We start from the raw sequence: 72,089 nt of genomic DNA, 5'->3' as shown, positions 1-72,089 counted from the left end.
ATAGTGATGTATGTTTGATGTTTGTCTGCTGTGAAAGAATTGGGTATTAAAAATGAAAGGTAAGAATCTGCGTAATGAGCAAGTAAAGTGCTTGCTCCTTGGCCCGCTTTTCAGCAGAATTTTGTAGGAAATTTAGAGGTAGACTTTTTTTTGAAAAAAATCTCATAATTCAACTCAAGTGGTGATGTAAGCACCACCCATTTCACTAACCAATTGACAAGAACATTTGAAGGATGAGCCTCAAAGAAACACATGAAAAACATCTTCTATTATGGTAAGAAATGGCTCACATTGCAAGTTTTGAATTCCCTATCAAAGATCTAGGAGGAGTGACACAAATGCACATAATTCCTCCATCTTCTCTACCAAATTTTCATGCTTTGACAAATGAAGATCCATATACATTCTTATTTGAGTTTGAAATACTTTGTAGAGGATATGATTATTGTACTAATGACCAAAGGCTGAAAGTGTTTCCTCTTACTCTAAAAGGAGTAGCTATTTGATGGTTCATGAGCCTAGGTGGGAACTGCATCCAAACATGGGAGGACATGAAGAACATATTCTTGAAGAAGTACCAATACAAAGCTTGGAGGACTATGTAGAGCAATTTCAATATAACCTTCAAAAATCAAAGCATAAGTATTTGGAAAAAGAGATCTTAAAAACACTCCTTCTAAAAGGAATCAAAGATGAATTTTTAGAACTCTTAAATCAGATAGGAAAAGGTGATGTTTTTCAGCTGTCATATGATGATGTTTGTGAATTGTGCATAAGATATTCAATAGGAATCTTCAAGGCTGGTAAGAATTCTAGAGAATTTTCTTCTTTCTTTTCCAAATCTGCTACAAGAACATGAGACATAAGAGCTGAAATCAATTTTTTATTTGAAAATTTTAAAGTTAATTTTATTAGATCTCTAAATTCAAAATTGGATGTTTTGCAGGTTCAGAAAAATCAAGAATTTGATGAAGTGTTTTTCCCTTATTACCGAAAGGAACATCCCATAGATAGTTGTCCTTCCTTATCTAGGATGGAAGTAGCATTTCAAAGAGATGAGGAAGCTGCAACAAGGTCAAAACCATGGAAATCATGGCCTACAGGTATGATTCAAAACACTTCCTCTCCATTATCTTACTTGCATAATCCATTATGGAATACTCATGTGTTAGGGAAACGATGTCCATCTCAATATAACCCCCACCAATCTTGTCTACAAGTTTGACATGGTTCATCTTATGATTGCATGAATACTCTCCCTCATCTCGTAGCACAAACACATCCTCAATATTCTTCACCAGCTCTTCCACAACATCTTGCTTGCCTATCAAAATCATCCACTCAACCCAATCAACTACATCATCAAAATGCTCCATTCCGTACACAATTTCCTGCTCAACTCATTCCATACCCTCACCATAATAAACCAGTACAACATGCTTACAATGTTGAATTGCAAAATTTAGCCATCCTTCCCACCCATTCTATCTCACATGCACCAATTGAGAAAACTTACATTGCGATTCAGAATGTTTCAAATTCAAAAATTGTAGAAGTTATAGAAGAAAATGAGGTTTCTTTTAGTTTGCATCAACAAGTCGTTTTAAAAGATCAAGAACTTCATGATATGATGGCTATGGAAATACAAGAAAGTAAAGGATATATTGAATATTGGTTTCACTCCATTATTTACTTGCAACATCACTCCATACTTCAACAATTTTTGACACCAACTTTTCAAGGGAAGTTGGCTTCTCATACCCTAATATTCATTAACATGCATTTTTCAAACTTGGCTATGTGCATACTTGAAGCCTTATTTCGAAAATGGCTCCACTGAAAGTATTCTTATACGTAATCATATTCATTTTTTAAATCAGAATAGGTTAGTGTAGAAAATAAAATAAATAAGGAAATAAAATAAACACATTTTTTTAACATAAAAATAAATGTTTTTGTTGCAACACGTTGTGGAAATCAAGATCGGTGATAAATGTTTTAATTAATTTGTCTATGTAGATGAATTATAATGGAAATAAAAGTTCTAAAAACATCTCATATTCATTTTTTTCATTGATTTGAAAAATTCTTGAATATCATATTTTTTTTTGGCTTGTGGGCTTGATGAAATTTCTGAAAACACAGTCGGGACAGTCATGTTTTGAGGGACCAAAAGGGAATATTTTTAAAACCTATTTTTATCCTAAGTATCCATTGATGTCTACTTTCCAACCCAATTTGAATCACTCAATTTGGATTTGAAACGAAAACGTCATAACCAAAATATTAACAAAGTGTCTAGTAGGCAGCTTAGGAACAGAGTTGGGACAGTCAATTTTTGGAGGCCTAAATAACTATATTTTTAAAACTTGTTTATATCCTAAGTATCCCTTGATGTTTCATTTCCAACCCAATTTGAATCACTCAATTTGGATTTGAAACGAAAAAGTTATAACCAAAACATTGACAGAGTGTCTAGCGCGTAGCTCAGGAACATAGTTGAGACAACCAGTTTTGAAGGCCTAAATGACTATATTTTAAAAACCTGTTTCTAAAATATATTCCCCTATGAATCTAATTTACAAGGAAATTTGAGTCACTCAATTTCGATATCGTATGAGAAAGTTATGACCAAAATACTGACTGTTTATTATAAATCAACATTCTTAAAACTATGTTTTTCCGGCTGTTCACTTGTATATTTTACTTATCAATTATTCTTGTTTTCAAAACCTGTTTCTACTAGAGATAAATAAATGAATCTAATTTCATTTCCAATTTGAATCATTCGAATCCGTCATCAAACGAAAAATATATGCTTAAAATATCCACTGTTGTTCTAAGAGGGGTAATCGAAAATGACTATGTTATGCAGGTTGTTCTAAGTAAAATTGACATATCATATCATTGAATTTTTAAAAATTATTTCTATTTGAGATATACCTTTGAATTATCTCTCATATGGCTTTGGAATCACTCAATTTGGACGAAAAACAAAGAAGTTGTGATTAAAACACTACAGGTTAGCATGATTGGCCACTGCTCTCTCGCAAGTGACAAATAAATTTTACTTTGTTATTTTCTCCATGGATTTGTTATACGGAGTAACTAATTGTTGTTTTTCTTCATAATTCTTGGATTATGGGAGCCCGATCACCTCTCTTTCTCCATGATTTAATGTTTTATTGCAGGTAGACACTCGTTTTTTGTAGGTCTTAGGAGAATAAAGAAGGTCAATTTATGGACAAGCGATTCTTGAAAGAAATTTTAATGAAACAAGGGAATTTCATCCAATTCATTACCCAACGGATTCATAACAGAAGAAATGAAGAATTGATTTCCATTTGAAAATTCATGTCATGTCACTGCTGCCAAAACATTTTTCAAAGAGATCATTTTTTTCCTTGCCTTAGGAAATAACATCATAGTTGTTGTAACTTAATTTATTCACATACTATTTGTAAATAAAGTGTTTGTGTTTTTGTTGTTCCATTTAAGGAACAACTACTGTTCCTCTTAAGGAACAACAACCATTCCAATTAAGGAACAACAGTTCCGCGTGTTTGTGTTTTTGCTGTTCCATTTAAGGAATATCAGTTTCGCGTGTTTGTGTTTTTGTTGTTCCATCTAAGGAACAACTGTTGTTCCTCTTAAGGAAAAATAGTCGTTCCATTTAAGGAACAATATTTTCATGTGTTTTTGTCTTTGTTGTTCCATCTAAGGAACAACTGTTGTTCCTCTTAAGGAACAGTAGTCGTTCCATTTAGGGAACAACAGTTTCGCATGTTTGTGTTTTTGCTGTTCCATTTAAGGAACAACTGTTGTTCCTCTTAAGGAACAGTTGTTGTTCCTATTAAGGAACATCAACCATTCCATTTAAGGAACAACAGTTTCACATGTTTGTGTTTTTTCTATTCCATTTAAGGAACAACTATTGTTCCTCTTAAGGAACAGCAGTCGTTCCATTTAAGGAACAATAGTTTCGCGTGTTTGTGTTTTTGTTGTTTCATTTAAGGAACAACTATTGTTCCTCTTAAGGAATAATAGTTGTTCCATTTAAGGAACAATAGTTTCATGTGTTTGTGTTTTTTCTGTTCCATTTAAGGAACATCTGCTATTCTTCTTAAGGAACAACAACCTTTCCTTTTAAGGAACAACAATTTTTGGGCAAACTGGTCAAAAGCACAGCGCCGCTTTCCACTTACTTTTGGAGGCCTTACCCTTAGCCAAATTGAACATGCAATAGTGCGTTGGAAAGCTTGTCGAGTCTACCTTCCATAACATCTTGAATGTTTCAATTTGGACTTCATTTTCCCTACCAAAACTTCAATCTCCCAAGACTAGTCAAAATGTGCAGAATGAGGCTGCCGAAATGCATAGTGATGTTGCAGTCAACGTTTGAAGGCCTTCCTCAACTCCAAATTGAGCTAATGATAGTTCATTGGAAATATATTTATGTCTACTTATCCGTTGACTCATCAAGAAAGTCATTTGTTCATTTCATTTAGAAGAAAAAATTATTTTACCAAGGTCACTCTCGAGGTGCACTAACCCTCCTGAGGCAAATGATGTTTTCGACATTTATCCCAAACCATGAAACTTGTGTAAAACCTGAAATAGGTTTTTCTTCTTAAGTCAATGATGGACAAAAACCTCTCTCACTTTTCTCAAATTCATCTTTTCTTGCCCAGAAACATAGTTGGAAGAAAAATCGTCCCTTATGTGTGGTGAATGGCTTGTTCCTTGGAATGACTTCTTGACAAATGATGGAGACCTGATGTTTGATGATATGAAATGACATCATACCTTCTAATATCCCTTATTCCTCCTCTATTCAGATATCTCTGAACAACACTTTTGCGTGTATTTTCCTTTGCTGTTCCCCACAAGGAACAACACTTTTTCGAGTGTTTTTGTTGTTCCTTCAAGGGAACAACACTTTGGGAGTATTTTCGAGAGCAACCCTTCCTTCCTCTTGTGGGACTATTCCTAGTTCATCTCAACCACATTTCACTGATTCCCTTTCATGGCATGAAGTACACTACTTTTATGAGGACACGAATTATGGATTCTATTGAAGCGAATTAATATCATTCACGTTATGATATTTAATAGGACAACTCCTTGATGATAGATTCTTTTCAAAAGGGACACAATTATTTATATACTACTTTACTGCATTGTTTTCTATTGTACATGATATTGATTGATCATCTTAATACTATGCTGGTTCCATCCTTCCTAGTTATAATCTTCTTTGTCTGTAATAAATGAGATTATGGCTATATTTTTTCTATTGACATGATTCAACTTCTTCCACCATCCCTACTCTTAAGGAGTACCGAGCCTCCCTCTATTTATCATGAAAATGTGTAATAACAACAAAATTTTGCCTACAGATGGACGATAGAGGGTTTCATTAAGAGCCAACCTACCATGTTCATAAGGATGTAGTGAAGTGACATTCCCACTATGGCCACCACACCAGTGTTATGAACCATTGGATAGCCAAAACATCCTTGGAACATGAGGTCTCATCACGAGCCAGCCTGATCACTTTTGCTACATCCCAGTGAATGGCAGTGTGGTTATCTAGTTACCACGCCAGCACACTGATCTCTTATGTAGAACAGCACTGGAACTCTCCATTTATAAATTGAGTATCCTGGCTCATATGGGTAAAAGAAACCCTACCAAGGCTATAGACACCTGCTGGTAGCAGAGGCTCTGCTTATGGTATTGAAGTTATATCTTATCATCAATTATTATTATAATACCTTTTTCTTATTCTCTCTTTTTATCGGAGAAGTTATTTCCTTATTTTTTCCCTGTTTTGAACCTTTACGCATGAGAAATTGTTTTTGGATCAATCACATCATTTTCAGCTAGAAGACCATTAGCAAAGCATCTTTTTGGCATATTTATGTCTTTTTTTTTCTCATAACTTATCATCAATCCATAGCATCCTATCTCTTATTCATAACTATGTTTACACACTTTGTTCTCATTATAACCATACCTCTCGCCGTCCTATCATTGATATGTGTACTCTGCTTCATTTACTACCGTATTGTTCATTCCCTTGCCTTGCCGTCAACACAACACCTTTCATATGCTTTATGATGATGGAATCCCTTTTCCAATTGGAGGGGGGAACGTATGCATTATGGGATAGAATGAAATATAATTACTCAACTTTGCCATAACTTGATGCTTTGACAAAATATTAGTATTGCATTTATACAAAAGTTTTTCTGATTGAAATTTTTGCATGCATCTTATCTGTTGCTATTCAAAACTAACACTGTGGATTCAAGAAAATTGTATGCAAAATAGTGATTTGTGTACAGGAGAACAACAAGTATGGAGGGGAAACTCTATTCACAACATGGCCACATTATTGCAACTAACAGAAGAGACTCAAGCAACTCGCGAACGCGAACAATTGTTCAGACATGATGTGCTTGCCTGGATTCCACCTTTTGCATCACTTTCAGCATCAACTTTGCCTACATCAGCTTCAACAAATGCTAGTCCATACATGTCATTCCACATTTTTCTTTTCGGAAGTAAAACTTAAGGTAAAATAGCATAAGTTTTTGATTTATTATGAATTTAGGAGAATTTTATGAAAATCCATTGAGCATTATTTACCTTCATTCATTCCACATCTTTACCACTTCCCATTTTTCAAAGACATAGACTCTTTCAGCTTGGGGAGTCTTCTTTTCATTTATTTATTTATTATGACCATGCCATTCATATTCTTTATCATCCATTGATCTTCTTATTCATTCTCAACACCTCCCTTATTCCATGTTGTTTTACTCCAAGCAAATATTTCAACAGATGATAGCGACCACCTCAATTTGTTTTCTAGCATTGCATGAGGGCATGTTAATTCTCCAGTTCAAGGGAGGAATTGCTACACATGATGAATGTTTTCTACTTTCTTTCTCATTTAAGGCATACAATTTCATTTTTATATAGTGCAGAAATTGATTGGTGTATATCTTTAAAAATATGAACTGAATTCTTGTGATTTCTGGATAACAAAGATGTATCATTAAAATACACAAATCTAGAAAATTTCAAGTTAAATTAGTTTGTCAAATTTCAAAAATCGTGAACTGTCACCTACATCCATTTTTTTTTATATCTCATGATCTGTTCATCAAAACGATCTGATTTTTGGATCATAGAAGCATTAATATAGTATACATCTACTTGCAAAATTTCAGCAAAATCTAGTTTGTAGTTTTTGAGAAAATGGTTAATGGATTTTGCTACTACCTATATCATATTTTGTTGCAACTTTATATATATATAGTTGAACGTCAATGTAAAAATTGTTATGCCTTCATCAACATTGCTAAAATTGAATATTCATTATTTGAGGAAGAATTCATTTGTTCCATCTATTTCATGAATTGGGATGAATAATTTTTTTATTGCTTGGTTAACACAGAGTCTTTGGGTTGCATGAGGACATGCAATATATTCAGTTTGAGGGTATGTTGGGCCGTTAATATGTCATTATTATTATTATTACTCTTTAACGCCTATTTCATCTATTTCTACCATTCTTTATCACGTCATTTATCATACTTTATCATATAATTCTATTTTATAATTATTTATGCTCTTATGGATAAATATGATTTCTTCTCCTTTATTTTTAATAAATTGATTATTATGCATGTTTTTACCAATGATGGTTTATTAATAAATTTGTTGTAACTTCACTCACCATTTTAGCCTCCAAGATATTTTCCAGATTGCAGATTTGATCTCCAGCTCATCATTAAATGTGCCAACTCAGAAATTCGCTGGAATAAGAAGTGACAGTTTTGCATTGGATGTTTTGGGCAAATGGAGAAGAATCTGGAAAATTCGAAACATGGGTTTTGTTCAAAACGGACCAACTTAGTTTTGTAGAAGCGGTTTTCCCAAATTCGGTCTGTATTAAGAGAAATGAAAGGTTCTCTGAAGACGTTTTTCTCAAATTCACTGTTGCGGCAGGTTTCCAAATTATCTCAACTGTAACACCAAATTCGACTTGTTTCTGTTAAATGCTGATGGAAAGAAATTTCAGATATGATCTAGTTGATCAATTTGTTGTGAACAATCCAATTTTGTAATGGGAATCACATTGTAATCATCTTTGTTGTAATTGCTCTCTACTCTCTATGTATTTAAATGAAAACAAAGATCAAAGCTAGGGGAGGGGAATTAGATGGATTATTAGATTAGAGATAGATAGGATAGGATAGGAGGAGAGGGAGAGAGTATTATTATTCCGAATTGTAATTTTATTTGTAGACTCTCGCTACTAAGAAGACACAAATTACTGTAATGCTGCCCAATTTGATGATTAATATATAAGTAGAGTTGTTGTTCCTTCGCATTTCCTGAAGTAATCTGGCGGTATTCACTGGCGATTAAGGGCCCGGCACCTAGTGGATTCACTTGCTCTTCCTGTATCATGCGTTTATGATTCTCACAGTGTGATGGTTTTATTGAATTCTTACTTTCTGAAATTGTATCACTTTGATGTTTCTTATTTTCTTATCTTAACAGAATCGTTCTGCTTTGCATAATTCGTAGTAGTGTTGTTGATTCAGTTTACTGCTATTTCAGATTCAGTTATTTAATTACATATTTTTTTTGAGATCATCGACTGTAAAGAGTATTGACTATCGTTGTCGAAGCTCTTAGATTGGGATCGTTTGCTGCTTGTATTGGTTATTGAGGATTGTGTTTGATTTAGATTAAATCAGTTAAAAGAGGAATGAGTTATCACTACTGTATCCTCGACTGATGATTGTTGTTACTTTGATGAATGTATGATTTGATTTCATTAGAGGATTAAGTTTTCTTTAATTTCAATTGGGATTTATTAAAAGCATCCATTTACTCTTGTATTTGAAAGATCTATACTACATTTTAAAAAACATTACTCTATGGGATTATAGCGTGCACATATTGTGTACACTCTTGAAATAAGAGGACTTGCCCGGGTTGATAATTAATGTGGGGTAAATAGGAGTTTTAAAAGACACCTTTTATCAGCCAACACCAGATATAGGACATACAATTAGATGATTCAGCCAATACATGCAAACTATAGAACTTTACTGGAATATTAAATTTAACTAGGATAGACTATCTTGGACTGGCACGAGAACTGTATGGGCATCCTGGACATAGAATGGAGGGGATTGAACGGCACCTCGACATTCCTCCAGTGGTGGGTGGTATCATATGCATATACGAAAGATATGCAGTACAAAATATGTGGATATATAGAAGTTGTGTGACTTCCATAAATGAAAATCTTTCGTATATGCACATGTTTTTTGTATATGCACAACTTCTTTATATGCACTTCTTCCGCATATGCACAACTTTCATATATGTGCTTCTTCCGTATATGTGCGTATCAAAAAGTTGTGCATATACAGTAGATGCACATATACAAAAGCTATGTGCATATATGGGAGTTGTGCATATAGGGACGATAAGCACATATATGGAATTTGTGCATATATGGAAGATACACATATGCTCATATATACACAACTTCCATATATATGCATATATTTCGTATATACACACATCTTCTGTATATGTGTATCTTTCATATATGCACATACCTTCCATATATGCACAACTTTTTTTTTTTTTCCTGGGGAAAAAGCGTAATTTTCATTAAGAAAGTTAAGAAAATTACATGTTGTGTGCTAGCATTGTATTATGCTTTCTATACTATCTGATGATGGTTCTGTGGTACATTAAATATTACAAAATCCTTCAATGAAATGAAGGTCCAAAAAATATATACAGACTATTTGTGGACTGTGCATATAACAAACTCGAAAACTAAATAAAACTATGAGACCCCAAAAAATGGATTGATGCAAGCTCAATCCTTGATATTTGCTCCCCCCTCTATATACGACCTGTGATAGACCTGGAAGAATTCACCATTCCTGTATTCCTATATAATCCATTATCCTCTGGTCAGCTGCATGGCCTCTTTGGAAAGAAAGTCAGCAACTTCATTCCTTTCCCTGTAAATGTGATAGCAGACAAAAGATTCAAATTGTGATTTAAGTCCAATAGTTTCACCCAACAGATCTTTGAGTGTGTGCACGTGACAGTGATAAGATCCATTAATCCAGTTTATTATGAGCTGAGAGTCCCCAAAAATTTGTATTGAGGGGTAGTGTTTTTCCAGGGCGAAAAGTAGAAGGTCTCTGAGACTGTTGAGCTCAGCATATTTGTTTGTGCCCCTCCCTAGCCCCACTTTCAATTTGTACTGAGCTGCCTCTGACAGGTGAAGAATGCCCCCCCCCCCGCCTCCCCACAACCATTGGCATTTTCATAACCATCAAAGTAAGCCCAAGGCTGATTCTTATCAATAGTTTTAGGGATAATAATTCGAGGGGGGGGGGGTGCGGGTCTTTGTCTTTAGGAAGAGAGTTGTAGATGGCTAGGATATATTGCATAGAGCAGCACTGAAGATGTTTTTGTCCTAAAAATTTTTGGAGTTCCTGGTTATCTAGATACCCCAGCAGATGATAAGCAGAAAATTCTTTTGTCTCAAGTTTGTTGTTTTGGTCCACCAAGTCTCCCAGGCTTCTGATATATTACTGCCAGTCCATTGGCAGGGGAGATTTTCCTCGGTGTAGTAGAGTTCTAGATTTCAATTGAAACAAGATAGTGAAGGAAGAGATGGTCTATGTCTTAAGAGGTAGAGTTGCAGAGGCTGCATCTAGATGGCCCATAGATGTTGCGTTTTTCCAGATTGCAGTAAGTGGGGATCTTGTTGGAGAGTATAGCCCAAAATAGGAGCCTCGATTTGTGAGGGGCTTTCAGCTTCCAAAGAGAATTCCACCACCATCTTTGAGGGCCAGTGGCAAGAGTTTCCATAATGGAGTCAAACCCTGCTTTGGGGGAGTAATTTCCTATGGCTGCCTTAGCCCAAATAAGCCTGTCCTCTCTTTCTATGATCTTAACATTTGCTTCCTCCAGGCCACCTATAAAACCAGCCCAGTCCACCCTCCATCTGTCACTGATCCCCAAGGTGTCGAAATCCTTCCAATGGCTGTGAGGGGCTTCCTCCCTAGCCACCACATGAATGTGAGACAGAAGGGTATGGCCAGTTTCCCTGAGTTCCGTTCTCATGTCTTGTGGGAGGATGTGAACATTCCTACTGCCAGCCCAGGGATCAGCCCCAATTCTGATTTGAGTACCGTTGCCCACCCGCCAAGCCAATCCAGATTTTATGATGTTCATTGAGCGAATGACTATTTTCCAGATGATTGAGGCCCCCGAGTGGTGGTGCTGTGTGTTGCGGATCCAGTCAGTAGGGGAGAGAGGAAAGATATATTTGTTGTAGATAACTTCGGTCCATAGGTTGTTTGATGAGATAATTTGCCAGACCAATTTGGCACCCAGAGATTTTGCGAAGTCTTGAGGCTCCTTTAGACCCCAACCACCCCACTTCTTAGGCTTTGCTATCTGATCCCAATTAACCCAAGCAAAGATTTTGCCATCGTCTTTGCCCCGCCAAAGAAACCTTCGACAAATCTGTTTGATTCTGTTGAGAATGCCTTTGGGAATCCAGGCGAGAGACATCCAGTAGACCGAAATAGCCTCAAGAACTGATTTGATGAGGGTGAGTCTCCCAGCCCTGGAGAGCCATCTCTGTTGCCAAATATTTATCGTCCTTCAATCTTTGCAATCAACCAGGCCCAGTCTGCTATGCGGTATCCATTAGGTTTGAGATGAAAACCCAGATATCTTAGTCCAACATCCAAGTCATTTTGCACAAAGGCAAAGTGTTGGGAGGCAAAATGTTGCTCGTTAGGAAGGCAGGAGCAGAAGGTAATCGTTGATTTTGTAGAGTTTGGCTCCATTCCTGTAGCTTTGCAAAATAAAGTTAAAATTGCCTTGAAAGTAGTGGAGTCATTTAGGGACCCATTTAGAAAAATAAGAATATCATCAACAAAGAGAAGGTGAGAAATAGTAGTCCTGTCACTGATCCTGACACCCCTTAGCGAGCCATTGTTCCTTGCTGTCGAGATGAGTCTACTGAGGCCTTCCATTACCAGGAGGAACAAGAGAGGGGAGAGTGGGCAACCTTGACGGAGCCCTCTTTCAGCATGAAAGAAATTTGAGGTAGCACCGTTTATCAGAACACTGAAAGAGACTCTAGAGAAACAATAACCCACCCACTTGATGAACTGATGGGGAAAGCCAATATGACTTAGAATAAGCTAAAGGTAGGTCCAGCTAACTTTGTCAAAGGCTTTTGATAGGTCAATTTTTAGTATGGTAGATTCTAATGAGTCGGATTTGATTGAGTGAAGTAGTTCCTATGCAGTGCCAATAGCTTCCTGGATGTGTCGACAGCTTAGGAAGGAAAATAGTTCTTTGGAAATCATTCTTGAGAGGATGGGTTTAATGTGGAGGGCAATGATTTTGGAAAAAATATTATAGATTCTATTACAGAGAGAGATGGGTTTGAAATCATCAAAGGATAGGGGGATGTCCACCTTGGGGATGAGGGTTAGGAAGGTAGAGTTAAAAGCCTTTCGCATAACCCTTAAAGTTTGGCAATCTTCTGCAGCAAGTAGAAGGTCTTGACCAATGAGTTCAAAAAAAGCAGTGAAAAATTCAATTGGCCATCCATCCGGCCTTGGACTTTTGTCTTTGCCCATGCTTTTAAGGGTCGCCTCCAGTTCAGCAAGTGTGATAGGAGCATTAAGAATCTCCTTGTCCTCTTCCTCGACGAAAAGAGGGATAGCCTCAGAGACTCTTAGAATCTCCGCTATGTTAGCTTCCCTAGGCCTCTTGTAGATGTCTGAGAAATGACGAATGCCCAAGTTCGCTAACTGAGCAAAAGAGTTGGCTTCCCTTCCATTTTTGTCTCTTAGACTCCAAATGGTGTTGATGTTCTTTTTGCCTCTGGCAAATTGTTGAAAGAACTTGGTGTTTTCGTCTCCCCCTTTTAGCCAGGTAGCCCTACTCTTTAGTCTCCAAGTCTCTTCAATTCTTTGGAGAATTTTAACTTTTTCCTTTTCTAGCTTGACCAGGTATTCCTTGGAGTCGAAGGAAGAGTAGCTAGACAAGCCCTAGGACTCTAGGTTGCCTAATTCGGCCTCTATTTTGGCCAGATCCTCTTCCTCCTCCAGTTTTTTATTCTTAATCTAGGCTATTGTTGCTTGTTTAAGTTGATTCAAATTTTGGGTAATGACAAAACTTGGAGAGAGCCCCTCTTCCCTATTGTCGTGTGTCCAATTCTTTGACACCAGGTCTTGGAAACTAGTGTCCCCAATCCATAAAACATTGAATTTGAAAGGAGAACCCGGCTTCTTAGCCTCATCTTCGAGATCCATAAAAATGGGGGAGTGGTTAGAGCAACCTCCCGAAACAACCCAGTGTCTAATGCGCCCCATTCTGTTAAGGAGATTGGGTCTAATGAGGAATCGTTCAAGTTGACGTGCCAGTGCATGGACCCGGATATGACAATTCCTCCAGGTGGGAATCTTGCAGGCCGACTCAAGGCTGAGAAGCTCATTATCATCCAGAAGTTTTTCAAAATATTCAGTAAGGGCATTCAATTGAGCTCCGTGACCCCAGGATTCAGCCAACCCCAAAGAAAAGTTTAGGTCTCCCCCAATAATAATGTCATTCGACTGCATGAAATCCTGTTGGAGGAGACTGTCCCAGAAAGCCTCTCGATGACGGCAAGACCCATAGATGTTTAAGAGTCTCAGAGAGATGAGGAGTGAATTTGAGATGATATTTGCACCCAGAAACCCATGCCCGCCCTAAGCATTGCAGATTTTGATAGTGCGATTGTTAAACCCCAGGGTGAGTCCGTCCGAACAACCTTTGGCATCTAGGTAGAAAAAGCTCCAGTCGGGTAGAAGAGAATTTAGGATAATGTGGATCGACATGCCATCCCCCAGAGTTTCTTGGAGCATTATGAAATCCAGATTATGAGAGTTACAGAGTCTTTTGAAGGCTAGTTTTTTGTCAGGGTTGGCCAGCCCCCTACAGTTAAAAGAGAAGCCTTTCATGGGAAACCTAGGATAGGTTCCCTTTTGCTCTAAGGCCCTGGTCGATGAGGGCTTGTATGCCGGAGGCCACCTCAAAAATGGCTCTCTTGATGGCTTTAGAAATGTGGGATTTCCTACCTCGAGGGGCTTTAGGGAGAGGGGGGGGGGGGAAGGGGGTCATCCTCCAATCCGTAGGCATGGAGGGAAGGGGAATGGAGTGCAGATTGTATTGATGGGAAGAGCCAGAGGTCGAGGCCTCGTGGGTATCATTTGAAGGGAGGAGGTTGTGTGTGCATGGGGAGGGAAGGGAAGGGAGAGGGGTAGGATTCACCGAGAAAATTAATTGACTCAGCTTGGGGATGGGGGTAAATACATTTGAGGTAACTAGACTAGGATCAGAGACATCAATTAAATTAATAGATGGAGAAACAGAGAGTGGAGAGGAGGAGGTACCCGTGAGTCCTACTATTTCTTTGGAGTGAGCCCTGGTGCTCGATGCTGCAGAGTGCACGGAGTTGGGCCCTGGGAGGCTGGAAGGAGTAGGAGGCCGTTTGCTGGTAGCCCTGGACAGTCTGGACTACATGTCCAAGAGTTCTGCCATTCCCAAGTCTGTTTGAGTGGAAGTCGCTGCTACCCTGATTGGAGGGGATGGTCTGAGCCCTATAACTAAGGGGCATTCCTTGTATAGATGGCCAACCTCATGGCATTTCTGGCACCTGAAGGGGATACCCTCATAATCCAACTCCTTCCAGCGCGTTGTGGAACCCAAATGGAACTGATAACTCTCCACCAGGTCGTCCCTAGTGTCCAAGTGAACTAAGATACGGGCCATCGCCAGGATACCAGTATCCATGTAGGACTTGTCATGGTCAAGGTAGGTACCCAGGTCATCACCGATAATCCTGAAAATTTCCTCAGACCAGAACTATAGCGGGAGGCTGGGCAAATGGACCCATATCGGCCCAACACCTAAACTTTCCTTTTCGGGGTCGAAGAGAGTAGACCATCGTTTTAGGAGTACTGGGGTCATTTCTATATGCCAGTACCGGGTGAGTATCCAGTTAACATCCTCGGGCTCGTCGAAAATGAGGGCAAACCATTCACGGGAGAGCGCCAGCACTGCGGGGAGCTGAGGAAGAACATTCCCCCATGCCTCCATGGTCCATTTCTTCAGTCATCCTGGAGTGTAATTTCGGCCATGGACACATCCGACCAGGACCGTATTCTCTGTAAGGGCTACCTTGTCCATGCCGATGCCTTCGCCGAAAACCAGTGATCTCCCTCGTTCCCGGGTTTTGGAGCGCTTGGATGCTTTTACTTTGGGAACCCTAGGATTCTGGAGGTCTGGCTCGGGAGTGACTTCTCTACCCGGGCTGAGCTCAAGGTCTGAATCCCTTGTTGCGTCACCATCTGGCCTATTTTTGATAATGCCTTCGAAGTACCCAGAGGGTTGGAGATTTTCCTTGTATTCGTTGAATTGCGATAAGGCCTGTGAATAATCTGGAAGGTTGTGCTGGATATCAGTGCCGTGGAGTTCTCTGTGAAGCTCAACAGTACCGAGGAGCAGTTCGTCTTGAAACCCTTGGTTAGGGCCTTCGCCACCTTGTATAGCTTCAGTTGCCTAGGGCTGGCTGTTCCAAGCAAGGAGATCAGATGTAGAAGGAATTGAAAGAAAGGGGGTGGAATAGCCTTCAGTGGGGTTTATAAAACCCTCGGTAACCGTAACTCTTGGTTGAGAGATCTCCAAGCCAGAAAAAGTGGTTTCCATATTTGCCAGACCATCACTGACTTGGTCAACCTGGGCTACCAGTGAGTTGTCCGTTTCCAAAGCAACCCCCCCTTGCAGCAATGGACGAGAGGCCACGAATATTCTGGATTCTAGGTAGTTGTCTGATGTATAATCCATGAGTTCCTCCTCGTAACCCTCTTCCATAATGGGGTTTAGTAGCTGGTGGGGCTGGGAAGTGAGGTCATGGAGTAAATTGCTTGTGGAGAGATAGAAACTATTGTAACCGCGCAGCGTAAACCTTACCCTTAACTCGCGACGACACTGATAAGTTTTTGGCCCGCAATGGTTTGTTACACTAAAAAATGTCACCATGACTATTTACAGTTAGTATGGCTCTATCAACAGTCATGCTACCCTCTTAAGCAAGTCTTATGCCTCTGCTCTCCATGTAAAACTCCAAAAAAGAGAGAAAGTCTTTCTAAATGTATTTATCTCTGGGGACGCAGGTTCTCTCAACCTTACCCGTGGGTACGCACCCAATGTTCACAAAAGCTGCGTCTTTGGACGCTCTGTATGTAAAGGGGCAGGTGCGTCCCCCTGTAAAGGTTAAAATGCGCAAGTTTCATCTTTAAAAAGTCACTTGTGGTCATTTCTAGAGCATTCTAGAAGGTTGTTCGACGTGTATTGAGCGCCTCCAGATGGTTCATGCACTCCTACCAAAGAGGAACTTATCCCATCAATAGGGGAGCTATCCCATCCAAAGAGGGGATTATCCCATTGATGGTGGACCTGATTAACTTCCTCTTGAGCACTATAAATACAGGCATTGGGCCAAAAGGAGAGGAGGTTGAAAGCTATACATTTCTAAGGGTAAATGCTGCAGGAATTAGGACTCCCATTTAGAAGCTTGTGAGGAGAGATTGCCATCTTTGCTTGTTCTATTTGGAAGTGGGTGAGCTTTGTCAAAGTAAAGGAGAAATCTTGATGGACCCTGGGAGGGACTTGCACAAAACCAAGGCTCAGGTTGTATTTGTTCCTTTTGTTACCTATTAATGCAAATGAGTCCATTCTTCTCAATAACGTGTTATTTATGAGTTGTTTCATGTACTCCTTGGTCTATGTGTTAAATATGTTTTATTCTATGAGATTATCAAGTGCTATTTAATCGTTTGATTGTTAGTGTATGCAGGTTTCAAAGTGAAGGAGGAGCTCATCCGGATCAGCGGAGCTGGACTGCTACAACAACGTTGGATTACAGGTAGGATCTAAACACTTGATTTCCCGTATAGTAAATGCATGTTTAGAGAAGGATTGCTCTTGTTTGTCTTGTTTGTCACTAGAGAGTCTTAGGCTCCTAGGGAGGTTGGTTGTGTCCTCACAATCGACTCTTTCCGCCTGACAAATTGGCGACTCCACTGGGGACTCCATTGATGTGAAAAGTCTTTTCCTTTGTGTGAACTTTGCTCTGAGAAAATTGGTTTATTTTTCTGGTTTTGGCTCTGTGACTTTGTCTTTTGGTGGGTTAGCTTAGGATTAGATTCATTTTGGTTTTTCTTGAGTTTTTCAATAGGACGCACCCTCTGAGTGTTGCATAGTGCGTCCCTGGACGCACTGTCGCTGTGTGCACAGAGCGGGCCCGCACCTGTTCTAATGGGTCGCCTGCGTCCCCTGCTAAAATTTGAGAAAATTCCATTTTTTGCATTTTTACTCTTAGATTTTGTTTTTTCTTAGTTTTTACTGCCCAGATTCATTAGTCCCTTGTCAAAGATCTTCACCTGAACTTGTTTCGATAGCATTGAGTGTTTTAGTGGATTTCATCGAAGTGTAAGCCCTAGGGTTTGATTTTTGAGTAGGTCTTGTAGTGACTTTGGCGGTAGAAGTTGTCAAGCCTTAGATCTCTCTGGTTTTGTCAGCGTTCTAAGAAGTCAGACATGTCATAAAGTCTACCTGTGAGAGCAACTTACCATTGAGTTGTCTCTTTGGGCAAATTTCGAAGTGCTTGTTGATTGAGTCTTGAATTCCATTTTACAAAAAGAACAAAAAGATTTGAGTTTTGTTTTGACTAGTCTTTTGATTCTGCATTAGCTGGTCCTTGATTTGATTTTGGTCAAGTAAAACAACCTAGAATCATCTTTGTGAGCTTTTGTCTTGTTAGGATTGCTTAGAGTAACTTCCCTTTTGATTTGCTTGTGAGTCAAGTTTTCATGGATTTTATAGCTCTTGAGATTGTTTTTTGTTAAGATAGGTTTATATGCTTTATTAAAAAGAGAAAATGCAAAAACATCTCCTTTGAAAAGTTTTGTTTCAAGTAGCTTTGAAAAGTTTTGAAAGAAAAAGAGTTTTTCGTGCACGTAAGGAGTGGTCATGTTTGTATGCTTGAAAAGATAAAGAGAATTGTTTCTTTGATTGTCTTTTCTAAGGAAGTGGTTTTCTATAAAATTTGCATCTCTCAACTCTCTTAGTCAAGAATTTCATTGAAAAAGGAAAGTAGCGTAAATCATCTTAGGTGCATCTTTGTAGTGGTTTGAGTCGAGTCTACACACCATTGGTTTCACTTCCGCTACCTTTTGTCTTTAAGAAAAACCATAAAATTAACGCTTAAAGTAAAATCGACGTAGTAACTTTTATTTACTAGGGCTCTGAAACACCAATTTAGATCAGGCTAGTGTCTTGGAGTAGGTGAGTAATTAACTCTCCAAGACAACAAAACCAAACAAGTAGCTTATCTTGTGATAGAATAAATCCAATTGTCTCATTTGTACTCTGGGAAAGCTCCTCTTAAAGGAGAAGCACGAGCTCGTGACCGAACCAGTGAGGGGATCAATCCCCCCTCGTTGGGAACGACGCCAGACACGCACGTATTACAATGGTAAACCTCGGATTAACCATTGTCGAGGAGCCAGGGGTCACTTGTCGGTAAACCTTGGATTATTGTCAAGGAGCCGGCAAGGGGATTGAGCTTGCTACTCTGCCCTTGCGTGCTGTCGGAGTTTAGACTGTTCCCCCAGGTGCATTTGTTGCGGTTGGTAACCTTAGTGACCATTATCTTTAGGATTCTACCGAGGTGACGGTGGAGGGAAGGTCCCACTGTACCTGGAGCAGACGTCGGCTAGACTCACTTGGATTTTCTGGGGGGTTCACTTCACTCGAGACGGTTAAAGTGGAGGAACTTGGTCCAGTCTATTCATTAAGCAGGTTGCCGGGGTAACTGTTCCACCCGCCACTTCTGTACTGAATCCAGCGATGTTGGGCTTCATCACCAACTAGCGCTTTCGGTCTGGAAGGCTACTGTTTGTGCTTGGTTTGACGCCCTAGATTCTTTAGGCGTGTGATTCAAATTTGTTTGGTTCTTTAGAGACTTTAGGTGGTTTGATTTGAAATTTTATTTTGTTTTCGTGTGTAGTAGTTAAAAGTTTTTAGCTGTGGCGGAATTACCGAGACAGTCCCGTAGACTTCGGGGCCAGTCTCCTGAAGTTGTTTCTGTGGCCGAATTGTTGAGAAGATCCCGTAGGCTTAGGGGATCACCTCCTCGAGACGACCCAGGTAATCTAGAAGGTTTAAAGGTCCTTGTAACTCCTCCTAGTGGCAGTAGAGTAGGTTCACCTGAAGAAGGAGAATCTTCCTTGGTAGTCCATTCAGATTACCAAGGCTTAGAGACAGGTTATAATCCCGAAGCTGTTACAGTTTCTGAGCTTGTTGGTAGTTTTTCGTCTGCTAGTGATACAGGCGAAGAACTAGAAATATCTGAACCTGTTACTCCGACTTCTAGTGTTCCTGATTCACCGAGAATAGAAAGAATTATCACCGAAAATCTTCCTACTGGTTTGATTGCTATCGAAGAACTTGTTCCAGAGGAAGAAATAGGCGTCTCTAACCTTGAAGATCAACTTACTATTGATCTAAGGGAGCGTGAATCTATCTTTTACAGTCCTCCTAGAAGTACTACTTGGTACCTTTCGTTAACCAATTATTTAGACAACTTTGGGCTAGGTTTTTCTACACCTCGTACTCCTTTTCCACCTGGAGGTATTCATACTCCTGTAAATATGGCTGGTCCGTCGTCCGTGTTTACTCAAAGTCCTGAATCTTTCTTACATGGCGGTCCTTCTGTTCCCACTGGGTATCAATCTCTTTCTGGTACCTTTGCGGGGGCATCTCCTCAACCCGTTGATCATGGGTTATTAGTTGGAAACAGTGGTAATGTACCATTGGGTGTAGGAGACATTTACATGATGTCAGGTTCAGTTCCCGTTTCCCAACCTCAAGGTGGCCAATTACCGCCTGGGGGGCAGCCTCAGTTAATGCCTGGGGGGCAACCTCAAGGTACATCATTTGTGTCTGGGGGGCAACCTCAAGGTCAGTACGCACCTATGGGGCAATACATACCTCAAGGTCAGTACGCGCCTATGGGGCAATACATACCTCAAGGTCAACCCCAACCTCAATATGTACCCCAGGGTCAACCTCAGTATCAATATCAACCTCAAGGATGGCAACCTCAAGGATGGCAACCCCAAGGGTATCAACCCCAAGGGTATCAACCTCAAGGGTACCAACCTCAAGGTCAAGGTCAACCCCAGTATCCGTATTTACCTCAAGGTTATCAACCTCAAGGTCAATACTCAGGTCAAGGTTATCAACCACCTCAAGGTCAATCATATGGTCAAGGTATGGGAACTGCACCTTACAATTATCAATCCTATCCTCAATCCGGCTATGGATCTCAGTATCCTCAACCTGTTATGGGTCAATACCCTGGAATGTTAGTGTGGGATCCGTCACAGGGTCAACAGGTGTTGCAGCCAAGTATACAGTTGGTACCTCAAGCTGGACAACCCGTAGTTTCTGGTCCACCCCAGCAACCGCAACCTGTCCAGTCAAGTGTTCAAACTTCTGTAACTTCGGTAGTTACTCAGCCGCCAATTGCACCTAGTACTCCATCTCAAACGGCTGCTGCAACTACCGCCACATCTACCATACTTACTTCTGGAGTATCGACGGCTCCGGTTTCTACTGTCTCTGTAACCACTCCTCAGACATCTTTACCGTTGTCTGGATCTACGATTCAAACCACGGTCCAGATGCCTGCAGGCCAGCCTGGTATAAGTACGGTTGTCACTACTCAACCTCAATTTGTTCACCAACCGTACCAGGGACAGTACCAACCTGGGCAAGCTGTCCAACAACCAGTTTACCAGTATCAACCGTATCCTGGGTACACTTATCAACAACCTCAACAACCCCAGTACGGTCCGGTTAATCCTGTTTTCCAGGAGGATATAATATCCCAAATGCGACTCCTGTTCCTAGTTATCCTGGATATCCTCCTCCTGGGGCCGGTATTGTGACCCAGAGTTTTAGAGATCCTAACTGGCAGTTACCGTTTATCGCAACTTTGGATTTACCAGACTTGACGCGCCTAACGAACGATCCAATTCAATATCTTCCGTTCTGGCCGCCAATGCCAAATAAGTTGCCCAGCGATATACCCAAGTTCGAAGGTAAGTCTGGAGAGGATCCGTCCAATCACGTGATGACTTACCACCTCTGGTGTGCTTCAAATTCTATCTCGGATGATTCGATCCGCTTACGTCTTTTCCAGCGTACACTCATTGGTCTCGCGGCCAAGTGGTACATTGAGTTACCACGGGCCTCTTTTTACAATTTTAGCCAGTTAGCTACCTCGTTCTTAACTCACTTTCAGTTGCTGGTCAGATACGATAACGGCACGGAGTTATTAACTTCACTAAAACAATCAACGTCCACGTATATTTTTGATCACATTCATGAGTGGAGACGTCGAAGAAGGCTAGTGAAAGTTTTTATCCTAGACCAAATCTTAGCTGAATGGTTTGTTAAATCATTATTACCGAAGATTACTGAAGATGTAGCTAAGGCCGGAGTAGTTACTGAGGAGCAAGTCATTGCTCAGGCGCAATACCTTGACTTAGTTTACACTCAGTCGGGTACGTTACACGAGAAGATTCCGGATCTTCCAAAGTCGAATCAAATCGCTGCTGCTCCTTCGGGATCTCATGCCGCTGATGGTATGATTGGTATCGTGAATACAAAGAGCAAGAAGAAGTCTTCCAAGGCTTCAACTACTCCTATTATCACTTTGCCTGATTCCCCGACAGGAGAGTCTTCTCCTGAACTTACCGCCGATATTCACGCTGTAGAGTCATCTACGGCCAAATCAAAAAACGGCGAAAAGAAGAAAGGAAAGAAGAAGGCTAAAGCAGACAAGGCTCCGAAGGAGAAAACAGAAAAGTCGGAAACCAATGACGAAAAGCGCAAACCTCGATATCCTTGTCTTATTTGTGAAGAGGATCATTTTACGAGAGATTGCCCTCATCGGGCCGAGGTTGTGAAAATAGTCAAAGGTTCTCCCACTCCTGCTGTGTTAAAAAATCCATTTCCGGAGCAGGAGAATAAGATGATAGGTTCTTCCTCGAATGCCAGTGAAGAACCCATTTTGATGATGTCTCATGTGAGGATTGCGACTCGATCGCAAGATTATGGTAGTAAGAATCCTGTTGATGGTAAGGAAGCAGAATCTTCTCACTCTAACCCATCAACCTCAGCTCCTGGTTCCGATCCACTACAGATCGAGAAACCTAACCCGGACTTAGTAATTAAACCGCCCGCCAAGGGTGTACTTCGAAGGTCTGCTTTCAATCCACATGCGAGAGCAGCCCAGAATTACAACATTGTTGAGGACTTAGCTGTTTCACCCTCAGCAATGTCGGCGTTAGAAGTGCTGCAATCATGCCCAGCACAACGAAAATTACTTTTGTCGGCTATAGGAGCTGTTGATGTTCAGGACCCGAATCTAATAATCTTCGATCTAGAAAATAGTACACCGCGTCTCCCCCATCAAATGGCTTTCCAAATTCCAGTGATAGTAAAAAACAGGCCTATTCATAGGACTGTGATTGATGAGGGAGCTTCTACGTGTATTATGTCGATTCAATGTTGGAGATCCCTTGGTTCTCCTTCGTTGAACCAATCCCCCACCATCCTTAAGGCCTTTGATGGCCGTGGGTTCCGTCCGTTTGGTATTCTACAGGAATTGCCTATAGGGGTAGAAGGTAAAACCGTTAGTCTGGATGTGGAAGTGGTTGATGCCCCTCTAGACTACAACCTTCTTTTGGGTCGAAGTTGGTCATATGCTATGACGGCGGTCGTTTCATCGGTCTTCAGAGTAATTAAGTTTCCACATAACGGTAAGATCGTGACTATTGATCAGCTGACATACTTTTCATCCGACCCAGCCTCTTCAGAGAGTATCCAGCATGTCGGTAAGACGACAATCCCTTATAGGGACGTTGGTGTAGGTTTAGTTAAGGATTCCGGTTTACTGGGAACTTTTCCTCTCCCTCCACTCAGCGTAGAACCTTCATTTGCAACAATTCATATGATTACATCAGAAAACATTATTTATGATGATCCTTGGATTGTCCCATCTGACTCTGAGATAGACTCATTCGGTGATGCTATGCCTTTGAGTCCATATGAAATTGCTTATGAAGCTGTCATGTCTTTTACCGACTCTCGTTCAACCGAGATCGACCAAATGAATGTGGTCAGTGAAGAATCACTTTTCACCTCAACCTTAGAACGGATAGCGTTTCCCGAAGTCGTGTCATCTGACGAACAACTTCGCGAAATCCTAAGTGTAGACGATCTACCATGGGAAGATCTCCATCACAGATCTTCGTTTTTACCTAAGGATGATGCATTTGAAAATGATTTTTCATCTATCTTTACCGCTGAATATGTCAAAGACGCTCAGGATCCAACGAAACATTCTGATTCAGAGTTGAATTTAGGGAATATTTCTCGCACTATTCCCATTGATATTTCAGTGAAGCCCGGAATTGAGGAGAACATTCATATAGGTGCCGCATGTACAGAAGATGAAATCCAAACTTACAAGGCCCTATTCCAAGAATTCCGCGATGTGTTTGCCTGGTCTTACGAGGAAATGCCGGGAATCGATCCTGCCATTGTTGTTCATGAAATAAAGACCTACCCGGATGCTAAACCCGTCCGGCAACGGTTGCGTCAGATTCACCCTCGAAAAGCGGCTGCGATTAAAGCAGAAGTCGAAAAGCTGTTGAAAGCAGGTTTCATTTATCCGATCCCGTTAACGGATTGGGTATCGAATATTGTTCCGGTCAACAAGAAACAAGGAACAATAAGAATCTGTATCGACTATAGGGATATCAATCGAGCTTGTCCAAAAGACAACTATCCTACGCCTTATATCGATCAAATTATTGATGATTGTGCCGGAAGTGAAATGTTTTCCTTCATGGATGGTTTTTCGGGCTATAATCAAATCAATATTCTACCTGCCGACCAACCAAAAACGACATTCATTTGTCCATGGGGGACATTTGCTTATTGCAAATTACCTTTTGGGCTTAAGAATGCCGGGGCCACTTTTCAACGGGCGATGTCTTACGCATTTCATGACATCAAGCACATTGTGCAACCGTATCTCGATGATTTGCCTGCTCATTCATTACATCGAGCTGATCACCTTGTCCACTTACGAGCAATCTTTATGAGGTGTAGGCATTATCGAATTCGGTTGAATCCCCACAATGTGTGTTTTCTGTATAGAAACAGGTCGATTGCTGGGATTTGTTGTTTCAAAAGCCGGCATTCGCGTCGATCCCTCGAAAGTCGAAGCTATCATCAAATTGCCTCCTCCTTCGAGTTTGCGCCAACTCCAAAGTTTGCAAGGGAAAGCGAACTTTTTACGCCGATTCATCCCAAACTACGCCGAGGTCACTAAAGGTTTTACACGGTTGTTGAAACAGAACGTTCAATTCTTTTGGGACGAGATTGCCCAACAATCTTTTGATGCACTTAAACACGCGTTGACCCATGCACCGTTGTTGCATCCTCCCAACTACAACCAGGACTACTTCTTATACCTCGCAGCTTCGCATTCCACCATTGGAATGGTGTTAGTTCAAGAAGATGAATTCGGAGCGGAACATGTGATATATTATCTCAGTAGGACCTTAAATCCCACTGAGCTAAAATATTCGCATGTGGAGAAATTGGCCCTGGCAGCCGTTCAAGCTGTCCAGCGTTTTCGTCACTACATTCTTCTCCGTAAAACTACAGTTATTTCGGATTGCAACCCTATGATTTACATTTTGACAAAACAACTGCTAGGGGGCAAGTACTCTAAATGGATCGTTATCCTGCAAGAGTTCGACTTGGAGTTCGAGAAGTCCAAGTCTAAGAAATCCTTAGTTTTTGCGGAATTGATGTGTGATTTCCCGCGTACTGACACAGAGACTGTGGCAGAGGAGTCCATTGCGGACGAATCTTTGTTTCTTATCAGTACTTTAGATCCGTGGTACGGGGATATAATCATCTATCTCCAAACCCAAACCTTTCGGCCTGAAGCTTCAAAGGCGGAACGTCGAAAAATTCGGTTTCAATCCCAGCAATACAAAATTATTGGAGATACACTTTATCGCCGGGGGGCAGACTTAGTTTTTCGACGTTGTTTAACTCACGAAGAGGCTGAGAGGGTTTTGAATGATTGTCACTCTGGAGCATGTGGCGGTCATATGTCTGGGTATGCCACAGCTCAGAAGGTGTTGCGCGCTGGTTACTTCTGGCCATCTATGTTTAAAGATTGTATCATTGCAGTCCGGAAGTGCCACAACTGCCAAGTGTTTGATCGAAAGATGCGCGCACCACCTGCTCCTCTCCACCCTATAATTGCCGTTGGTCCATTCGCCAAATGGGGTATCGACTTTATTACTTGTAACCCTCACTCGGCCGGGGGGCATGCGTATATCATCCTCGCGGTTGATTATTTCACTAAATGGGCCGAGGCGATGCCTACATTCGACGCAAGCGGAAAAACAGCTGCAGTTTTCGTATTCAATCATATTATAACTAGGTTTGGTGTCCCACAAGCAATCATTACTGACCATGGGAGCCATTTTCGAAACATCATGATGACTGAGCTTACAAGCCAGCTTGGTTTGCGCCACGATAGCTCTACTCCTTATTATCCGCAAGCCAACGGTTTGGTTGAGTCTATCAACAAAGTTCTGGTTATCATGATCCGACGAACCATTGGTATTCATCGGTCGAATTGGCACAACATGTTATTTTCGGCGCTATGGGCATACCGAACCTCAGTGAAAACTTCAACAGGGTTCACTCCTTTCCAGCTAGTTTATGGCTTGGAAGCTGTGTTACCCATTGAATGCGAAATCCCATCACTTCAAATGGCTGTCGAATTACTCCCAGCTACTTCCGAAGAGGAGAAACGTTTATTGTACTTAGCTAAATTAGATGAGACTCGACGTGACGCTGCATTGGCAATCGAGACTCACGCAAAGCGAATGAAAGCTCAGTATGATAGAAATGTGACCCCTCGAAGTTTTTCGGAGGGAGACCTAGTGCTATTATATGATCAAGCTAACGATAAGCTAGGTGCTGGAAAATTCGTTCCTATGTGGCATGGACCCTATATTGTAAAGCGAAAGCTAGCAAAAGGGGCTTATGAGCTGGTAGATTTTGATGGGGACTCTTTGGGTAAACCCAGAAATGGACTTTACCTAAAGAGGTATTATGCTTAAATGGTGGGTATGGAGAAGTTTTAGTTAGGTTAGGTTTTCTTTCTAGCTAGTATGTTTGTTAGTTAGTCAGTGTGCTTAGCTTAGCGAGTGTGTTTTTTGTCGTTATTCTGGCTTATCTTGGTTTTACTCTTGATATTGCAGATGTCGACGCCTCTCCAAACATACATTGGATTTGCTGATGGTGCTTGTCGTAGTACACGGAATATCTCTTCCGCAGCTTGGGTTATCTATTCACCCTCTGACGAGTTAGTTTCTATGCATGGGGTAAGCCTCGGTCAAACAACAAACAACATTGCAGAATACAGTGCAGTGGTTGAATTATTATCCGAATCTATTTCATTTGGAATTCGACGTTTGATAGTGAGGTTAGATTCTGAACTTGTTGTATTACAGCTTAATAGAGTTTATGCCATTAGAAATCCTGTGTTATTAAGGTTGTTTTTGAGAGTGCGTCTCTTGGAACGTGAATTTGATTACATTGAATATCAGCATATTCCAAGGTCTTTAAATACATTAGCAGATGCAATTGCTTCTCGAGTGTTGGACAGACATTTACGATAATCATGCAAGTAAATTTAAAAAAATTTCATCACATATGTTAAACAAGATAAGCCGGTAATAGTGATATATATATAGATAGGAGTGTGTCAAAAAATATACATCGTCTTCGATCATAGGTTGAAAAACACCTTATGATCGGCAAAAATGATAAAGTACAAAAAGTCAAAAATGTCACATGTGTCTACAAAGTGACTAGCCAATCACTGGTGGTGCTCCCTATACGACACCACTGCACGGGCTACCTTACGCAAAAATCTCCTAAACGGTCCAGGGACTGCGACTACATAGCGCTGAAGTCTGATAGGAATATCATCCATAGTAGTCTCAGGCATATCCGCCGTCAGACGCTCTAGATCATGCTCCAACTCAGCTAGCGTCTCTGCAGCCGCGTCCTGTGGGGCCGGTACCGGTGCAACTGGATGTCTCCTCTCAAAAGGCCGGAGGTTGGCTGGGCGCTGTGGACCAACATCTGCATTTTGAAAATTTTTACTGTCAGTTTTGAGACGATATATATAAAAAACAAAAAAATACATAATTTGAAAACTTGTGAAAAATAAAGTACCTCTGTCGTCCCATTGTTCTCCCTGTGGAAGAACCGTGTCCGGATCACCTCGAAAATCTACTCCGGCATACGGAAAGTCCTGGATCGAAAAACCTGGTCCTCTAACCAGTGAAAATAACTATCAGAGAATCGAACAACCGCCGCGCCCTCGTCAGGATGCCGGGCCATCACCGCAACCCATCGTACTAGCTTTGGCTCCCGAGGACCCAAGATATCAACAGTGAGTTGCTGAGGGATCAGCATCGGAACTCTCTCTAAGGCAAAGCTCACGACTAAAGGCCCATATCCAAAAGTTTTCAGTCGTCCGTTCTTTGCCTTAGTCAGTTGGCTCTTCATATTAGCCGACACAGCATCACACCAGTTGAAAATGGTGCCTTGGTAACAGTCAATTGCCATCCGCATTTGGGACCCAGAAGCAATATGTAAAGCGGCTGCGCCACAAATTCTGGTAACCGTGAAAGCTATAACTTTGAGTTCACGCAGAGAGATGTGTTTGATTTCCACGCCTTTCGCATGGTGTGCATTGGGTGTGCACCAATCTTCCCGGAGACTAGCAAGGGATTGGCCACCCGGCCTAGTCCCGGCTAGATTGAGTTGCTCGCCTCTATTTGGCAAGCCAGTGAGAAAGTATACATCAGAGGGCTCTATCTCGAGCTGGTGCCCTCCTATGTAAAAGCATTGCTCTTGAACGTTCCATCTCTCAACCAGCCATTCTAAGAATCTCACCTGAGCCCTCATGCCAGGTATGGCCCAGTATTTATATAGTCCGCATGCTTTTAGGGCATCAATGGAAGGTTGATGTTCAATTGCAGCTAAATCAACGTCCTTGTGCTCTCTTTCTCTCCAATCCAACATGGTGAGTGCCCTACACACCAAGAAACAATGATTAGAATTAATTTGGGGAAATTTGAATGGTTGTTTGTGAGGATTGGGGTTTCAAATTCCGCATTCCACGGAGGACGCACCCCGCGTTTAGAACACAGGGCGTCCGGACGCAGCTGGCCTGAAGGTGGGCTGTCCCCCGACCATTTTCCTGTATAGGAAAAAGTCGGGGGACGCAGGTCACCCGAAGGGCACCTGCGTCCACCGCAGAGCGCATTTTGAAACCTAAACCCCCCCAAAAAACAAAACTAAAACCTAAAATACAATTTTAATCGGATGAAATTGAAGAGTAGGATGTTGTAAAATACCTGGAAGAGACGGCGTTCGATTCTGACGGTCGGATTTTCCGCAGCGACCACGGGAAGTTTCTTGCCAAAAGCCCTTTTTTCAACCTCAACAGTAAAATGGTAAAAATGACATGGTAAAAAGTCTTTTTATAGGTTTTTTGGATGAATTTGTTCATTTTTCACCATGGAAGGATGTTTTTCGATGTATTTTTGCCTATCTTAAACAGGTATGAGTAATGTGTTGTTTTTGTGCAGGACAAAGGGACTTAGAGGGAAAATTGTCATTTTTCACGAACCAAAATATCAGAGTCATCTTTTAAGCCCTTTTCTGACTCCTAAAAAATGAAAAGATTGCCGAGCGTTTCTTTTACACTCGTTAAAACAGAATTAAAAGACGGTCCCCTTATAGCTCTTTTCTGACCGTAAAATCAGGAAAAGATTGCCGGGTTTTTGTCGTTTCAAACTCGATACGGAAATAAAACGACGTGTCCTTGATCGCTTTTTACTTTTCAGGTCAGTGACACTAATTATGAAAGTACTCCTTGGTCGCAAGATCAAGCGGTTCCCCTAGGTATTATTTTATACTTTTTCGGGCTTGAGGGACACAAATCTACGAAAAAGTTCAACTTGGAGTCTTCTTAAGTTTTTCAGACTCTCTAAAATTGAAAAACGCCGAGTTTCTCCTATACTGGGCTCGTTAAACATTTCACAGTAAAGGACCTGTTCAATTACAAACAGGAACGAACCACTCCTTCCTAGGGTTCGAATCAAAACTAGGTTGGACTCATCCGAAGGATGAGCTTATAATCAAGCATATGTTATCCTCCTCAAGCTTGTTAAAAATAAAGAGGTACTTGCCAGAAATGGTGGGGGAAAAGAGAGAAGAATGAGCCTATTTGTTACCTTTTGTCTCAGAAGAAACTTTATTACCACTCTTGAACACGACACTTTTCATTCACCTGGGTTGGGAAATCCTTTACCTCACAGTTAATCAAACCACTTTGAAAGTCTTCAGCCGGGTTCCGGGGATTAACTTTGAGTTATTCAGCACCAAGCCATCTGTCGTGTCGTTATGTGTTCAAGAGGTCTGCAAGCAAAACTTTCATCTGCAAAATACTTGTCATCCATTTGACCATCCCTGAGTCAGTCTTTACAGCAACATTTCTTCAACTTGAACAATGATTTCGTGTTGCGGGCTTGCCTGCAACAGGTCGCTTTCTATCGACATCAGCACATTATCTAGAGAGATGACTTAGAAATCGTCAGTACCTTGAAGTCTGCATGCATCAATGGCAGGTTTCTCGCCTTTGACGTCAGTTTACATCATTGACTTTCGATCAAAGGATTCCGTGAAATGTTCGACATCAACTCATTCATTCACATCTCATGGATTGTACTGGGTACTTTGAGAACCATTGAATTATTGGTGGTCTCTCTCACGCTTGTTAACAGTTTACATCATCGACTGGTAATCAAGTGGTTTCTACCATGTTCGACATCAACTCATTTATTCGCATGGCTAGAATCGTACCAATTCGAGAAGTAGAAATGAAGACCCTGGATCTAGTTTCCACCATCCAGGCTGCGAGGAGTTTTGTATTCATTATCTAAGTAGACTAATCATAAACAGATGGCTGCGCCCATACTGTGTCTACAAAAGTCTATGATTATGATGTACTGCAAGATCATTCCTGTATCAGAGTAGTTAGTCTGTTAGTTAAAGTTTTAATCTGAGTATGGGAATGCCTACCTCAGTAATGATATAATCTTATACATGTATTTTGTGTTGAAAATTGCAGGTTCTGACCAGGCTCTCCACGAGATAATCCTTGAAATGATAAAGCACTTCACCCTTCCTAGATAATACAAAACCCTAATCTATTTCAGGCTTCGCACTTTAGGGGGCAATCTGTTACACTAAAAAATGTCACCATGACTATTTACAGTTAGTATGGCTCTATCAACAGTCATGCTACCCTCTTAAGCAAGTCTTATGCCTCTGCTCTCCATGTCAAACTCCAAAAAAGAGAGAAAGTCTTTCTAAATGTATTTATCTCTGGGGACACAGGTTCTCTCAACCTTACCTGCGGGTACACACCCAATGTTCACAAAAGCTGCGTGTTTGGACGCTCTGTATGTAAAGGGGCAGGTGCGTCCCCCTGTAAAGGTTAAAATGCGCAAGTTTCATCTTTAAAAAGTCACTTGTGGTCATTTCTAGAGCATTCTAGAAGGTTGTTCGACGTGTATTGAGTGCCTCCAGATGGTTCATGCACTCCTACCAAAGAGGAACTTATCCCATCAATAGGGGAGCTATCCCATCCAAAGAGGGGATTATCCCATTGATGGTGGACCTGATTAACTTCCTCTTGAGCACTATAAATACAGGCATTGGGCCAGAAGGAGAGGAGGTTGAAAGCTATACATTTCTAAGGGTAAATGCTGTAGGAATTAGGACTCCCATTTAGAAGCTTGTGAGGAGAGATTGCCATCTTTTCTTGTTCTATTTGGAAGTGGGTGAGCTTTGTCAAAGTAAAGGAGAACTCTTGATGGACCCTGGGAGGGACTTGCACAACACCAAGGCTCAGGTTGTATTTGTTCCTTTTGTTACCTATTAATGCAAATGAGTCCATTCTTCTCAATAACTTGTTATTTATGAGTTGTTTCATGGACTCCTTGGTCTATGTGTTAAATATATTTTACTCTATGAGATTATCAAGTGCTATTTAATCATTTGATTGTTAGTGTATGCAGGTTTCAAAGTGAAGGAGGAGCTCATCCGGATCAGCGGAGCTGGACTGCTACAACAACGTTGGATTACAGGTAGGATCTAAACACTTGATTTCCCGTACAGTAAATGCATGTTTAGAGAAGGATTGCTCTTGTCTGTCTTGTTTGTCACTAGAGAGTCTTAGGCTCCTAGGGAGGTTGGTTGTGTCCGCACAATCGACTCTTTCCGCCTGACACGGTTAGAGCTCAGGACTTGTGGAGCAGTTGGACTCCCAAGACCAAAAGAAATGAAAAAAGGCGGAAATGGATGAAAGGGACTGGGGAAGGGTTCTCGGCGTGAAAGGGTAGTCGACAGAAAAGCACTAAGGGAGCTGACACCTGCCAAGGGGAGCCCGCAGGCCTATTGAAGCTGTCGGAAGATAGAAGGAAAGCGCCCTAGGAATAAGCTGATACGAGTCGAGAAGGATTAATGGTTGGAAGAGAGAAGCTGCCCGGTATCGAAACTCTTCGATTCCTCCCTGTTTTCCTCATCGCTCCACCTCTCCCTCCAAGTCCACCCTGAATATATCACTTATATATGTGCAACTTTCGTATATGTGCAGCTTTTGTATATGTGCATATCTTTCGTATATGCGTAGCTTCCGTATATTCACATATCTGTATATGCACAACTTTCATATATGTGTATTTTTGTATATGTACAACTTCCGTATATACATAAGTCGTGCATATACAGAAGATATGAAAATATATGGAAGATACACCTATACAGAAGCTACATATATGTGAAATTTGTGCATATAAAGAAGATATATGCATATACAAAAGATACAAATATAGGGAAGTTGCACATATACAAAATATATGCGCCTATACAGAAGATACACATATATGTGAAGAAAACAATAATTGCCACCCCACATTACCATTACAAAGAACATTGTATGAACATCAAGCGGGGCTATATTTTGACATCTCACATGACATATTGTACATTTAAAATCGTAAGAACACGGTTCAGTAATTGGCATCTAATTTTTCACTAAGATTTTGTAAAGGTGGTTAGATCACCTATCATGATTGTCTCACATGAAATTCCAAGTCATATAATTTTGCATCGTGATTTTGTACGAGGGATTAGATCTCTTATCAAGATTTTCCACCCTTGAAGGAAAGGTAATGACAAATAAACTCATCTCTTAAGGATCATTTGAGTGGGCTACGCGTTGTTTCTGATATGGTTTATGGTGGTTGATAGTCGACCATACTTTGGACTTTCAAATGAAAATTTGACAGTGGATTCATTAAGATTTGAATTTTAAATTTATATTGTGTATGAAGTAAAAATGTGGTGATATCTATTTATTTTTCATCTTTTTTATTCTACATTTTATGTGAATTTATTAGTGTCAAATTATTTTCTAAGATGTATAATTTATTTTTATAATAGCCAAAGGTGAGCCTGAAGATAGTTATTCTTCAAAGAAAGCATAATAACTTGACACCCTTTTTCAATCACTTAGGTTATTATGCTTTACTAATAACCTCACAGACCCTTTTTTTACCAATTCAATGTTTTTGTTTTAATGTTTTTGACTTAGGAGTGAGAACTCATGATTGGGTCATCTACACCATGATGCCTTAAAAGCCATGTAGCAAATTACCACCAGTCTCCCTAAAGGATCCCTTGACCAACATGATGTTTGCAAAGGTTACACATTGAGGAAATATGTCAAATTCACTCTCCATGGTCAACATAATAGATCATATGCAATATTGGAGTGAGTCCACTCTAATGTTTGTGGACCCTTTTCTACAACCTCCACAAAAAAACATAAGTACTATGTAATTTTTATGGATGATTTCTCTAAACAATGTTGGATCTTCTTCATTCAAAAGAAGGATGAATTTTTCTCATAATTTTTTGAATTCAAGTTATTAGTTGAGAAGGAGACTGGGAAGAAGGTGAAGGCTCTCAAGAGGGACAATGGATGTGAATTTGTTTCGAATGCCTTCAAGGTTTTTGTTTTTTCAAAGAAGGTATTCAAAGCAAATTGATAGAACCCCATAACTGATAGCAGAATGGGGTAGATGAGAGGAAGAATGAGAGAAGAGTTGGAGCTGCAAGAGCTATACTACATGATAAGGGGTTTCCATTTTATTTATGGGTAGAAGCATGTAACGCAATAGTCTATTTGCAGAACTAGAGTCCTCATAGAATACTTGGTATGATCACACCAAAGGAATCTTTCTCTTGGAGAAATCTTGATGTGTCTCATTTCATAATTTTTGGATATTTAATTTATTGTCATGTCAATAAGTATTAAAGGAAGAAATTCGAGCCTACAACAAATTTGGCAGTCTTTGTAGGATACACCAAAACTCTAGAAAATTATCGAGTGTATCCACCTTCACTGAGGATGACAGTTGTGAGGAGAGATGTAAATTTTGATGAGGAGAAGGCTATGAGATGCTCTTTGGAATGAGAGCTAAGTATACCATCAAAGGAGGAGCTTCTAGCTCCAAAGAAGGAGCCTCTGGATGTGCTTCAAGAAGTTTTGGAGTAGCCACAAATGGAGGAGGTCGAGTGGAGACACCCACTCAACTAGAAGCATCCAGAGAAGGGAGAAAGAGAACCAAAGAAGATGATATATTGTTGCAAGATGCTAGGGATAATGTGGGATCCCCTACATTATTACGTAGGTAGAGGAAGTCACCTGAGTGGTATACTGGTTACATGGCTCTCATGATAGAGCTCATTGATTCAAAGTCTTCTTCATTTGAGGAAGCAATTTCTTAACCTATTTGGGTTGGTGCCATGGTGGAATAATATGAGTCCAACATAAAGAATAGGATATTGGAGGTGGTGCTAAGGCTATAACAGAAATCAATGATTGGTTCTAGATGGATCTACAAAGTGAATCATGCAGCTGATGGAAGCATCATGAAATGCAAGGCTAGATTTGTGGTGAAAGTATTTTTGTAGGTAGATGGAGTTGACTATGAGGAAACATTTTCCCTTGTGCAAGGTATTCCTCCATCATATCAATTCTTACATTTGTTGTGCAGATGGGGCGGAAGATTCACCAAATGGATGTGAAGACTACCTTTCTCAATTGTGTTGTTGAGGAGGAAATTTGCATAGAGAAATCAGAAGGATTTGAGACATATGATCAAGAGTCACATCTGTCTAGACTTAGGAGAGCATTGTATGGTCTCAAACAACTGCCTTGAGCGTAGTACACTTAGATTGACAATTATCTCTATGGTTTTGGCTTCACCAAAAGTGGAGCAGATATGAACTTCTAGCACATTGTGGTAGACGGTAAGTCACTTATTCTTATTTTGTATGTTGAGGATTTAATATTGATAGGTGATAAGAAGTTAATACACTCTTGCAAAGAGGATATTGTAAGGGAATTTTAGATGAAAGACACGGGCTTAATGCATTACCTCCTCGGGATGAAAGTATGGCAAGGTGATGGTGAATTGTTTGTGTCTCAAGAGAAGTATGCCTCTGAAATACTTCAAATATTTCACATGGAGATTTGAAATTCTATGGACACACCTCTAGCAACAAATTGGAGGAAGGAGAATGGAACTTCAGGTGAAGAGGTTGATTCTACCATTTACATGCATCTTGTGGGGTCTTTGACATATCTTGTGAACACAAGACCCGACATGTGCTATGAAGTAAAGCAGCTTAGTAAAGCTACGATGAGGTCTACCAAGCTGTATTGGAAGGAAACAAAGCATGTGTTACGGTACCTCAAAGGAAATATCGAGTATGGAATATGGTATTGGAGGATAGAGGGAGTGAAGCTCCAAGGCTTCACCAATACAAATTTGAGAGGGATTCCATCGGGCAAGAATTGTACTTCAAGTGCTATCTTCAATGTTGGGTCCAGAATTATTTCATGGTATAGCAGAAATCATAGGTTTATGGCACTTAGCTCAGTAGAGGCTCAATACATGGCTGCGATTCAATCATCAAGTAAGGCCATATGGATGAGGAAAATACTCGTGGATATTTTCAGTCAGGAGATGTTTAGGAAAGTGAAATATTGTGATAATCATAGTTGCATTAAGGTCTGTGATAATTCGGTATTTCATGATAGGTCAATGCACATTGATATCTGGTATCATCATTTGTGGGACTATATGCAAAGGAGAATTATGTTGCTACAGTACATTCCATATGAGGAGAAAGATGTTGACATCTTGACAAAGGCATTGTCAAGAGGTAAATTTATTAATTTTAGGATAACAATGGTATGTTTTATGCTTAGAGCAATTTTACTTCAAATTATTTATTAGCCCAATATCAATATCCAATTTAGCAATCACATCATCATGATAGTAAAATGCATATAGAACATAAAAAATAATAGTAGAAGACAATCCAAGACAAGGGGACACAAGATATGGCACCAGCCAAGGAAAAACCCCAATGTGGGGAAACCCTTGATCAATTCTTCTTATAATTCTTCAAAAGTTCAGCAGAGAGATAGTACAATGTAAAATATTCACTTGCCCAATTATAGTGAAAATCTAATCAATCAAATAACAGAAACAAAAATCCCTAACCAAAAAGCCAATGCTAGTCAACATGGCAGAATTCTTCCTCAATTTAGCTCGGTCATACCCAACCAACTTCGGCCTCCAATAGCAAGTCTAATCATCCCAAAAATAGTCTGAAAACGTCTAGTCAAACCTAGTCAACAAAAGTCAACCCCTGAATGTTAAACTTTTGTGAAACAATTAACCAAATGACGTTTTCAAATACATTACCTTTCTTGTGGCTGTTGTAGACTACTTTGAGCAATGTTGTCTTGCCAACGCCACCCATGCCAGAGATGCCTATTACCCGAAATTGATGATCTTCCGCATATTGAATCCATGTATTCAGCTGCATCTCCGTTGCTTTTATCCCCGAGCCCAGAAAGCTAGACTTCAGTACTGTCTGAAGTAATTCCCCTACTTCTAGTGGTGCAGACAAAGCAACCTCTCAGGTGTCACGTACTATTGAAATGACACTTTCAAGATCGTTGCAACGATTGTTGATCACTGTATAGTATTTTCTAATTTTTCTACAGATCCCGGGCTTGCGGAAGCTACGATCTAAACAAACTTACCACTGCTGGGAGCGATTTATGATCCCTTCCACATCTCCAATGGACTAACAGATCATTTGCAATTCATTAGTTATGATAGCTAGGGCACTTCTTTGCTGATGTTGGAATTGGTTTTCTGTATCTTATAAGTGGTCTCTCGTGGTTGTTAGCTTCTCTTGCAGAAGCCAAGTGTTTCAATCCAAGTGAACAACATCTTTTATGAGTTGGAAAAATGGACCAATAACAACTTTGCAAACTTCGCTGATGATGTTGGCTGCTACTCCACTCCCAATGACCCCCATGGCTTTTGCAACTCCAAAGCAAAGAAAACCCGAGCAGAGAGCAAAGGCAGAATATGCAGAAGAAATTTTCAAGTGTAGAATTTGCACCCAAAAACACTGAAAGTATATTAGGTGTAGTGAATTGGAAGTAGAAAATGAGATGTAATGAATGCAATTAATAGAGGCTTAACATTGGAATCAAGAGGAAAAGATATAGCACTACTTTTCCACACCATTATAGAATTTTGTTGGTAGGTGAGTAGAAGAGAACTTTCTCTTCCTTTCTTCACCACGTGAACCCCTTCTGCTATCCATCAAAACCTTGCCAGCTATCAATTTGTTTTTGGGGTTAGCTAGGAAGTGTGGAATTCCACTCAAGATCGCGCCTGACAGGGGTTAAATTTGACGGGTCCCCCTTTGCCTATCAACTAAATTTTAATTGTTTTTTAGTCATCAATGTTCAAAAGTTATCATCCTATAGTTATCACAAAAAACAGAGTACAAAAAGCAAGTTTAGAGAGTTGTTTATATCACAAAACTTTTTAAATATAAACAATATCAGAGTCATATAAGAATAATGGTGAAAACATAAACTATAACATGAACAAAAAACTAAAGCCAAATGAAAATCAGTAAGTCATGAGTTGTGAGTCATCCATCCTCTACTTAAGACAAATGAAAATCATTTATAAATGACTTGTGATAGAATTCATAGCGTTCATTGCCATTATGTTATATGATCTTCCATGTGCCCCTAATTTGTTGCACACCCTCTTTGGATAGTGCACTAACGGTGACATTCCTTTCCCTATAAATGTGACAATATTTGAACCTCTCTTCAAAATGGTGTGTATGAAAAGGAAATAAATTTTGAGCAAGCACAATCCCCTCCCTCGAGAGGCCCACTTTAGAGAAGGTAGATTTTTGTATATTTATGATCATTCCATTAGATTTTTGAAACATAGATAACACCACTTTGATTGTGTTTAAATCCCTCTTGGATCCATCACTAAATATCATGACATCATACACAAAAGGAGGTGAGTAATGGGTAGGTCTCCAACCACTGTGACACCTTTAAGGTCCCCTCTTCTCTTGGCTTCCGGTAATAGTCGACTAATTCCCTCTATTACCAGGGGAAAAAGCAAGGGAGATAAAGGACAACCATGATGAAGACATGTCTCAACATGAAAAAGTATGATATGGAGCCATTAACTAAGACAACAAAAGAAGCATTGGTGACACAACACATAATCCAGTTTATGAAATTGAAAACAAACCCCAAATGTGTGAGAAACATTTGAATGTAAGTCCACATGACTTTGTTAAAAACTTTAGATAAGTTAATTTTAAGCACCAAACCTTTTAGCTTCTTTGTTTTTAAACTGTGAAGCCCCCCCTGTGCCACCCCAATTGCTTCATGAATTTTTCATCCCTCCAGGAATGTAAATTATTCTTTGGAAATGTTCTGAGATAGCACAAACTTTAATCTGTTTGCAATAATTTTTGCAATGATTTTATTGATATTGTTGCACAATGAAATGGGGAGGAATTCGATGGAGTGCGAGGAGTCATTTTTTGGAATTAAAGTAAAAGGTTGAGTTGAAGGCATCATGCATCCTTCCCGAGGTCCTACATCCCCCACCATTTTCAGCAAATCATCACCTAATAACTCAAATAACTCAGCAAAGAATTCAACTGGCGACCCATTCAGCCCTGTTCTTTTGTCCCTTTGAAATCCATACAGGACCTAGCCCAGTTATTCTTTAGTAATAGGTTCCATAAGTCATTGATTGACTTCTTTGTCAATGAATATAGGAATGTGTCTAATGAGGTTGATTACTTTTGCAAGAGGGTCCTCCCTAGGCGGCTTAAATAATGATTTGAAAGGATTGACTCCTAACCTAGCGAGGTCACTGAAAGAAGAAACCCTCCCACCTTTGCAATCATCAAGTGACCAAATATTGTTTGCAACTCGATGACCTCTGGAAAACTATTGAAATAACTTTGTATTATCATCCCCCTAATTTCAACCATATTTCCTTGCTTTTCAAGTGCCATGAATCCATTCTTTCTTCCAATATCCTATATCAAGAAGCTTTCAGCTGAAGGATTTGTGCCTTGGACTCCTTTGACTAATGACCCCTTCCAGCTAAATCTTCCAAGATTTCTAACTCAAGTTCTATTTCATTCAAATATTCTGCATCCTTCTGAGCCTTCTCCTTGGACCATGTGATGGATTCCTTTTTCAGTCTTTTTAGGTTTTCAACAAATTGTTCTGCAAGGGAGGCCTCTCTACTAGGAACACATTGTGACCAGAGGCTTGCCACCAATTGGAAAAATGATTCCTCCTTCAAACAAGCCGAGTTGAATTTAAAGGGAGCCATGGGTTTACTTGAAGCCCCTATGAATTCGAGGAATATCATATGGTGATCAGAGATGCCTCCACTTCCCACCCATTGACGAAAGAGAAAAAGTTTGATTATCAAAGGTTCAACCTCCACGAAGCACTGAATCATGTGAGCTATCATAGTATCTCCCACATTCTTATTTCTCCAATTTGATTTGATCTTGATAGGGTCCACATCAATAAGGGAATGGGAGTCCATAATGTGGGAGGAAAATTTTGATAGGGGTCAAGGTGGGCATGCACACCCAATTTTTCAGAGGCCCCATGGAGAAATTGAGCCCACCTCCCACAATCAGGTTATCAAAATGCATATAAGAATGTTGCATTAGTTCTTCCCATTTTTTTTTTTGCTGTGGTTCACGGACACCTTGGTCAACGGGTGATGCTACATCCATGGAAAAATCTGGGCTGATCGACCCCGAAGGGAATCGAGCCCCGCAGCCCACTAGCTAGGCCTGACCTGAAGGGCTTTGGGGAGAATGGACCTTGTGACCTCCCGATAGCAAGGCATTGATTTTGACCAACTGAGCTAACCCTTGGGGCTTCTTCCCATTTTAATTAATGATACACATTATTAATATTTTATTGTTTAATATTATTTTATTATTACTAAGAAAAATTATTTTTTATTATTTAAAAATTAATTTGAAAGAACATAATAATAAGCCCGAGCTTAATGTGTTTATAATACAATTTTCATGTATATATAATACTAGAGGAAGATGAAATGATATTTAGATAATATTAAAATATGATAGTATTAAAAGTGATGTAGTTTCAAAATAAACCACACCTTTTGTTAATAATGTTATTTCAAATTTAATAAAAGGAAAATATATGATATATATTTTAAGTTTAATAATAAAATAATTTATAAATAATATTTTTATTATAATTTTTAAAAATTGGGCAAAATTATTTATTATGTTGAAACATATTTTTAATTATAAAAATGAGTGTTTTTTACAATTTATTATAGGGTTCTCTGGAGGAGTGAGGGTTATTTATCAGAGGTGCCTAGGGTTTGAAGTTGATGGTGTTCATAGGGGGAGGGAGTTGGGCTCCCTCTTATCGGAATTTGGTAACTAGCAAGGGGAAGGGAATCAAGGTAGGTTTCAGTGGTCATGCAGATGTTATGTCAGAGAATGTCCAAGGTACGACTGGAGTAGGTGGGAACAGACAAAGAAGAGAAGAAGACAAAGGTCTGTCTAGAAAGCAAATAGATCAACAACAATAACAACATTCAAAAGTGGCCACAGGGTCATGTAAGCCAAAAACAATAGTGATCCCAAAGGTATTGACCATTGATCCTAAGACTCAGGCCTTCATGTATCGTATGAGGTCATATGCAAGTTTATGGGCCTTTGGCCCACAGAAAAATCCTTGTGTGACTGAATCAAAGATCATTGGAAACCGAGAGGGGAGATAGAGCTACATCTAGGGTCTAAAGGTTTTTTAGGTGGTCTTCTTTAATATGGAATATAGAGACCGAATCTTTGATGGTGGTCCCTACTTTTTTGCATCAACTGGTATATATATGTGGTTGTGGATGGATAATTTCACCTCGGATAAGGAAACCTTTACCAACATCCAATTCTGGGTTTGGTTGTACTCCATTCCCATGGATTATTGGCTTCCTTCAACTTTAGAGTTGATAGGAGACACACTGAGAAATTTTATTAAAATATCGGAAGCAACACTACAAGGAAGATATACATTGTATGCAAAAATTTGTGTGGAAATGGATGTTTCTGGGGCACTGCCTGAAGCAATCAAGCTAGAGTTCTGGGACAAATTTTGGTTACAACCCGTGGACTATGAGAAAATTCATTTTAGATGCAAAAGATGCCATGAACATGGACACCTGATAAGGGAATGCCCATTAAATAAAGTGGAGGAACAAGGCAAAGAAGCGAAGTGAAAGGATGCATACGAGTTTGTTAGACCCAACCCAAGGGGTAGAGCTAATAGAAGACAACAACAAAGAAATCAGGGAGGGAGAAAAGCTTAGAGAAACAACTTTGAAATCCTATCCGAAGAAAACCCAAAGGGTTAGGGGGTTGAGGAAGAGGAAAATGGGGAAAAAGGCGAAAGGAAAGAAGAAGAAATGTTGCAGCCAACCGAAGAGAATGGATAGCAGGGGGATATCCTAGATCTATCAAAGGATTTTGAGGGAGATGTAGAAATGACCCCAAGTGAGGTAGGAACAAAGGACCCATAACTATAGGAAATAATAGAACAGGAGGGTATCAACCTCCAGGATATGGTGGAGAAAGTAAGAAAATAGGGATTGGAAGCCATCCTTGCAGATCAAATGGATACAATCCAGTATATTTGCTTGATGAGAGAAGAGATGAAAATAAGGGGCTAGAAAAGATCACATCCAGAAATAGTTGAGTTGGGAGTGAAAGAAACAAAATCTCAGATGGTTTTGGTGCCACGAAATAGGAATGGGGGAGGATGTCGAAAAATGTCGCCCTCAAGGAGTTGAGTTCAATGCTAAAAAATTCATATAAGATGAGAGTGTTAAGCTTGCCCACCCTTAACCACAGTTAAATCATGAAAATTTTAACATGGAATATAAGAGGCATTAGTAGCCTTAGGAAACAATGTCTACTTAAGAAGAAGATTAAAATGGAACAACTTGATCTTATTTTCTTGCAAGAGTCAAAGTGCTCTGTTGAGAAAATCAAGGAATTAAGTAGGAAATTAGGGAGAAGGTATGATATAGTGGAGGTTGAAGCGTAGGGCTCTACAGGGGGATTGGTGATTGGCGGGAACCCCCAAACTTTGGTCTTACTCGATTAAGAAGAAACAAGGTCATACTTATAGGTAGAAATGCAGTTTATAGGGACTCCGGGCACAATGGTGTTTACAAATGTTTACAGGCCTCAAATAACATAAGAGAAGATCAAACTCCTTCAAGATTTGATTAAGATAAAAATTAGGAAAGGGCATATCCCTTGGGTTCTAGGGGGATACTTCAATATGATAACCTCTCTATCAAAAAAAGGGGGGGGGGGGGGGGGGGCAAAGATGAGTAGACCGAGATCCTGAAGCATTCAAGGAATTCATTGAGGTGACCAACCTCATTGATATTGAAACCACTAATGGTTGCTTCCAATAGAGTAACAAGCGGGGAGGGCAACATCAAGTTGCGTCCAAACTTAACAATTTTTTTTTTTTTTAATTTCAGAGGATTTACTAATGAGAGGGGTAGATATGGCGACAAATATCCCTCCTTGTGGAGGATCATACCACTGGCTAGTAATATTAATTGTTGAGATGTTAGGTATGCCCAAAAATAGGCCATTTATATTTGAAGCCTTATGGTTGGACCACCCTAACTTTATGGAGAATATCAAAAGATGGTCGGGGGAATAGATCCTAGTTAGGGGCTCCAAAATGTACACCTTATGGGAAAGGTTAAAACATATCAAGTCGAAATTAAAATAGTGGAATAAGATAGAATTTGGGAACATCTTCCAAGCGAAAAAGGAATTGGAACAAAAAATGGAAACATTACAACAAAAGCTGATCACAAAAGGCTACTTAGAGGAAAGCAGAGGAGAGGAGATGGAGTTACTGAAGCAGTGGGAGGATAGATGTAGACAAGATGAAATTCTATGGAGACATAAATCCCGAGTGTTATGGCTCAAGGAGGGTGAGAGAAACACTAAGTTCTTTCATCGATCAACGATAGAACATAGGAATTCCAATCAAATCCTTAGAATTAAGGATGAGAGGGGGAAAACCTATGAAGCACATCAAGATATTAAGAATGTCCTGGTTCAACACTTCCAAAAAATAGCAAAAGAACCCCAAGTGGATAGACGAGAGAATATCCAAAGGATTGTGAGGCATATCCCTAAGTTGATCATGGAAGAACACAATAAGAATTTGAACAAGCCGGTCTCCATGGACGAAGTGGCCTTGGATGTGAATGAAATGGCTAATGGAAAATCCCACGGATCAAATGTATTTACTATCGATTTCTTCAAATATTTTTGGGAAGTAGTTAAACTTAATATATTAGAGGTGGTGGCAAATTCTCAGGAATCAGCAACGATTCTCAAAGCCTTGAATTCAACTTTTATAGCCCTTATTCCTAAGGAAGAAATGGCTAGCACCCCAAAGAAGTTCAGGCTGATAGCCCTATGTAATGTTCTATACAAGATCATATCCAAAGTAGCATCCAACAGGATGAAAACAATTCTTCCATGTTTGATCTCGGAGGAACAGTTAGGTTTTGTCGAGGGGAGACAAATTCTGGATAATGTTATTCTTGCACATGAAATAGCACATTTGCTGAAGACCCAGAAAAAGCTAGGTATGATCATGCAACCATATTTTCTAAGGCCTACGATAATATTAGTTGGGAAAATATGGAATCGATGTTAGAAGGATTTGGGTTTGATGAAAATTGGATCAAATGGATTATGGAATTGGTCTTATCACCCATATTTTCAATAATGATTAATGAAGCCCCAAAAAAACCTTTCTTTCCGTCCAGAGGAAATTGGAAAGGGGACCCATTGTCTCCCTTCCCTTTTATCATAATGATGGAAGGCTTAGGGAAGGTGATTGGAGTGACCAATAGAGAAGGAGACATAAAGGGCCTTAAGTTGCATGAGGACGGTCAGATGATAACACATCAACAGTTTGTGGATGATATCATGATTCATGGAATTCCGACGGTAAACAAGGCTCGATCATTCAAAGCCATCCTGGACACCTTCATGGTTGCTTCAGGTATGGAGTTAAACTAGTCTAAGTCCATGATTTTTTTCTTTAACACCCACATTTCTATCTAGAGAAACTTAACAACTATTTTAGGGTTCCAAAGGAAATCCCTCCCATCAAAGTACCTAGGGGTCCCCCTAATAGTGCAAGCTTGGAAGAAATCCAATTGGGAGAAAGTAATCTCTAACCTTGAAGACAGGGTTAAATGATGGATGGTGAGAGCCTTGAACTTGGTGGGTCAGTTGGTCCTAGTAAAGGTGGTGCTTCAAGCTATCCTAGGCTACATGTTATCCATCTTGCCTGCACCTAAGGGAGTGATCCAAAAAATCAGGGAAGTATAAAGAAACTTCATGTGGAGAGGGGAAGAGGAAAAATGAAAATTGGTGTTGGTGGCTTGAAACACAATTTGTAAACCAAAAAATGTGATGATCTATGAATTACATGATTATGTATGCTTAACCATGTATTTAGCAGGAATTGGCAGGGAACTTAGTTACTTGTTGAGAAGGATGCTCAAATAATAAATGACTGTGGAGGTCATGTATATAATTGGGTAAAATGTGATTGAATTAATTCATTATGAATTTTAATTGATGTGTTTAATATACAAGGTTATGATGCATGCAGGTCTGGGGAAACATGACCTTGTCAACAGATCATCAGATGCATATGAGCTCACAAACAGTACCTTGAGGCAAAGCATGAAGCTTCAAAGAATCATATATGAGAATATATGGAAAATATTAGGGCGCAGAGTCCTAACTTTCTTAAATATCAAGGCGTGGAATCTTGGATATTTGCAATATATCAAGGCGTGGAGTCTTGATTCCATTAGGACACAGAGTCCTAGGTATAGGGCAATGGTGCGAGGTCCTAACTAGTAATGAGGTGCACAATAGGTGTGCAGAATCCCTATTCTCTGACTAAAAAGAATGACTTAAAGGCTTACATCAACTAGGTGAATTAATCTAAGTTAAACTTTGAGTTGAATTAACTCTAACTTACCCACTTTAGAGGGCCATTTAAAATAAAAATTATTTTAATACAAAATATTAATAATCTATTTTTGAAAAATCAATAATAGAAAATTATCTACAAAGGACACATGGGATGATGAATATTAGATAATTAAAGTAATTAAATAATTAAGAAAAAATGAGAGGTTGCCACCTCAGGGGAGGGTGGTGAATAATATGAATTATTATAAATTAAAAATAGATTAATTTTTGCATGAAGGGGGTGAGGTGTCACTCCACTCAATGCTTATAAATATTGAATGATTTTCCCCATGGGGGGGAGACCAGAAAGAGTAGGGAAATGCTGCCAAAATGACTACCCAATTCCTAAATTAAAATCCCAATAATTTATCCTGGTTGATTGAGACTAAGTGGTGTGAGAGGAAGATAGGATATCTTCCTTAGTTTTCCTGAAATTTCTCACTATTGTTGAAGTTGGTACTGTTTGTGAGCTCATAGAGCTCAGGGGTTCCAAGGAAAAAGGTTTCCTTTGGATATGGTTGGGTGGTAAATATGACTGGAGTTGGAGTTGGCAAGCCGAACTGCTGAACAAAGTAGAACGATTGAGTATCAGGTATAATTTCCAGTTTGTTATATTTTGTTTTAATTAACCTTTATTGTATGAAGATGTAGCTAGTTTACCTTTAAAATAGTTATTGTTGTTCTAAAAGATGGTTTACCATTTATTTCTTTTGGTTATACATATGTTCAAATTACATAATTGCAGGAATATGTTTTTGTTTTAACTGATAGGTGAATAATGGCTCCAATTAGTAATTCTTCATTTAAATGGGTTGTGACATAACAACATGGTAGTGTTAATTGTAGTCTCTATATCTTCTATCCATTATAAATGTATTGTTCTTATTTTCAATTTGTGGATCTCTGCTTTATTGTACATTTTTGTTTATGAAAGCATATGTTGAAGAAGAGTTACAATTTTGTTAATACATTTATGTTTATGAAAAATTATGTTGAACAAGGGTTACTATTTTGTTAATACATTTCTATTTATGAAAGCATATGTTGAAGAAGAGTTACTATTCTGTTAATTTTTTGTTGGGGAAGTAAAAAGAAAAAGAGGATTACAATTTAAGCTTGTAATTCACTTGAGTTAAAAAAAAAAAAAAACAAACCATGTCATGTAAACTATAATTGGAAGAGATGATGTTCATATTCTTATTCTCTGACATCCTCCTTCTCTTAGTTGGTTTCATTTAAGTTTATTTATTTATCTTTCATCTAATAATAGTTTTCTGCAAAAGTCTTGTTTCGGAGTTAGTAGTCATTGTTTTGAAGGCACTGGGCACATTGCTCCTGCTTTATGTTTTCTTATAACACTAAGAAATTTCTCTTGAAATATATCATTTATTATTTTTGCAGAAAATAAAATAATCTTCAAAATATAATGCTTATTCATTTTGCAGAAAAGAAAAACATATATCTGCTTAATTTTTTGTTTACTAATGTCAATGTGTTAATTTAGAGCATATTATACTTAAATTCAAAGGTGGATAATGCTTTTAGCGTGATGGGTGTATATATTGGTGTGTTACATTTACTTTGGTTAATGCATGAGATAAATTAGCGTGGTAGTCTTTTATAACTTTTACTATAAAATCTTATGAGATAAATTAGCATGGTAATCCTTTGTAACTTTTACTAATACATTCTTGGAAAATATGAGTTTATGATTCCTCCCTTTGCAATATGTAGTTTTAAGTTTTCATTATTGCCAAAAGTATTGGTGTGGAATAGTTTATGAAAGAGGTTAACCTTGGTAATATTTTATAACATTGGTAATCTTTTAAAACCTTGGTTATATGTATATACATTCTTGGCAAATGAGTTTAAATCATTTATTATTATTTTAATGTTTCAGTCTACATAACACCAAATATCAATAGGTGAGCTCCCACAGGGAGTAATTTTGTTTGGACTATCGTTGAAAATAATACCTTGAGTCTTTCTATAGGCTGGAAATATATACTTTGATTTTGTTTATGCAATACGCAATGGTAACAATAAGAATATTTAGTTCAAATAGTAGGGATTTTGGTAATTATGGCCAATCATGGGCACCATACTTTGGTATCCTTCCTTGACAGGGATGTTATTTGAATATTAAATTGAATTTGTTTTACCAAGTTTGAGATTCAATGGCATCACCTTTTTCTTCATTCTTTTAAATTAATATAAATATTACTATATTATTAAGTAATTGAAATTCTATGTAATTTATTAAGTATTGGAAATTGTATCATATGTTTTAAAAAATGAATATTTTTCCTTTTAAGATATAAAAAAATTCCCTTGGAATATTTTGCATGTAAAGTTATGGTATTGATGAAAGATTCTCAAAGTACATAAAGAGATTAATTTTAGTTGTTTGGGGTAAATAAGATAACTAATTTGGAAGTAAGATAAATGGATTTGAAATTAGCAAGATTATTCAAGTTATAATATTAGAGATTTAAAAAATAAAGTATTCTAGTGGGGTCAACAATATATGAGCCAAAAGAAAAGGAAGATTTCTTTCCATCATGAGTAAGAATCTTTGACATCAGTAAATAAGTTATAGAGAAGAGGAAATGGAAATGAATCCTCATGTTGTGATCATTTAATGGTTTCATAATGGTATCAAATATTTCTAAAATGGCAGAATTTTATGTTTAAAATATAGGGTATTGTTGCAAAGAAAGATTCTTCAAATGAATGGATCAAATGTTAACATCTGAACTTTATGTTACATGGAATGAATGTTTTAGGATATGATGAGTTCTTCTTGTAGGTTTAACCACATACAGAAATTACCTGCATACGAATTCTAAAACACATAAAATAAACAATGCGAGAGCATAACACATAAAACACATATACACAGAGATTTTCCCCTGGATCCAAAAATCGGGACTACCATCTTGATTTTTCATTATGTTCCTTTTAATGTTATAATACATATTTATACATGCCAAAGCATCCAATACCATGGACTGAAAACCATCGTGTCCAATACCATGGACCAAAAACCATCGCGTCCAAAAACATGTGCGAAAATCATGCACAAAACCATAGGTGGGTTCGCCCAACTTAACATAGGTTCCAAAACCAAAATTTTCGGGGGCGCTGCCCTGGAATCCATAGAATGGGGTTACTTTCACCCCTCAAACCCCCTGTGAGCCCCCCCCCCCCACTACGCAATCTACGCAACGAAGGGGGGCTCCGCCCCCCCTCTAACCCCCCGGTTAACTACGTGGGCTAGTCGTGGAAAGAATATAACACAACCCAACATTCTCCCACTTGTTGTTTTCTTTCCATAGGGGGCCACAAGAGAGCTTAGTCATTTATCCAACTTGCAATTCCCATTGTTTATCTACACCAAGAGAACTTCTCAAAGCTCACAGATTTTGTCAATGCATCTGCAGTATTCTTCAAAGTGTCCACCTTTACTAGCAACACCATTTTGTATTCTATCATATCCCTCACAAAGTGATACTGAACATTAATGTGCTTAGTCTTTGAATGATATGCAAGGTTCTTTGCCAAGAAAATTGCACTTTGGCTATCACAATCTATCCTTATAGCTCACTGTACTAACCCCATACTTGAACACAATCTCTGTAACCAAACTGCTTCTTTGCTTGCATAAGTGGCTGCCATGTATTCTGCCTCTGTAGTTGATAGTGCCACTACAGATTGTTTCTTACTCATCCAACTGACTGCACCTCCAAATAGGTTAAACACATACCCACTTGTAGATCTTCTCTGATCCAGATCTCCAACCTAGTCTACATCAAAAAAGCCACGAATATCCAACACTCTGTACAATCCTGGTCTTCCTTGGTAGAACAAACCATAATCACTAGTGCCATGCAAATACCTGAAAACCCACTTCACTTCTGTCCAATGCTCCTTTCCTGGTTTTAACATAAACCTGCCCAATACTCCCACTACATGTGCAATGTCTGGTCTAGTATAGACCATTTCATACATCAGGCTACTAACTGCACTTGAATATGGAACACGGGACATATCCTCTTCCTCTTCTTGTGTCTTGGGACACTGTTCAGTAGATAATTTTACACCTACAGGAATAGGAACCTTCACCAATTTACCATCCTGCATATTAAATCTCCGCAATATTGTTTCGACATACTTCCTTTGGTTTAACCAGAGCTTCCTCTTTGCCCGATCTCTTTTCATTTCCATGTCCAAAATATAGTTTGCAGCACCAAGATATTTCATGTCGAATTTGGAGGAAAATTGGGTCTTCAAATCCTGGATAATTTCTTTGTCATTTCCAACCAGCAACATATCATCAACATAGACGACCAAATAAATAACATGGTCACCAATTAATTTAAAATACACATAGTGATCTGCTTTGCTTTTGGTGAAGCCAAGTCCCCGTATAAATGTATCAAATTTCTGATACCACATCCTTGGTGACTTTTTTAACCCATACATAGACTTCTTTAACTTGCATACCAGTTATTTCTTACCCTTCACCGCAAAGCCTTCAGGTTGCTTCATGTAGATTTCCTCTTCCAGATCCCCGTGAAGAAACATTGTCTTCACATCCATCTGTTCTACCTCAAAATCAAAAGCAGCAGCAACAGATAAAAGCAATCTAATAGAAGTTACCTTGGCAACAGGAGAAAAAATATCACCAAAATCAATTCCCCACACCTAGGAATAACCTTTTTCTACCAACCGAGCTTTGTATTTCTCCACCTTTCCTTCTGCATTTGTTTTCTTCTTGAACACCCATTTGCTGCCAATGGGTTTTCTTCCAGTGGAAACTCCACCAGATACCAAGCCTAATTTTTGTGCAAAGATGCCATTTCATCAACCATGGCCTCTTTCCAAAGTTTTCCATCCTCTGAATCTATTACTTCCTTCACAGTTTTGGAATCATCATCAGTAATAGATAAAGAAAAATTTGAACAGAAAGCGGATGGACTATACCTTTCTGGCTACCTTCTTTCTCGAATTGATCTTCTCACACCCGGAGTTTGTGGCTCTTCATCTTCTAATTCCTATTCTGCTGTAGAGTCTGATTCTTCCTCCTTTAACTCAAACTCTATCTTCTCTGGTTCCTTTGGTTGGACTTCATGTTTAATAACATCTTTCACCTCTTTGAACACCACATCTCGGCTATACACAACCTTCCTTGTTATTGGGTTCCAAAGCTTATAACCCTTTAAACCATCCTTATACCCAATAAAGATGCACTTTTCAGATTTACTATCCAACTTGGTTCATTTCTCCTTTGGAACATGTACATATGCATCACATCCAAATACCCTTAGATGTGAAAGAGAGGGTTTCTTACCAGTCCATACCTCTTGTTGAGTTTTATCCTCCAATGTTGATGAAGGTGATTTGTTGACCAGGTAACATGCTGTCTCCACCGCCTTTGCCCAGAATTCCTGTCATAACCCGACACCACTGAGCATGCTTCTTTCCCTTTCCATCAATGTCTTGTTCATTCTTTCTGCAACTCCATTTTGCTGAGGTGTATATGGAGTAGTCTTCTGTCGTGGTATACCACACTTCTTATAGAATTCTTCAAATTCCTTACTGCAAAACTCTCCACTATTATCTATCCTCAGTACCTTTATCTTCTTCTCTGTCTGGTTTTCCACCAGAGCCTTGAATTCTTTAAACCTGTCAAAAACTTCAGATATTTTCTTAAGGAAATATATCCATGTATTCCTTGAGAAGTCATTTATAAATGATACATAGTACACAGAGTTACCTAGTGATGGAACCTTCACAGGTCCAAACACATCACTATGCACAAGCTCTAATATATGTTTCGCCCTCTTACCAATAGAGGGGAAACTCACCCGATTCTGCTTCCCATATACACAATTTTCACAGAAATAAAAATCAAGAGAGCTATTACTCATACCTTCTACCATACATTTACCATGAAGTATTTGAAGGCCCTTCTCTCCAATATGTCCAAGCCTTTGATGCCACAACATGGTCTTCTCTCCAGAGACCACTAGATTTTCTTCTCCACTTTCAGGAACCATAGAACTGTTGCACCCATCAATAACCATGCTACCTTGCAGCTTGTAAAGAGTTCCAATCCGAGCTCCCCACATCAATTCCAGTTCTCCCCGAACCATCTTGTAGGTATCCTTCTCGAACATTGTTTTACACCTGCATCATCCAAATTGCTTACAGAAATCAGATTTCTAGCCAATGCAGGAATATGAATAACACCCGGAAGTGTTCTAACCCTTCCACCTTGCAACTTCAACTTTACTTTTCCGCGACCAATGATTCTAGCCTTCCTATCATCCCCTAAGAAGACATCACCACCATCGTATTTCTCATACTCATAGAACCACTCTCTATGGGGAGTGAAGTGAAAGGATGCACCTGAGTCAATCAAACATGCCTCATGATCTACATGTGTACTTGAAGAAGCCAAGTACACATCCCCACCTTCATCTGAGGCGGTTTTTGTCTCCGCAGAAGGAGCATAATCATATCCCTTTCCTTTATTAGGAGCTTTAGATTTACAGTCCCTTTTGTAGTTGTTGAAAATGCAACAAGATGATGGAGGTTAGTGGAAAGGAGTTGCCTTCAGTAAGTGGGCCCGCAAGCTATTTTTGGTGCAAAGTCTATTTTTAGACTATGTCTATCTTTAGACATATGGATCATGGTCTATGAGTTGCAGGATGCTATTTGTGGATGATTGGTCACGTTGGTAAAAGTAGATGGACTTCTATTTTTAGACATATGGGCAGAGTTTATTTTTAGACTGCCAGGCTAAATATAGAACAGTCGAATATTATTAGCTCTTAATAATATTTGGACAATAAACATTATCTTATCCTCTTGGAGCACTTTAGTTCGAGCTACGGATGTGGCACATGAAACTTTCAAGAGGAAATATGATTTTCTTATGGGTCAGTTGAGCTATTGCATGATGGACTTTAGTTAGAACTCAAGTGGTTGAGTTTGGTGGAGTTGATTGAGGAGTTGATGGAGTTGTGTTCAGTTTGACTTAGTTGAACTAGTTGTATTTAGTCTAACTGCAGAATACACTAGTGATGAGTGATGTGAATTAATTATTAATTAATTCAATAATTATTAACTCATAAAGAAACTAATGAATACATCAGTTAACTTAGTGCATGGACAGTTCAGTGGAGACAAGTGTTAGAGGTGAGTGAAAGGGCAAGACAGCTGTTAGTTGTGACTATAGTTGTACATGAGATTTGCACAATCAATGGATTGAGTATTTCCAATGAGGATTGCATGGTTCAGCCAAGGAAATATGAGTTTTCTTCAGCCATTCTCATCTATTCTCATGCAAGATTGCGCAGTGGAGGCAGGCAAGCAACGGAGGAGATTTGAACCTGTGATTGATTTAGATCTGAGCTAGTTTGTGTGTAACAAGTGGAGATAGTACTGAGTACTTGCGAGGAGTATTGTACTATGTATTGTTACATGTTCTCAATCAATATAATATACAGATAATTTGGGGTTTTCAGCTGTATGCTTTCCCAGGGTTACATACTGTGTTAATGTGCACATGCGATTGATGTTTCATTGTTTTTAATTCGCAAAATTGATGATCAACATAGAGGAGGTTTGTTATAGACGTTTTTGGGCACTGCAACCCCAATCATAAATTTCCATAAACCAAGGGATCCTAAGTCCCTAAAAGTGTTGTTCCAACCCCTAAAAGAACAAGGTCAGCTGATTACATCATCTCCCAGAAGTTCTCCATGAAAAACTACTTAGAAATGGTCAAAACTGGACCATACTGATTGCTCAGTGCTGAGGGTGCGATGCATCCCACCTAAATGAACACGGGAGGTGCGATGCATACTGAAAAACCCTTCTATAGGGTGCAATGGATGAGAATAGACAAGTGGCAGAGACAGTTTGCGAGGTGGATGATCATGGAATCTTCCGGAAACTTCTCCAATGACACTTGCCTCTCAGAATCGCCCAAGGATGAGTAAGAGATCAATGAGATCTCCAAGTGGAATCAAGAACTATCAGAGAGAAGACACTAATCAAAAACCTAGAGCTGACTCACACCTTTGCAAATATCTATATATAGATCTCTCATCCCAGAGATCCAGAGGTTGGAGGCTGGAATTTTGTATCTTGTAAGGAAGTGCTGCTGGTTTCTTGGTGTAACATCATAGTGTTGGGTGATCTAAGCTTTTCATGAGGTGAAGAAGGGATTTCTTGTTGAGAGGATGACGCTGGGTCAGAACAATTGGTTGTAATCCTCTTTGCTATTCTTGATTATTAATAAAGCTATTCAAGTTTTCCTCCACATTCTTGTATGATTGATGATATATGCATTTGTGTGGTCAATATATATCTGGTCCTATATTGTTTATGATAGTAGATCTTTGTTCTTGGATAGTGTTATGCTGCTTTGATTCTATAGGTGCTCTTTGAAACTGGGTAAACGAGGAAGCGAGTGGCAAAGATCTATCAGAAGGGAGAGGAATCAAGTAAGGAACCAAGCGCAAGACAGAGTTTGGTCTCCTTCTTTCCCCTCTTATCTACTTCTCATAAAGGAAAACAAAAGTGGTTTTAGTTTGTTTGTTTCTAAGGTAGCTACCAGCCTTAGTGGGACTAGAAACTCTGCATAGACACTAGATTTCCCGATAACAAAATGGCGACTCCACTAGGGAGCGAATAGATTGTTTGTTTGTCTATATTTGTTTGCTTTATAAACTTACAGACGGAGCCTGAAGTCAAGCCAGCTAGCCTTCGAACTGCATTTTCTATGCTAGTGCAAAGTAGATCAATGCTGCTTCAGTCTATCTCCGGGTTTTGTTTATGAACTGAACAATCGATTTACAAGGTCTCTAATTGCCCTTGTGGTGGCTCTAGTAACCTCCTTAGATCTACCCCTGTGATTTATTTACTGATTAACATTTGCTCGGCCTAAATCCCTGAACTGAGCTGCAAACTGTGACCCGGAACCCAGTTGAAGTCTCATCCTTGGACCATCGCACTGTCTCTTCTTTGGAATCTGGATGCATCGAACTTCCTGAGTGTAGTAGGTGCGCTACATCTTACTTTCCTTGTGTTACAAGTGCGCTGATTAGACAAGACCTCTTCTGCTCTTAGATTTTGGTTTCTGTGTTCACTCTTTTCAGCTTTATTCAGGAGTTTTTGCTGTCTATAGTCAGTATACCTCTGTTGGAAACCCCCTTCCTTGCCATTATTCCGCCTCACTTGTGCAAAGAACTGTAAATGTTTTTATGTATTGTGATCCATTTTCAGTTCTCTTTTACAAAGAAGTAGCGTAATTGAACTGTCGTTTCTTGATTTGGAAGTGTCGCAATTGTCGTTTTCAGTCATAGAAGAGAATATGATTGTTCTTGATAGTCAATTACATTGTTACTATTGTATTTGATTTGAATTAATAGTTTTTCAAGTGTCGAAAGAAAGTTTTCAATTCCAAGTAACAAAGTGTCGTCATTGTCTTCATTTTGTCTTAAAAAAAAACTTGTTAGTAATGTCGCTTTGAAAAATAATTCAGATTTGCGCTTAGCTTTCTTTTTATCATTCACACATTAAGAAGGCTGAAAGCAAATACATGCATGTGCATTTGCATGTAGACTGTTTGTTGGTTTGATTTAGGACAGTGCATACAGTGTGTGCTCGCTGCTCTATGTTGAAAGAATATCATCTCTCTTTCCTTAGTAGTTAGGATTTTCATTGCAAAAATAAGATTAAACGATTATTTATCATCCTAGATTGAATTTTAGGAATTGTATATCTACATCACGCGGTGAACCTGAAAGGAAAATTTCTTAAGCAAGATCAACTATAAAATAAATTTAATGAACCTAAAAACGCTTTGGAACCTAACGCACAACATTAGAAGTCTAGGCTAGAGACGTATTCCGGCCTCGTAAAGCCTGGTAACTGTTGTTTTCATTGCTGGTTGGGTGATTCCTCCACTTTGAGATGATAAGTGCCAGTACGGACTTGTGCTCCCATGTACCGTCGAGTATATATTGGGAGACCACAATAGGCTTTATCCTTTATCCATAGGAAGCCGTGTCTGCCACCCTATCGATCGCAATGCACTGAACACAAAATTCGAGAAGATTGACTGTCGTACCTTAAGAAGTATTCTGCAGTTTTGCGATTAGTTTGGTAATCCCTCTGTCTAGATTTCTAGAGTAGTCTCTTTCGTTCCTTTTCAGACTCCTTAAAGGAAAAGGTCCATCTGAGCACTTGTCACTTCAAGCTCATTAAAAATCGAAGGCGACTAGAGTCATCTTTTGTTTTTTCTCGACTCTTAAAAATTGAAAAAACAAGTTGTGTCAAAGTGTCTAAAATTCATTTAATTCGGAATCATTTTCTCCTTTATTTTGAGTTGATCGAGAAATCCGCAATCGTGGAAGAAATTCAATCGAAATCGCTAGAAAATCTTTTGGATAGACTAGATATGTCTGAACAACCATCGACATGCAGGACTGTGTCATCTGACGCAGCAGTAGCAGAACCTCCTGCTGCTACTCCAACAATGCTTGTTGGTGTACCATTTGTCCTGGAAAGTTATGAACAACAAGCCAGAGTCTAATTAGGGACTGTTTCGATGACATGGTTAGTTCCTATTTCTTCATCCGGATTACCATCTGGTATTTCTTATGTTGAACCTCAACGAATTGATCCAATGTGTCTCCAAAGGCCAATATACCCTTTAAGTACTGGATTGCCACCATATGGGGGGTAGTATGCCTTTTCATTGTTCCCTCCCGGAGAACAACCATATGGGAGTTTACAACAAATTTCAGGTCAAACTGGAATTACATCCGGCGGTTGGGTACCAATATTGCCTCAGCAACCAAGGGTTGTATATTCAATGCAACCAGTCCACCCTGTGTCTAATATTCCCACTATACCTGCTATGGTGACTGCACCGGAAGTACAAGCGCTACCTGTTGTATGTCAACCCCAAGTTTCTCAGGTTGCAATACAACAACCTCTCGTCTCAGCGATTCAATCACAACCTCAGGTTAGTGCCTCCATATCTGGAGAGACTCGGGCTCAAACAGGTACTATGACTCCTCATCTTGGTCAATCATCTAGTATTGGACAACAACAAATGGTTCAACAACCATGGCTGGTTCAATCTCAACAACTGCAATTCCAGCAATCATATCAAGGACCTGAGCAACAAGTCTTTGTAACTAATGGGCAACCGCATTTCCAAAGCGGTTATCAACAACCATACTATAATGGTTATGCCCATCAACCTTATCAAAGTTACCAGCATCGAATACATTATGCTGGTATGCAAAGACCCACTGCTCAGGTGATTCCATCTTACCTTGGGTATGCTTCGCCTAACCTGAATCAACAGTTGCCCTTTATAGCAACTCTAGAATTACCAAATTTAAACTGGTTGATGAATGATCCCATTACTTACGCCCCTTGGTGGCCGACGATTCCGCATAAACTTCCGTAAGATATTCCTAAATTTAATGGAAATCCGGGTGAAGACCCGTCGAATCATGTGATGACCTTTCATCTATGGTGTTCATCAAACACCCTAAACGATGATTCGATTAGGCTTCACGTTTTTGAGAGAACGTTAACTGGTCCGGCAGCAAAATGGTATATTGAATTACCTAGAGCTTCGTTTGATAACTTCAGTACCCTAGCCACAACCTTTTTAACCCATTTTCAGTTACCCATAAGGTATGAAATAGGAACAAAACTTCTTACCAATTTCAAGAAAACGATGGCCACTCACATATCCGATCATATTCATGAGTGGTGACATTGTCGTAGAATGGTAAAAACATATGTTCCTGATCAGCTGCTAGCTGAATGGTTTATTAATTCATTATTACCTTCTATCACAGAAGATGTGGCAAAGGGAGGAGTCGTCACTGAAGAGCAAGTTATTGCTCGTGCACAATATCTAGACTTGATCTATACTGAGTTTGGCACGCTCTACAATAAAATACCTGATGCTCCTAGACTGGGATTTTTCGTTCCTCCCCCTCCTAAATCAAAGAAAGACTCTCATGCCGGCGATGACATGATAGGTACGACAAGCACGAAATCAACAAAGGCTACATCTAAGAAATCTCATAAGATTTCTGATCAAAATGCAAATGAAGAACTTCTCACCTCAGAGGTAAATGTCGTGTCGACTGACAAGGGAAAACAACTGAAGCAACCAGGGGGAAAGAAGAAAAAGAAAGGGAGAAAAAAGAAGCAGGATGAGTCATCTCCTAAAAAACCTTCTGCAAACCCTTATGGGCAAAGGAAACCTCCTGCGGGGTGTCATATATGCGATGGGGATCATCGGACGAGAGATTGTCCACATAAAGCTGAAGTTAAGAAACTCTTTAAGAGTTCAAAAACTTCAGCGGTATTGACTGATCCGTTTCCAAACCCGGGAAACAAACTGGTTTCTAATCAAAGTGCTTCTCGATCCCAAGTGCTTATGTTGTCCATTTCAAAACAGCAAAATGATGCTTTGATATCAATAAGGAATAAATATTACGGGAATCCACAACTGTCGAACAACAAGGCTACTGATCAACTGAGTAGTTCGACAACAACTTCAACCGAAGTTGTGCCACCCATCATTCCTGAGCTAACGATAAAGCCGCCAAAGGGATTAGTACACAAATCGACATTTAATCCTCGTGCTAAAGTAGCACAGAATTATAATATAGTAGAGGACCTGGCCCAATCACTGTCCGCTATGTCGACACTTGAGGTACCGCAAAATTTCCCCTCCCAAAAGCAGGCTCTATTATCAGTAATAGGTGGGATTGAGCTAACGGATTCCAATCTTGTATCCTTTAATCACAAAGGATATGACCCTAAGTTACCAGCTCAACTAGCTTTCCTTATTCAAGTGAAAGCCCTCAACAAAATTGTTCATCTAACAATTATTGATGAGGGGGCATCTACATGTATTATGTCAATGAGTTGCTGGAAAAATTTAGGCTCACCACCCTTGTCGCGATCATCAATGATGTTAAAAGCATTTGATGGACGATCATACACTCCATACGGGATTTTAAGTAACTTGAAAGTGGAACTGGGGGGAAAAACAGTAGAAATTGATGTTGAAGTAATCGACAGAAACCTCGATTACAACATCCTACTGGGAAGGCCTTGGATATATGCCATGGCCGCAGTTGTGTCGACCTACTTCAGGAAGATTGCATTTCCCTTCCAAGGAGGAATTACAATCGTCGACCAACAAGCATTTCTCCCCAGCAGCTCACAAGTTACGGGAAGAATTCCAATGATCCATGGAAGCAATCATTCGATTCAAAATATTGGAGTAGGCCTCCTAAAAGACCCTTCCTTAATGGGTACTTTTTCCCTACCACCTCCGAGTAATCTGGCGGATGTGGCCACAGTGGAAACCTGCAATATGAAATCTTCTATATCTAATGGATTCGGAAGATTCCTAAACATTTTGTCAGCATGGATCATCATCATTTTAGAAATATTGTAGCAATAAATTTTCTTGGCCTAGGGGGCAAACCCAAATCAACGCTCATTGAGTGTTTGGATAGATAGGTCTAAGGAATATGGTGCCTCTTCAGATCCTTGGTCACATGTACATTCTACAGACGAAGGAATCATTCAATCAATGATGATAGGAGAGGCACCATGGGAAGATTACCACCATCGCTCCCATCTTCCGTGTTGTTGGGAAAAGTATCCAATACGGAATGACCCTATCCCACTCTAAGGGTGATAGTACCTCAGCAACAATCGAAGCAAAGCTATCTAAGATTTCTTCTTTATGAAAGTAAAATAGAGGAGAAAGAGATCCACTAACCGATGTCTTCCGCTAATGATTGATCCAATCTTCTCTCTTTGCTGCTTGCCCTCAGTTTCTTGCTCTTTCAATGGCCCAGCTACACCAAGATCCTGCAAAATGGCAAGAGAGGGAAACTACAAGAAGCATACATTCATAATTGATTCAAGGATTAGAATAAATCAAATACACAAGCATAACAATACATCATTGAGATACATGCATATAGAAGAACCTCAAATGCTTTATTAATGGAAGAAGTAAAGTTCAGGGATTGATACAACCATGAGAGGCCCAATCCAGTATCACCTTCCCAGCAGAAAGAAATCTCCTCTTCACCTCCTTCAAATCAAATCACCCAATAGTTCTAAACTCAAACCAACATCACTTCCTTACATTCACAAGATTCCAGCCTCCCTAGACCTCATGAGAGAGCTCTATATATAGGTGATTTGGAGAAAGGATGAGTCAGCTTGTAGCTGGCATGAAGCTGACTAGTGTCCTCTCCCATTTCAGTTATTCTTCAGTTCTTGAGTCCACTTGGAGATTCTTTCTTCCACTTGGAGATCTAGACCCTCTTACTCATCACCAGTCGAATTCCCTGATCCAAGTGTCATTTTGGAAGCTTCCTGGGCATTGACACCTTGAGGAATGACTGTGCCACATGTCCCAACTCGCCCAGTGCAGGTAGCCTTCTTTGCAGTTGACATTCAGCGCAGGTAGACAGTGGAGCTCTTGACATTCACCGCAGATGCTCAGTGGAGCAGTTGACATGATCCAGAATTAGCTTGTTTTTGAGTGTTTTCAGGTGGAGAACTAATATTCAGTGCTGTGGTTTGCTGACCTTGTTCCTCTAGGGGTAGGAACAACATGTTTAGGGACTTTGGATCCCTTAGATTATTGACATTTCATGCTTCATGCTGTAAGGCACAAAAATTTCTATAACAGTTGCCCCCTAAAGTATGAGGTCGTTTATCGGGTGAAATGCTTTATCAGGAGGATCCGAAGTTCATTCAATCGCTGAGAGGTGACCTGTAATAAAATACAATACAATACATTATTTTTCATTCTGCTTTCATGATCTAGCTGAGGCGGGCATTCCCATGCTCAGCTTTATAAATTCATTTTGGTACATAGAACAGACGATCGTCTGATAGTAGACTGATAATTCTCTGCTGAAATTATCATCCTTTGAGTAGGATGATCATCTGCTGGAATGATGTACATATCAAATGTCTTTATATTTCCTGAATATATATCGCAGCCCAGATGGATGAAACTAGATCCGGGGTCTTCAAACTCGTTCGATCTTCACTCTAAGTACAAGTCGATCCATGTGAGAATTGCGCTGAAGTCGAACATGGAAAGACATCGCTTGATTACCGGTCAATGATGTAAACCGTTAACAAGCGCGATAGGAATCACCGATAATGATAATGACCCTCAAGGTACTGCAGTACAATTCACGTGGTGTGAATAAAGGACTTGGCGTCGAACACCATGTGAAATCTTTCGGTCGAAGGTCATTGATGTATACCTGTCGCCGGAAGTGAGAAACTTGCCATTGAGGCATGCAAGCTTCAAAGTACTGAGGGGGGTGTTCCTAGATCAACTTCTTGGATAATGAGCTGAAGTCAACAAGAAGCGATCTGTCAAAGGAGGGCCTTAATGAATCCCACATTAGTGACATGGAATGGAGCTAATGATTTTAGTGGAGGTGAAAACAATTTGTGACATATGACTCAGGGTGGCGATCATGGGTGGATGAAGGATAATGTATGGCAGTGGATGGGACACGGTTGACTCTTTCTGAACAACATCTCTTGAACATATAACGACACTGATGCGATGGATCGGTAGCATTACCACAAATGTGGATGGTTTGGCGAGACCATGGTGATGAGACCGGTGAATGAAACAACCCAACCCGATGTGATACGGAGGAAAAGTGTCATGTTCAAGAGCGACTTGCTACCATTAAAGCTTTGAGGTTCTCCCAATTTTTCCCCAGTCATTTCTTACCAGTACCTCTTTATTTTTGTCAAGCTTGAGGAGGATAACATATGCTTGTTCTATAACCTTCTCTTCGGGCAAGCCCATCGCTATGTTTTAACGAGCCTAGCGATAGGGAAACTCGTTCTCGTCTAAAGACAAGTTTGTCGCTATTTAATCATTTTAACGAGTCTAACGACAAGGAAAACTCGGTCCTTTTCATTTTTAGAGAGTCTGAAAACGTACAGAAAGTTAACTCCAAAATTCCTTTTTCGTCATTTAATCCCTTAAGTTCGAAAAAGTATAAAACAATACAAAAGGGATGAGTTTTCGATAACTTTAACGAGCCGAATAAAACAAGCCCTCGACCTTTTTGTGCAATAATCCCTCAGGTCCAAAAAGATTAAAACCTAGAGGAGGGATAGCTCTTCCGGTCCTTTTAACGAGCTGGAAGGCCAAAACTCGGCAAACTTTTCATATTTTACGAGTCAGTTGAAAAGAGCTCAAAGAAGACTCACCTTTTGAGGAACGAGTGATAAACAGGGATAGCAACTGATTCCAGGTACAGGTTGGAATTTTCCAATCACGGCAGTGTCACAAGGATGGCTAGGTGAAATCACTCTTCGCAGTTGTTCCTCAAAATGGGTAAACAATCATATGGAGGTGAACGATCGGCCAAATGACGGTGGAGGTGGCAGGTGCAAACACGACCAAGGCTTTTATGGTTGATAAATTTACGATCACAGAGGTTATTTACCAGAATAGGTTCATTTTTTATTTAAAAATGAGCTTAAACTCTGGGGGAAACATTGCTCACTGCTTTTATTTATTTTTTAACGAGCATGAAGACCGCGTTAAAACTGCTCGTATCTTGCGTTTATTTTTTAACGAGCATGAACTTTATGCTAAAACTGCTCGATTATATGGTCAAATTTTGATTTTTTTACCATTACTATCTTTTCTCTCTTCAAGGATAGTACTGCATTCTCAATTGCTGTAACAAACTTTGTTAGAAATGAATAATATTTGCATGAAAATGAGATTATAACCCTAATATTTCGCTTTGAACTACGTAAAAAGCCATTAAAAGGTGTTTTTACCTCTCATTTTACCATTTCATTTGCATTTGGTTTGTTGGAGCTCTGGAGGTGCCTCTTCCCCCTTGATTTTCACCAGCTGATTCCGGGAGATTCTGCGGGCGATTTTCAGCACTGTCTGGACCAGGTAGGAGCTAAACCCTAACTCTTTCTTTTCATGGTTTCCTTTTTCAGTTTTGTGCCTGTTTCCCAGCTTTTCTGAGCCTCAGGGGTTTTGCCAGAGCGCCCTAACTTCAGCGCAGGTTCCCCATTCGAAACCTGCGCTGAATGTCAAGCTGCCTTAAGGCATCCTGACCTTCAGGGCAGGTGGGGCACTCTCTGCCTGCGTTGGGCTCAGAAAACTGAGTTTTTGGCTCATTTTTTGATGAATTTTCGCCAGTTTTTCACCAAATTCAGGAACTTACTCCTTCTTTTGTTTACTTTGCAGGGAACTTTGAACAAAATGTCCCTTACATGGCGAGAACGAGAACATGAAGAGGAGGACATGATTTCCCTCCATGACCCTGTCACGGTGAACGCGCTGCGGAACTGTGGCTTGCTGAAGTTTTTCCGTATCTCTAGCATGAGAGCACAGATCACTTTACTGCAGTATATGCTTGATGCTTGGGACCCTATTAACCAAGTATTCCAGATTAGGGGAAAGTCCATCCCTTTGACCATAGAGGACATGTACTTCTTGACTGGATTGTCAAGGCGAGGTGCCCCCATTTCCTTGTCAGGTACGGCCCGGGGGACCGATTCCGTGAGAGATTATGTCCGCCAGTATTGCAGGGAAGGTTCCCAGCCGAGCAGAGACGGCAAGGTTGTTATCCGTGAGATTACTGACAGGTCTCTCAGGTCCATTCTGTATACCATTGGTAGGATGGCCAGTAGCGCAACTCTACATGTTGCCAACAGATCTTATGTGCAGCAAGCCTTGGAGTGTCTCCAACCGAAAGTATTCAACTGGTGTGATGCAGTACTTGTTCAGATGAAAAGTCAATTGACCAAGGTAAAGGACGGGAAGCTGAAGAACTTTGGATTTGGTTCTATTCTGACTGCCTTCGCCTTGGAGAAAATCCCACTGATGCAGCCTCAGTATATTATACTCGACTTGCCTTCTCCGACCGAGCCACGCATGCAGAGGTGGGTCGATCACATGTCTAGGCATGCTGGTCAACCTCAGATCACATTTACTGAAGCCTTCTTCAGGTGGTTCGAGCACCAGGAGATGGTCTTTTCCGAGTATCCATATGTGGGTATGGATTTCCGAGGTGATCCGGATTTGGTGTTACCTGATGGTGAATAGTGGGGCGCTATTGGTAAACTCTTTGACCATATCACTATTTACTGTTTTTATTCATAATGTTGCTATGCTTTATTCTATCAAGACTTTTAATCATACTCTTGGGTGCATGCAGATGTTGGTCCTGTTCGTCCAGCAGTTCGTCTGAGACTGCCAGTTGCTGCCCCGGCAGTGGAGCCTGCTAGGAGAGCTATCCTTCGCGACCTTGACGATACTGAGACCCTTATAGCTGTGTAGGAGCAGGTTGAGAGCCTTACTCTCGGCATTCCCGATGTGAGGATTGATGAGTTACCTTTATAGCTGCAGCGACACACTACTGGTGTGCCTAGACGATGGACTCGTCTCTTGCGCATGATTGCACAGGCCGTGACATGCTATCATGAGCACCACTAGGCTAGGGTGCCCCCTAGCATCTTTTTGAGTTTTAGGTCATATGACCAATTTTGTCTTGGTTACAGAACATTATGTATGAACTATAAACAACTTATATATATTTTGATTTTCGAGTTTTATTTTGGTTGAGTTATATGATCCATATGTACAATCTTTGATGATGTGTCCTTTTTATAAATGTTGCAAATGTCTATCTAACACATAGTTTGCTAATGAGTCAGTTAATGTGTTTAAGTTTCTGGAAATATGCTGATATTGAATTGAATCAAATTGTCTTTCCAAAATCTTAACCCTTAGGAACATGCGATAAATAGCTGGATTGCGAACGGAATATATACCATTGAGTTGTAGTATTACGAGCTGTGAGTCTAGCCTGACAATTAGTCGGCATATGCCACGTGTGATGGCATCAGAGAGTAGTTCTATCAACGCGCTATACTCAGCGATGTTATTCGTTGATTGCCCAATACACACACCTCTGAAACTTACTAACTCGCCGCTTGGATCAAAAATGGCCCAGGTTGCGGAGGATAGGTTCCGCGAACTACGACTCGCTCCGTCGGCATATCCAACACATGTCTCCAGAAGGTTCGACATCTGCAACAAATGGAAAAGGTGGATCACTCGACCAGAACAAATACTTTAGCGAAAACAAAATACAACAAAAGCATGCAGGTTACTATTTAAGCATAGTAACGCTTGAGGTACAGCCCGTTACGGGGCTGCGCCAGTGGAATTCCATCGTAATCCATTAACTCGTAGGCTCCTTTTGCTAACACCCTTTTAACAATATAGGGGCCCATCCATAAGGATTTGAATTTACCTTCTCCCAATTTATCGGATTCTTGGTCATAAAGCAAGACCAAATCACCTTCTGAGAAGACACGGGGTTTGACACTTTTGTCGAACTGAGCCTTGACTCGTTTCTTATGGCCTTCGTTAGCCAAAGCGGCATCATGACGGGTTTCATACAATTGTATTAATTCCAAGAAACGAGCCTCTTCTTCTGAAGTTCCGGGGAAAAGATCGATTGCGAGTTTAAGCGACGAAATTTCGCACTGGATTGGCAAGGCTGCTTCCAGGCCATACACCAGTTGAAAAGGCGTGAACCCGGTTGCGTTCTTTACCGATGTTAGGTAGGCCCACAAGGCTGAGTACAGGATTAGGTGCCACCTTATTTTATGAACCCCGATCATCCTTTGCAACATATGCTTTAGGACCTTGTTGATTGCTTCAACTTGTCCGTTGGCTTGCGGATAATATGGGGTAGAGCTGTCGTGAGATAGCCCTAGCTTGGCAGCTAATTCGACCATCATGTGATTGCGAAAATGCGACCCATGATCTGTCACTATAGCCTGTGGTACGCCGAACCTGGCGACTACATGATTGAAAAAGAAAAGGGCAGCTGTTTCACCAGTGTTATCCAATGTAGGCATCGCCCCGGCCCATTTGGTAAAATAGTCAACAACGACTATAATATACCTATGCCCCCCGGTCGAGGTGGGGTTACATTGCATGAAATCGATGCCCCACTTGGCGAAAGGCCCAACAGCAACTATCGGCTGTAAAGGTGCGGGTGGTCGCCTGGTTTTGCTATCAAAAATTTGACAAGCATGGCAACTTTTGACTGCGGTTATGCAATCTTTGAACATGGTTGGCCAGAAGTATCCTGCTCGTAAGATTTTTTGTGCTGTTGCATATCCAGATTGATGCCCCCCACACGCGCCTGAATGACACTCATTTAGGGCTTTTTCGGCCTCCTCATGGGTAAGGCACCTCGTCAGAACTGTATCGATACCACGACGGTAAAGTGTATCACCGACGATCATGTAGTTTTTTGCTTGGTATCGTATACGTTTTTGTTCGGAGTGGGAGGTGTTTGGCCTGAACTTTTGGGTTTGGAGATAAACTATGATATCTCCATACCACTCATCGCTTACAAATATCAGAAACAAACTTTCGTCCACGATCGACTCTTCTCATGTTTCATCGTTGGACGATGATGGGAGATTGCATAATAATTCTGCGAAAACTAGAGCTTTCTTTGATTTGGATTTTACAAATTCCAGATCAAACTCTTGAAGGATCGCTATCCATTTTGAATATTTGCCCCCCAGCGGAGTCGCCAATTTGTTGTTGGGAAAAGTATCCAATACGGAATGACCCTATCCCACTCTAAGGGTGATAGTACCTCAGCAACAATCGAAGCAAAGCTATCTAAGATTTCTTCTTTATGAAAGTAAAATAGAGGAGAAAGAGATCCACTAACCGATGTCTTCCGCTAATGATTGATCCAATCTTCTCTCTTTCCTGCTTGCCCTCAGTTTCTTGCTCTTTCACTGGCCCAGCGACACCAAGATCCTGCAAAATGGCAAGAGAAGGAAACTACAAGAAGCATACATTCATAATTGATTCAAGGATTAGAATAAATCAAATACACAAGCATAACAATACATCATTGAGATACATGCATATAGAAGAACCTCAAATGCTTTATTAATGGAAGAAGTAAAGTTCAGGGAGTGATACAACCATAAGAGGCCCAATCCAGCATCACCTTCCCAGCAGAAAGAAATCTCCTCTTCACCTCCTTCAAAGCAAATCACCCAATAGTTCTAAACTCAAACCAACAGCACTTCCTTACATTCAGAAGATTCCAACCTCCCTAGACCTCATGAGAGAGCTCTATATATAGGAGATTTGGAGAAAGGATGAGTCAGCTTGTAGCTGGCATGAAGCTGACTAGTGTCCTCTCCCATTTCAGTTATTCTTCAGTTCTTGAGTCCACTTGGAGGTTCTTGCTTCCACTTGGAGATCTAGACCCTCTTACTCATCACCAGTCGAATTCCCTGATCCAAGTGTCATTTTGGAAGCTTCCTGGGCATTGACACCTTGAGGAATGACTGTGCCACATGTCCCAATTCGCCCAACACAGGTAGCCTTCTTTGCAGTTGACATTCAGCGCAGGTAGACAGTGGAGCTCTTGACATTCAGCGCAGATGCTCAGTGGAGCAGTTGACATGATCCAGAATTAGCTTGTTTTTGAGTGTTTTCAGGTGGAGAACTGATATTCAGTGCTGTGGTTTGCTGACCTTGTTCCTCTAGGGGTAGGAACAACATGTTTAGGGAATTTGGATCCCTTAGATTATTGACATTTCATGCTTCATGTTGTAAGGCACAAAAATGTCTATAACATTCCAGATTACCACGAAGATTATTCCAGCAACCTTAATCATCCTTCAATTTTTGATTTTCTATCAAATACTGTAAATACGGTGGATTTCGAGGATGGTATTTATCTCGTGTCGACCTCATTAAAAAATGAAACAAGGAGTCATGAGGATAGCTCTTTTACTGTGTCAACCTCATTAAAAAATGAAACGACTCCCTTTCCAAATCGAGTCTTTGATTATGGCCTCGTAAAATCCAAGTCGAGACTTTCAAAGATCTCAGAGTCAACCCTTCATTCCAACCACCGAGTTGAATGCAATGAATCTTGGGGGGCATGCACCTTGATTTGCGTTATTATGTTGGGGGCATGCAAACTTATCACGAGCAGTGTTACTGTAGGGTTCAAACTCGTTAAAAAATAAACCCTCCACGAGCAGTTTTTATGTGGAGTTCAAGCTCGTTAAAAATTAAACATAAGTAATGAGCAAATGTTTCCCCCAGAGTTTAAGCTCATTAAAAAATGAACCGATTTCCGGTAAATAACCATTGTGAATGTATTATCATCAGCTTTTATGCCTCAGTCGTGTTCTCATCATCACCTCCACTCTGTTTTGGCCAATCATTCACCTCCATTTGATTGTTTACCCTTTTTAAGGAAAAGCTGTGAAGAGTGATCCTGTTAGCCATCCTTGTGACACTGCCGTGATTGAAAAATTCCAAACCTTACCTGGAATCAGTTGCTACCTGAATTTATCACTCGTTCCTCGAAAAATGAGTCTCCTTTAAGCTCTTTTCATCTGACTCATAAAAAATGAAAAGATTGTCGAGCAATTGGATTCTCTAGCTCGTTAAAGTGACCAGAAGTGTTATCCTTCCTCTAGATTTTAATCTTTTTGGACCTGAGGGATTATTACATAAAAAGATCGAGCGCTTGTTTTGTTCGGCTCGTTAAAATTACTGAAAATTCATCCCTTTTGTATTATTTTATACTTTTTCGGACTCAAGGGATTATATGACCAAAAAGGATTATTGGAGTTTTCTTTACGTCCCTTTTCAGACTCTCTAAAATTGAAAAGGATTGAGTTATCTTTGTTGTTAAATTCGTTAAAACCAAATAGCGACAAACTTGTCCATACAGACAAGAACAAGTTTCACTATCGCTAGGCTCGTTAAAACATAGCGATGGGTTTGCCTGAAGGGAAAATTATAGAACAAGCATATGTTATCCTCCTCAAGCTTGACAAAAATAAAGAGGTATTGGTCAGCAATGACTGGGGAAAAATTGGGAAGAAAACTTGAAGAAACTTTATTGGTAGCAAGTCACTCTTGAACATGACACTTTCACTCCACATCCGAGTCGGGTTGGGCTGTTCCGTTCACTGGTCATATCACCATTGGTCCATCACACCATCCATATTTGGGGTTAACGCTACCAATCCATCATGTCAGTGTCACCGATATATTCAAGAGAAGTCGCTCAGAGAATTCACCTGTGTCTCATCCACTGCAATACATTTACGCTCCATTCTTTCATGACCGCCACCCTAAACCTTATGCCATCAGATCGTTTTCACCTCCATTAAAATCATTTTCTTCGTTCCGTGTCACTGAAGTGGGATTCACTAAGGCCCTCCTATGATGGATCACTTCTTGTCGACATCAGCTCAATATCCAGGAAGTCCATCTAGGAACAACCCTTTCAGTACTTTGAAGCTTGCATGACTCAATGGCAAGTTTCTCACTTTCGGCGACAGGTTTACATCAATGGCCTTCGACCGAAAGATTTTGCGTGGTGTTTGACGCCAAGTCCCTTATTCACACCACGTGAATTGTACTTTAGTACCTTGAGGGTCATCATGATTATCGGTGATTCCTCTCGTGCCTGTTAACAGCTTACATCATTGGCTGGTAATCAGGCGATGTCTTTCCATGTTCGACTCCAGAACATCTCTCACATGGATCGACTTGTACTTTGAGTGAAGATCGAACGAGATTGAAGACCCCAGATCTAGTTTCATCCATCCAGGCTGCGATATATATTCAGGAAAATAAAGACATCAAATGTACATCATTGTTGAACAGATAATCATCCAATCCAAGTGATGATGGCTCTACCAGAATCATGATTGCCTGTCTTGTGTACACGAAAATGAATTTATAAAGCTGAGCATGGGAATGCCCGCCTCAGCTAGATCATGAAAATATTATGAAGATAATTTATTGTATTGTATCTTATTACAGGTCGCCTTCCAGCTCGAAAAAACTTCGGATCCTCATGATAAAGCATTTCACCCGACATCAAAAGATTAACGACCTCATGCTTTACGGGGCAACTGTTATAGACATTTTTGGGCACTGCTAACCCAATCATAAATGTCCATAAACCAAGGGCTCCTAAGTCCCTAAAAGTGTTGTTACAACCCCTAAAAGAACAAGGTCAGCTGATTACATAATCTCCCAGAAGTTCTCCATGAAAAACAACTCAGAAATGGTCAAAAATGGACCATACCGATTGCTTAGTGCTGAGTGTAGGATGCATCCCACCTAAATGCACACAGGAGGTGCGATGCATATTGAAAAGCCCTTCTATAGGGTGCGATGGACGAGAATAGACAAGTGGCAGAGACAGTTTGCGAGGTGGATGATCATGGAATCTTCCAGAAACTTCTCCTGTGACACTTGCCTCTCAAAATCGCCCAAGGATGAGTAAGAGATCAATGAGATCTCCAAGTGGAATCAAGAACTATCAGAGAGAAGACACTAATAAAAAACACAGAGCTGACTCACACCTCTGCAAATATCTATATATAGATCTCTCATCCTAGAGATCCAGAGGTTGGAGGCTGGAATTTTGTATCTTGTAAGGAAGTGCTGTTGGTTTCTTGGTGTAACATCATAGTGTTGGGTGATCTAAGCTTTTCATGAGGTGAAGAAGGGCTTTCTTGCTGAGAGGATGACGCTGGGTCAAAACAATTAGTTATAATCCTCTTTGCTATTCTTGATTATTAATAAAGCTATTCAAGTTTTCCTCCACATTCTTGTATGATTGATGATATATGCATTTGTGTGGTCAATATATATCTAGTCCTATATTGTTTATGATAGTAGATCTCTGTTCTTTGATAGTGTTATGCTGCTTTGATTCTACAGGTGCTCTTTGAAACTGGGTAAATGAGGAAGCGAGTGGCAAAGATCTATCATAAGGGAGATGAATCAAGTAAGGAACCAAGCGCAAGACAGAGGTTGGTCTCCTTCTTTCCCCTCTTATCTACTTCTCATAAAGGAAAATGAAAGTGGTTTTAGTTTGTTTGTTTCTAAGGTAGCTACCAGCCTTAGTGGGACTAGCAGCTCTGCAAAGACACTAGATTTCCCTTTAACAAGGTTATGTATTATGCATGCATTCCATAATAGTGTATAATCAGGATAATCTCTGTGAATAAGTGTCATATTATTCAAAATTTCTACATGGTATCAGAGATGTTGATCATCAGATCTATTATTCAGAAAGTGATTACATTTTATTTCTTCAGGCAGAGTCTGTAATCAGGCCAAGTAGCCTCTGGATTCATCCTTCTTTTGGAAGGTGAGATATCTGGTAAAAGCCAATACAGTCAATCTCTGTACGAGAAATACTTTGTTCTCACGAATTTTAGATCAGAAGCAGCTGAGTTTTGAGCTGGTGGAATTCGAATTTGCAGTAGTGTTTTCTTGGTGTCAAAGTTGAAATGTCTTTCAACGGATTGCAATTGGAGTATGCCCTTGAGGGAAGCTCGAATTATATTGCATGGAAAGACAGGATGGAGGCGTTGTTAGATGAAGATGGGCTGAAGGTGTTCATAGAGTCTAAGGTCCCAAAACCTACTGATGCTGCTGAAGCTTTGGTTTGGAAAAAGAAGATAGAAAAGTGTCGAAGGATTTTGTCGGAAGGCATGAAGGATCACATTGTATCCAGCCTGCATGGAAAGGCTTCTCCATACTTGATGTGGAAAGCATTGACAGATCTATTCCAAAGCAAGAGCGACCAGAGGAAGTTGGCGCTCAAGGATAAACTCAGAAACATTAAGTGTGAGAATGGAGACAGTATACCCAAGTATCTCACGAAGTTCACCCAATGCTGGGATGAGCTGGGAAGTGTCGGGGTGACTGTCGATAATGAGGAGTTGGTGAGCTTGGCTCTCCTTGGTCTTCCAAGCATTCCTATCAGGACTCTATCAATGGTCGGGAGAAATTGCTAGGATGGGAGAGACTTTGGTCAGATCTTGTGCAAGAGGAGATCAGGCGGAATACCAGGGACGGATCTTCATCAAAGGCATCTGATGAAGAAAATTGCACTTTCGCTGCCAAAGTGAAGAAGGGGAAGGCGAACGTTTCTCTTTCTGAATCCAGTTCTTCCAATGATGGGAAGAAGTTTGACAAATCGACAGTGAGATGCTTTTGTTGTCATGAGGTGGGCCATTATGCTTCAAATTGTCCATGGAGGAAATCCAAGAAGGGATTCAGGGAAGGATCTGAAGGTGAGGAACTTGCTTCATAGTTTGAGTTGGATTTCACACTCTTCGCATGCATGGTTTCATCCATGGTGGGAAGTGGTTGGTTTCTTGACAGTGGATCTTCTTTCCACATGACCGGTGACAAGAGTTTGTTCAGTACTTTGGAGGAGAAAGATCTCCAGATACTCATAGCAATGGCTAATGATGAGAAGTATAGTGTCTCAGGTGTAGGCATGGTTATTTTTCAGAGGGAGCATGGAGCTCGCCTTACCTTGACCGATGTAAAGTATGTACCAGGACTGGAGAGAAACTTGGTGTCGATCGCGATGCTGGAAGACAGAGGCTATGATGTAGTCTTCAGTAAGGGAAAGGTTTTCCTTAGACACATCATCACTAGATAGGTGAAGCAGATTGGTTCACGGGTCAAGAACCTGTATGCTCTTGAGGTTCAAGATGCATGCAAAGCCTTGAGCGGCGAGGCAACTGATGGAGACTTGGTGGTTGAGAGGGAACATATATTACCTCTCAACATGCAAATCCAGAATAAGTCTCAGACGATTATGGAGGAGCCACGATTGGTGCAGCAGCTTCAGGAGGTTGTGGAGTAGCCACAATAAGGGAAGCTGAGAGGAGATCGAGTAGAGACATCTACTCATGCAGAGACCTCCATTAGGGGGAAACTTCGAGCCAGATGGGTTGAGGGATCACATGCAGCCATACCTCCAGGTAGGAGGTGGGGCGATATAGAGTGATCGTCCCAAGGAGGAGGGGCAGGATCCTTGAGGTACCCAACCTCTTGGATGAGACCTTGCTACGAGAGCCCCAATGTGGAGTAGCAG

Source organism: Pinus tabuliformis, chromosome 9 (assembly GCF_031772625.1).
Source record: "Pinus tabuliformis cultivar Carrire ecotype Pingquan chromosome 9, CPIR1, whole genome shotgun sequence".
Lineage (NCBI taxonomy): Eukaryota > Viridiplantae > Streptophyta > Pinopsida > Pinales > Pinaceae > Pinus > Pinus tabuliformis.
The sequence above is the reverse complement of the archived record's forward strand: the minus strand, read 5'-3'. Positions refer to the sequence as shown.